At 45.3% G+C, this 72089-nt stretch overlaps 1 protein-coding gene across 1 annotated transcript; it reads right to left on the bottom strand.

The window, feature by feature from the left end:
- Positions 1–22622: 22622 nt before the first annotated feature.
- On the bottom strand, positions 22623–48075 carry LOC308467617 (inositol polyphosphate 5-phosphatase OCRL-like; the record flags this gene model as incomplete). Its single annotated transcript, XM_080989357.1, has 5 exons — positions 22623–22626; positions 23086–23259; positions 27987–28096; positions 41008–41061; positions 48052–48075. 5 exons carry the CDS (start codon positions 48073–48075, stop codon positions 22623–22625), a joined length of 366 nt encoding a protein of 121 aa, XP_080845483.1.
- Between the last annotated feature and the right edge of the window lie 24014 nt (positions 48076–72089).

Below are 72089 nucleotides of genomic sequence, written 5' to 3'. Positions count from 1 at the left end.
ATCCACAGGAGCCCTGCCCAGTTGCTATGTCAGCCTTGATAATCCCAGACAGAAGACAATCAAAATGACAAAGAACTTGCATATGATAGTGGATTCAGCACGGACTGGAACAAAGGACAATAATCAGATCTTCCCTCTGGGGGCAGGAAACTGCAAACTCCCCTTTGTCTCCTGGAAGACACTCCAGGACACTCAGGTTACCACCACAACCCCTCCTTTCTGTAATGTATGCATGATGTCAACCCCTTCTGTAATGTATGCATGATATTTCTGGGGGTGGGCTTGACCTGGAGGGTGGGAATTTCAAAAGTTTTTATAAGGTCTGACACACCATCTTTCTGGGTCTTTCCTCTCACCTGCAAGTGAGGGGAGCACCCTGTCGCGACAGTCTTTCTTCAATAAAGACCAAGCCTACAGGCTGCTGATTTGCTTCAATTTACTCTGGTTGGTGTCTTTACTTTTTGTCCAAGGAAGCCCTCAGATTTTTCCGTTAACAGTTGGCGACCATTCTCAGGGACACTTGGTTCTCCTGCAGAGGTGAGGAGGGAGATAGAGGGGATCAGGCGCCACTGGGCAACCTTAGCCCAGGGATCCTTCTTCCTCTCCCTGCCTCCTCTTTGCGGGCGGTAATCAATCGTCACCAAAAGCCCAACCAGGGGAAGCAAAGGCGAGGTCAAGCCGGCTAAGGGGAAAGGATCCTGAGATCCGCAGGGGACATCTTCGAAGGTGAGTATGGTTTGAAGTAAATACATTGGGAGGGGGGTGGAAAAGGAACATCTTCACGACAGCCAGACTTTCCTTCTTTCATTTCTGACGTTACCCCTCGGAGTCGCCCGGGTACGTTTAAATTCTGTCCTTTTCTACCCCGATTCTCCCCTTTCGGAAAGTGGCCAGGGAAATCGCGGAGCTTTACTGTCTGGCGTTACCCCTCGGAGTCGTCTAGGAACGTCAAAACCTTTCTCTGTCTCTCCCCTCAATTTCTTACGCGGAGCGTGTCCGGGGAAATTGTGGTACTCTTGCTGTTTTCCGGCGTTACCCCTCGGAGTCGTCCGGGTACGCCTTAATCTATCTGTCCTTTTCTCCCCCGTTTCCCGTCTTGGAATTGAGTCCGGGGAAGCGTGGCCCTTTATTGTTTTTTCTCTGACGTTCCTCTCTCGGAGTCGTCCAGAGGCGTCCATCCAAACATTTCTCTCTCTCTCTCTTTTCTCGTCTAATTATGCAAATGAAGCCACCCCTCCTGCCTGGTGACCTTTGTTAGGGATGACCCGGGTATGTGAGAACGCAAGGTCGTTTGTTTCCTTTCCAAACCTTCATTTTCTCGGACCCTGATCTGGCATTGCATTACGCAAGCGTCCAGTAGGGAGCCCAAACTTAGTCTCAAAGGCTAGGCAGGAGGCTGTCGTGGAGGGTAGAAGGGGCGGTTCACGAAGTGGGGCCCCACACTAGGATTAGTCTTGTAAACAGCGCTGAGGTAAAGGAATTCCGGGCAGAGGGACCCGTGGTTTGAGTTTCCGGGCAGAGGGACCCGTGGTTTGAGTTTCCGGGCAGAGAGACCCGTGGTTTTGTTTCAGGTTCAGGTTTGAGATTTCCAGAAATTAATTCGTGGTTTATAGATAAGTAGGAATTGTGTTAGTCAAGGGTACTTTGAGTACTGAAAGGATCTTTTATCTGTCCCCCCTTTCTTTCCCATTGCCCCTCCTCCCTTGTGTGTGTGTTTCCACTCTTTCTGTCTTTAGCGTACTTCGTTAACGAAAAGAAAAGAAAAAAAAAAAAGCCCAATAATAACATATGAGAGAATGGGAGCTCACTAAACACCCTAGCTGGACTCCTCCTGGCAACAAAGCTTCCATGAAGCCTTTTTGCCCCAGAGAGGATTCTAATATGCCCCTCCAGCATTTCCAATTGAAAAAAAAAAAAAATTAAAAAAAAAAATAAAGGGGCAAAAAAAAAAATGGTCAAATTTGTGTTGTTAAACTATAACCTAAAGCTAGAACATGAAACTGTAAACTTAATGGTGCTCAGAAGGCAGTAGATATAATAACAGCCCAGCCTGAGAGCCCACGCATTAGAGATCTTAGTTTCTCAAAAAAAAAATAAAATAATAATAATAATAATAATAAATGAATAAGAGATGTACTCAAAGATTTAGAAATATTTCAAGGGTTTGTATTTACATTGGCCTCGGCATCCACAGACTGTTCTTAAATGCACATAGTTTTAAATTGCAAGCTTGCTTCAAAATTTTAAATCTAAGGAAGCCATGTTGCAACTTATTAATCTTAAACAAAACAAAATGGAGAATGGAGTGTGCAAATGTTTGTTATTTGAGAGAGGCTCTAAAAGAGAGTTTTCCTCCCAAGTGGTAAAATCCTGTATACGTGCTACTTGTGTTCTGAAAGGGGGATTACCCCACTTCCTTCCTCCAATTTAAGTGAGGAGGGTGATTTTAAGTCTAATGGTAAATGATGTTTTGTTGTAACTTTTGAGTTTGTGAGTACACCTGTGTTCCAGTCTATTTTGGAAGGTGAAGTTAACCTAATGTTTCTGCTGCAAAAGCCTAGTTGAGCCAATTGCTCTCTCAAGCTAAAATGCAGTGTATGTATTTCATTAAGCATATGCCTATGAAAGTATGGTGTTCCTTCTAAGAAAAATATGTGAGTCCAGTTTTAACTTTGATTTGGTTGGACAGAAGAGTTATTGTAAGGCTCCTGATATCAGTCTCTATAAGACTTCCTGGCCTCTTTTGTTAGAAAATGCCCCCCCCCCCCTTGTTTCACTCTGCCTCTTTCAGTTGTTTTCTTCCTTCTTAATTCTGTGCCAGGTAAATTTACTCCCAAGTAAGCTTCCTTTAAAGGAAACTGCAAAGAGGGGAGGGGGGGAATCTTTCCTAAAGTCACCCCGCATCTCACTTTCCAATGTGCAGTTATTAAAATAATAATAATAATAATAATCTAAATTAGGCTTACTATTCCTCTGCAAGTTAAGGGGGGAAAAACAAATCTGTTCACTTCAGTCTTCCTTTAAATATTTCTATAGGAACTTGCATTCGTTAGTCTAAGGAAGCAAACTCACTCAAACTATCTCAAGATCTGCTAAAAGGGTTCTGTGTAAAGTTGGGTACTTTTATTTTCCTCTTCCTTAGTACATGATAGGAGCATAGATGTTTCCTTTCCCAGCTGTAAATCTGTACTTAAATGTGTATGTCTCTTTGGTAGTACAAATCTTGCTGTGAAATCTTGCTGTGAACCCTATATTTTCGAGGGTTGGACTAGATGACCCCAGGGTCCCTTTCAACTCTCCCAATTTGTGGCTGTGTGGAAGGCCATGTGTCTGCAAGCATTGGAAGGTAATTCTTAAATTCTGGTGAGATGATGAGTTGAAATTCTACCTAGCTTTGCTCTTTGGTTTTAAGAGGAGAGAGGTGAAAGCCATGATGTTTTTGAAGCACAACTGGTGATATCAAGCATTTGAGTGATTACACTATTTATCATTTTGTCTACTATTAAAAAAAATAATAATAATCAAACTTAAAAGTCTATTCAAAGTTTAAGCACATAAAATTCATATAGTCAAGTAGCATTAGCCTTGACCATCCATCCTGTAAATAAAGGGCAGAAAAAAAAATTTGTCTGCAAATGGTAAGGTTGAAATGACTGAGAATGTTGAAAAAAGCCATTTCCCCCATATATAAGGGCGTGGCATTGTTCCGCGAATGGCCAGAGGGATATTAGCCCTTTCCTGTACATAAAGGAAGCAGTCTCTTTTGCTTGGGCTGAAATTGCTAGTTTTGGTGAATACTTAAATTGCTGAGTTTCTCTTTTTTGTTTAAAATCAAACCCTATTTTCAAAATCTACTCCTTACCCTTCCCTTACTCAAATAGTAATTTAGCCAAAGGATGCAACATTTTCAATAGTATAAAAGGTTTGCTGAGACACAATCACTCTGCACATGCACAGAGGCTAGATCAGCTAAAGAGAGAAAAAGAGAGAGAGAGAGAGAGAGAGAGAGAGAGAGAGAGGAAGGGGGGAACTGTAAGGGGGGAGAGGTTTTCTTCGAGAACTGCAGAGAAAAACCTTTCCAAATTTCCTTATGTAAAAAACTTGGAACCATTGAGGGAAATCATCCTTAATGTGTCTTTGCTCCAGGGGCTACGTAAGACAAAAGGGTTAAAAAAACTAGCCCATCAAAAGTCAGGAGCTTTCCAGGTTCCAAATCTTAACATGCCAAATTCTTTTCACAGGTAAATATCAAAGCATTCCCCCCCTCAATGGGAATTTTAGGAACAGCATTTCCTGACAGGCTTCTCACATGAAATAATTTTCCCTTTTAACAGGATATGTGAACCCCGATAACAAAGTGTTTGTCCCTTTTTTCCCCCTCCCACAGCAACTTTCTTTCTGTTCTGTGAAACAAGTCTGAATCCCTGCTATATTAGTGACTTCCATCTCTTTGTGGCTTTGACACTTTTTAAAGTTACAAATAATCTGTTTTCATTTATTTAATCCGTTTCTCCATGATGTCTATGAAGTTAATCGAAGCACAACCAAACATTGTTTGTGGAATGGTACTTGTTTACCTTTGGCCTGAGCATCTCTTATTAATTCTGTCATTTTGGCTAGTGCAAGGTACTTGCACAACTTTAAATTGCCATTCATTTTTCCTTCGTATTAAGTCATTTTCCAGTATTTTGCTATTAACATTCTAGCCGATGTTGTCACATCAAGAAACACTCTTTTATTTTCATTGTTACTTCAGATTTCTTAAAATTGTGTGTCTTAGCATTTATTTATTTTCGTTCCTCATAAGTCAGTGTGTGTGTTTCATTATTATTTTAACCTTGTATTTTTTACAGTTCTCTTTCTCTCCAAAGTGAAGGAAACCAAACGAACTTGGCAGATAATAACAGTAATTATATGAAAATGTGATAATAATATTGGAATGAATGAAATGTTTAATCCGCTAAGATTTTTATTATTTGCAGCTTCCAACGGAAACCGAAGGACATCCTTTTTGCCTTTTGCCCCCTCCCTTTTCTAACACTGTCTTTAAGTCCTCAAAACCCTGCCCCCTTACAGGATATCACTTCTACAGATGTGCAATAATGAAAAGCAGCAACAACCCCTCAACTCATTCTTCGCCATCACAAGACCTGCAACAACAACAGACACCAAAGTTTCAAAGTGGCCACAGCTATCTCTTTCAAAGGATATAGACTGATGGGGAGTGGGGCTGACAAAGGGGGGAGGAGTTGAATTACAAGGACATTTTTTCACTTGAACCTCAAGCCTCTGTGCTCCAGGATTCAAAAGATACATGCGTAAAAGATCACAATTGTGTCAAAATATGCAACTGATATTTAATTAGTTTGTTTCGTATTATGTGTTATTATGTAAGAATGTTGAAATGTGTCTGACAGTGTGATTTCCACAAAGGGGGGCAATTTTTTTTGTAACTGTTTTTATGTTTAATGTCTTATTGCTTACACACCAATGGAGAATTCTCATGCATTTTATACTTTCTAATAGCTCACACTATTGTGTAGTCCAATGTTTAGATCAATTTATAACCACATTTCGTTGTCCCACCTGGCACTATGCCAACCTTCCCTACCCATTTTAAAAAATGTGCTAAAACTTGCTTTACCAAGGAGAAGCTTCTAAGAAACATGAAGGTGGATATGCTTTGGTTTAACAGGAATGATCCCTTATAGACTTAAATTGACTTATTTGGACAACTGCCCTTGTTAAGAATGGTTTTCTTTTAACAGATTGGTTTGAAGAGTTGAGAACCATGGGGCAACATAAATTCAAATTGGACTCAGTTTGAATTGGGCAAGTGTATCCAGGCTGCAATTAGCTTTTTGGTCCTTAAAATGCAAGTGAGCAACTTCCCATGACTGCAAGACCAGAGCCTATAATAATAATAAAAAAAATAATCCCATGGAATGGCCAAGGCGAAGACATTTCTCTCAGGACGTGTCCAAAACCTGTGCCAGCTGTGGTGGGTGCCAGGCAACATAGTAAATATGAAAGCCCTAAGTGGATTCACCAGGGATTGCCACTACTGCGACACCATGTCAGTGTGAGACCACAGAAGAGCTAGCTTGACACCTGAGAACACGAAAATGGCGGGGGGGAAGCAAACTGCACTTTTCAGTCATTAGTGGACCTTCCTGCTAAATGTAAAGCATAGACCACTATTGAGAAAATATTTCTTCCAAGGTGCTAGAATACCACAAGTAACTGAGCAACAAAATATTAATTTTACGTGATATCCTATGTCTAACTATGTGCACTGTTACACCATTATATTTCTATGCAAATATCCTTAAGAAGCATGATATCCAAGTCCCTTTCAGGTTCACATGGGCACACGCATCTGGGACGGAGAATAGCAGGTTAATATTTATCACCTTAAATTGTGCGGAGAAAAGGATTGCAAAGTAGCCACCTTTGCAATCTTATCTCCGAAGGGGGGAACTGTAGCAGGAACCCCCCACCCCAATCATTCTGTTTGCACAAACTTCACACACACTCACACTCACACACTACATACGCCCCATTTCTGTTATAAATTCATAGAAAATCAACCATACATCGGATTTGCACTGTTCCATTTTATTTTTACTCCATGTGACAAGGACTATCAAAGGGGGGTGGCTTGGTTCTGGTCAGCCATAATCCCTTCAGCATACCAGCACATCCACAGGAGCCCTGCCCAGTTGCTATGTCAGCCTTGATAATCCCAGACAGAAGACAATCAAAATGACAAAGAACTTGCATATGATAGTGGATTCAGCACGGACTGGAACAAAGGACAATAATCAGATCTTCCCTCTGGGGGCAGGAAACTGCAAACTCCCCTTTGTCTCCTGGAAGACACTCCAGGACACTCAGGTTACCACCACAACCCCTCCTTTCTGTAATGTATGCATGATGTCAACCCCTTCTGTAATGTATGCATGATATTTCTGGGGGTGGGCTTGACCTGGAGGGTGGGAATTTCAAAAGTTTTTATAAGGTCTGACACACCATCTTTCTGGGTCTTTCCTCTCACCTGCAAGTGAGGGGAGCACCCTGTCGCGACAGTCTTTCTTCAATAAAGACCAAGCCTACAGGCTGCTGATTTGCTTCAATTTACTCTGGTTGGTGTCTTTACTTTTTGTCCAAGGAAGCCCTCAGATTTTTCCGTTAACAATAACAAATAAAGGCTTGACATATCTCACTTTGCATGTCATGAGTCTATCTCATATATTAGTTTCACCTTTTAAGTTGAATTACTTGAATAAATGAACTTTTCCACGGTATTCTAATTTTCCGAGTTTCCCCTGTACACTAAGTAGAAGAGAAGCATTGCCACCCGACCCCACCCTCCCCCTCTTCCCCCCTCTGTTCTTCCTAACCCAACACTGCATGCAACACTAATGCCTCACAACAAATGAAACTGATCTGTAGAAAACACAACTTGAAAAAAGAGACAAGGCACTTTTTTTTGTAAACTAAGAAATCTTCAATCATTTCTTTATTTCTTTATTTATTATTTAAAACACCAACAAAGGAAAGGAGCAGGAAGGAGTTATCCAAGATGATCGTGGCCTTGGAGAGAAAGCAGATGGAGGGAGAGCTTTGAATCAACTCATTTGAGAATGCTGGTGGGACCTTCTTCACTTCATGTTTACTCCGTTACTGAAATTTGCAGGAAGCCGATGCTACAAGGACAAGTAGCCTGCAGGGCTGGGAAGCAGATTACACCAATTGTTGGAGGAGAACAACAGCATCTCTTACTATTACTCAGCATAGCAATATAGAGCTTCCAGGAAAAGTGGCACTCTACCTCTGAAGCCAACAGCTAGAGGAGAAGCAGCAGGAGTGGGCTACTGCTTGTGAGTTTGGACTAGATGGGCTTTTCCTCTGATCCAGCAAAGCCACTTCCGCCTACAAAGGAGGTGGAGTTGCGGGCGACTGAGGGAATCCCCGGGCGCGTCAGCCCCTGGACAGCCAATCGCTGACAGAGTGACTCCAGGAGACATAGGTGTAAAAACCCAAACTAAAACGAAGACTTTATTACTAAACAATAAACACAAACTCTGGTGGGTGTTATTCCTGCAGGCAGGCCACAAAACTCAGCTTTTTTTCTTTATAGCAACGGTCAGCTACAGCCAATTAATCCCAGAAACTTCTTAAAGGTATACACACGTTTCTGTGCCAAATGTCCCCTAACACACCTGCCCCGCATATTGAAGGGTAGTCCGATAAAGGATTCCGGGGGGGGGGGGTGGCTCTGTCCAAAGCCTATGGAGGTGAGGGCCTAAGGCGGTGACGGGGGGGGGGGGGGTTCCGAGTTGATGTGCATCAGCAGGACTTCCCCTACTGGTGGTCAACCCTTCCCAGACTTAAAGCGGAGGGGCTGAAGCCGGATAGTCGGTTAGGACCAATGCCTAAGCCAATACCGCTCATCACCTGTAACCAATAAAGTTGTGGCCATATTTAGCCCATTAACCTTAAATAATTATGTCATGTGTCTTTATTTCCACTGGGGGGGGCGGGAACTCACCATGCAATAGGGCTCTTTTTGTTTTTTTATGCACCCACAGACCCCAAACGGCTCTCCACAGGAACACAGTGGTGCATCTCATGTATGTGGGTGGGGGGGAATCCAACACTCCCCCCACCCCCACCCCCAGCAAAGGAAAGATAAGGGAAGCATTTCCAGCATTTAAAAGAGCCCTCAGCATAATGCTGTTAGGACAGCAGCCCTGCCTGGAGAGCGAAGGGGGCTGCTAGGAAGGTCGTCAAAGCATCAAGGCATAGATGAGCCGAAGAATGCAATGAAAACTCTCTTAGAGCCAGAGTGACTGACAGGAAGACTGACAGAACGCCTGTCTGTTGCAGTTGATGGCTGAAGAGTTGAGAAACGGAGAAGGGGTAGAGAGAGGGGGGTGTATAGTGGCTAGAATTCTGGACTAGGAGGACCTGGGAGATCCGAGTGCAAATCCCCACTCAGTCATGAAGTGCACTGTTTGATGTTGGGTCCAGTCACTCTCACCCTAGCCTGCCTAACAGGTTTGTTGTGAGGGGAAAAACAGGGGGAAAGGCAAGGCATCAATGCCACCTTGAACTGCTTGGATGAAAAGTGGGCTATGAATGTAATCAAAAGCATACCCAAATAATGATCATGGAAGGTACACTGGGGATCATCTAATCCAACCCCCTGCAATGCAGGAATATGCAGCTGTACCTTATGGGAATCAGACCTGCAACCTTGGTGCTATCTGCAGCTCCCTCTAACCAGCTGAGCTGCAATGAGATTTGAGGGAGAATGGGAAGGCGGGGAAAGGGAGGGGGGTGGGAAGAGAAGTTAAGCTGTTCAGGAAGGGGTTAAATTCCACGGGGATGCTGGCCGTGTGGGGGACCCCAAGCCAGAAGATTAAAAAAAAGAAGCAGAAGAAATCCTACTTACAGATTCACGATGATGGCCATCTCTTCAGGAGAAATCCGCTCCTGTTTAAACTCAACTGCTTTAAAATGCTCACACAACACTAACTCTGAACCTTGCCTCTAAACCTAGTGCTACTCCTCTCTGTCTAAAATAGACAGGAAAATATGTGCACAAAATATACAAATGAAAATGAAATGATAAAGTGAAAGCAAAGCAAAGCAAAGTCTACACCTATCTCCCCTGTTGGTCCCTCGCTCGCTTGCTTGCTTCTCCGTCCCAGTTCTGTCTCAGCCAACTCCTCCCAACTATCCCACGACGGGGATGTGTAGCTTCTGTCTTTTCTACAAGCAGCACGAGATGTCACAAAGATGGGCAGGACACTGTTTCCTTGACAACCCATCCAGCTTGACCCTGAACTAATCTCCCCCCTCTTTCGTTGCCATGTTTCCTCCCTAACCTTGGGACACCTGCTGTTTGCAGCTTTACGAATCACTTTTTATCACAAACAGGTTCGTCCATTTTCTGGCAACGTTTCTCAAGAGAGGCCACCCAAGCAATTCACCACCCACAATTTGCGGACACCGCTATGCCATCATATTGGCATCAGGTGTTTTCCAGGCCAGTGAATGTCAGAACCCCTTCTTCTAAAGCTGCTTCCCCAGTTTCATCCAAAATAGAAAGAAATGCCATTTGGTAGCCCATTGAGAAGCTTTGGGAAGTAATGAAATACATTTCTGAAAGTTTTTTATGGATGCACAAGGTCACCACATCTTTGCTTAAGGTGAATGGAAAGGAACATTTCCCCAGGCGGCACACCACTGTCCCCGAATCTCGTCCGCTGCTTGGTCATTTCAACAGATTGTGTGTCTTAGTAAGAGTTTGTACATTTCAGAAAGCTTTCCCTTGCCTACAAATGAAGTGCATGATTTTTCAAAAACTTTTACTTCGGGTGTGGTAAAAAATTGCAGAATCTGGCTATCATTTAAAGCAGTGTAAGATGCTGGTTTACGTTTCCCCTCACATTTGGTGACTAGGTAGGGATATGCAGTTTTGTGTTTTGTTTTTTGAAGAGTTCCTAAGGAGTCCTGCTGCTTCCGAGTTTTATTTTGGGGGTTGTTGTTTTTGTTTACAAAAAGGTAATCCAGTTGTAACCTTTTTCTAGGTACAGTTCTGTACATTCTGGTACTACCTGTTCACTCATGGTCCCTCCCTTTGTTTCTTTTAGCAATGTGTCCTTGTGTATCTGCATAAGCTTTTCAAAGCCTGCTACCTTTGCTTACAGAATTTCTCCTTGGTCTGACTCTGTGGAAGGCACCATGCTATTCCCCTTTAAATTAGCCATTTCGACAGAAAACATGAGAACTGGAATTTTGCTCTTGAATGGATTTTTGGATCGCCTGCACGCCAATCACATACTTCTCCCACTGGGCCAGCACCCTTCCTCAGTGACTGAGCTCTCATTGCACACAGCCATCCAGCAAGCAAAAAAATGTTCTTGTTAGAAGGGCAGAGTGGGGAGCAAGAGATTCAGGGGCCGGTTTTAGACCCACAGTGCTCGGGTTTATTCTGTTGCCTGCTTGACATTGTGCCTCCTTCCCCCCTACCTTTTATTCCTATGAATGTTTCACAATGTCGCTGCTTGGGATTCTGGATAATCTATGGTGTTTTTCTTTTCAGTTTTTTAAATTAATTTTCCAAAAAAATTTTAAGACAAACAAACAAACAAACAAACAAACAAACATCCTAATTGCAATTAAACCAATCTTGATAACATTGTTAAGTGACTTCCTCAAATCCCCCTCTTTGAATTGCATTGTATTTCATTTTAACAGTTTTCCAAAATCAATCTTCTAAAAAAAATAATAAAAAAAATAACTTGATCACTTCACATCTTTCATTCTTTCTAATCTGGCTTGAAACATCTTAATTCCTATCCTTACATATTTAAATCCTAAGCCTATCTCGTATTTGCAAGCTTCTCCAATTAGCTTATCTTGACATATTTAGCTAAATAATCTTTGAATTTTGTCCATTCTTCCTGGTACTCCTCCTCCTTCTGGTCGCGGACTCTTCTCGTCAGGTCGGCTAGCCCCGGGATGTGACTAGATGCTTGTAATGTATGCCAGGCAATCTGGCACAAGTGGGTAGGGTTGCCATCCGCCCGGAATTGCCGGGATTTGGCCGTTGGAAACAAGTGTCCATGCGGGAAACGCTTGAATGTCCAGGAAAATCCAAACGTATAGCAATTCTACACGTGGGGAGTAGGGACGCAAGCGCAAATCAGAATAAAGCAAAGGCTACCACATTCAAGAGAAAGAGAAAGAGAGGAGGGGGGAGCAAGAGAGCTTTAGGAGCACAGCAATGGCAAGCAGCCCATCACTAAAAGGAGTTGGCAAGGATGGAGAATTTGATCCCCTCATCCCCAGGGCAGCTGTTGATTAGGACCCAGTTCATCCTCCCCCCCCCCCGCCGCCAATACTCCCCGCCCGTCTTGAGAGAGAGAGTGAGTGTGTGTATTGGTGTGGGGAATGACACATACTGTATCAGAGTCTTAGTGCAAGAGTAGCTGGTGCATGCTAAAGAACACAGGAGCCTTGCTGGGTTAGATCAGCATTTTGTTCCCACAATGGCCAACCACATGCCCTTGGGAGTCCATAGGGACACGGGGACAAGAGCACTCTGTCCATCATGTTCCCCAGAAACTGGTAATCAAAAGCATGTGGTTTGTGATAGTAGTGGCAAGAAATAGCCCTGACCCGTAGCCACTGATAAACATATCCTCCATAGTTCTAAATGTCTACAGCTGTCCAAATTGACAGTCACCACTGTCTCCTTGTGGCTATGATAATACACCCAAGTAGATATGATTTCGAGAGGAGTGACATTTCCCCAAGCCACCGCAAAGCAGCCACTACTGCTTCCCAAATGCCAGTGCTCAGGTGGTAAGAGTAAGCTAGAGTGGCATAGCCTGTGCAGCAGTTGCTGAGCACAGAGATAAGGAGAAAACTGGCTCTTGGGGCCAGAGGGGGCTGGCGCCTGCATCATGAGACTGGACTTTCTGCCTCCCGTGCTGCCAATCGCAAGCGGACCCAGAGTCAAGCAGCGCAAAATCAGTGACAAGCAGTGATGGCAAATTCTGGTTTCGTCTCCATTCTCCTCTGCCGAGTTCTACAAGGGCCACGTTGAGACTAGGGAAGAGACCAAAGCAGAGAGCTAGAGCCACCACCTGGACTGGATTTGAGTCAGAAGGCAGGCAGGTGCGGGTTGCCTGAGAGGAAAGTCAGGTTGGTGGGGTAGTGCCTGGTTTGCCCTAAGGGACCAGCTGCCACTGCATGGAGCAGCTGCTGATCGTTGACAAGGGCAACTCCATTTATGTGCCTTCGAGGCACATGCACACTGGAAGGGGCACTTGAAGGGGCAAAAATGTCCCCCCCAAGAGCACTAAAGCGGCAAAGCGGCATGGAAACAGCATCTCGACTCCCTCCCAGGAGCTTTGGCACCGACCTTTCAGGCCTGTGGAGAGTTGGAGCAAGGAGTTTTGCAGGGAGGCTGGCAAGTGCTGCTGGTTTTCAAAAGGCCTTTCAAAAGGGTTTCCGGAAGTTTAGAGGGTTTTTGCAGGCTTTTCCAATGCTGTCCCCAATATACGCAATTTCATTTAAACGCACGGTACCTCGGAACGCAACCCCCGTGTAAATGGGGCGTTGCCTGTACCTGATTTGAGCCCGCTACAAGAACATCTAGAGGATAGCAAACCAACTGTTACCTTTTCTAGGAAGCTGCCTTCTCCCCGAGATCAGAGGAGGAAGGCAAGAGCAAAAGACGACCAAGGGTGTTAATGGAACAGGCCCTGAGAAGAGAAAGAAACAGCCCGCTGGCTGAACAGTATCTGGGCAGATGGCAGGGAAATGCACACGGTTCAGTGGCCCTGCGAAAGGGCAGGTGGGAGGACCAGAACCTGGGATGACTCAGTCAAGGCAAACAAAGGGCATGAACAGCACACAGGAAGCGGGTGCACAGCTACAGAAGCTGAATGCAGCGGAGGACCCCCAGCCCCCACATTGCTGAGTGGAAGAGCAGCTGTTTTTCAAGCAGGCAAGCAGAGTGGGAAGGGTAGACATCCAGCACATGAACCTGCCAGGTAAATCAACCCCTTTCCCTACCAGGTCAATAAGTCTGGTTGTAGCACCCTGCTTGTGGTTAACACTTAGCTGGAATGAAATATTTAACACAGCAATAGAGAAATTAAAATAATAATTTATTTGTCAGACAAATAAATGAGAGACACAGTTGTATAGGGATACCAAAGCTCTGCCTACTCCAGCCCTGATGGCCAGCACTTATATTTCCTCAGCCCAGCCCCCTTGCTCCTCCTTTGGCTGCCTCTGTCCAATCAGCCTGGTTGAAATTCCTATTGGTTGTTTGCTAGAACCAATCATAAAAGATACACCCATTTCCTATTACCTTTTATGGGAGACAAAGAGCTATATTTCCTTCTATCCATAAATGGCAGACAAGTAGCCATATATCTTACATTTACCTCGACCAGGCACCTTAATTACCAGATAACCTTTGGCCCCTGTTGCCCTATTCACTGCAAACCAGATGGCTAAAGCAGATGGTGCATGGTTTTTAATTTTTATCTTAAAGAGATCTTGAGTTCACCTTCTCACACACCATCTATGAAATAAGAATCTAACATAGGAATCTAACATTTCTTACTTTCTAAATCCTTTGCATAATTACATTTAAGCCAATATATTTCATACATAACATAGATAGATTTTTAGAAGGAAAGGCCTTTTCAAAGTGAACTTAGTAAAAGCTAAGTTCTCTAAGTTCTCTGAAGCTTCAAAGCAGCTTCGGAGAGAAGCCTCTTTCCCTAGCCAGCTGCTGTTTCTAAAAGCAACTTCTTCAATTTACCCTTTAACCTTATGAAAATATGGCTCGAGTCTTCTGTTAAACAATAAAATTTCACTATTTACCAGCTCTTAATTGTGTTTTTGCAGCTTGATTGTATTCTGTAATTTGTATGGTCAGTGTGACCTTTTGCTCCCAGCCTGTAATTTCCTTTTACAACCCTGAAATACTGCTATAGATCAGTGGAGCCCTTAAACAGGAAGATAAACAGCTTCCAGAGTATTCAGCTGGTTTCTCCCTGGCATGAGAGATATAAATATTTACAAAGCTCATTTTAAAATGCAGATCTTGATTAGATGCCTCATAATACAGATCTTGATCAGATGCCTCATGGTGACGGGAACTTTGCCAATCGGCTGCCTCATCCAGCACAAGGCTTCCAAGGAGGTCCCGAAGTAGCTTGGTAAGTAGCTCCCACTGATGGTGAGGAAATAGTCCTTGCCACGGTCAAGGTGAAGGACAAAGATAGCCTCAATCTTCTCTTCCTTGCTGACGTACACATCCAGGGAAATGTCCACCGTCTCACCTAAAACGGGAGGAGGTCAGGTAGATACACTCTTTGGCACAGCCAAGTTGGCTTGTCTGTAAATTAAAAGTTAAGACGGTGAATAATTGAACAGAAGGACACAATAGGAGGCTGCTGGATCAGGCCAATGGCCCATCTAGTACAGCCTCCTGTTCTCACAGGTGTATGGGGGAAACCTTAACTTCAAGAATTAGGAAAAGAAGCGACTCAGTTCCCACCCCCACCCCACTTTCCTCTCTAGTCCTCCAAAGCAGCAGCTGCACAGAAGATGGTGACAGGATACTGGGGGGTGAGAGAAAGTGACCCTAACAAAAGAATATAAAAAGGGAAAGCATTTATTTGTCTCCTAAAGGATTTTTGCGCCCCAATGTAACTTTCTTTTTTAGTTTACATTTCATTGAGTTTTAAAAAGTTTGGCTAGTTCTGTATGTTCCCCAAGATATTTTTGTGCCTCCACAACATAAAAATACGCATTTTCTTTTTAAAGAAGTAATTTTTGGACCCACTGCTCTCACTGGTTCCCTGCGATGCCAAAAGGTTTTTTGGGACCCTCCAGCATTGTTTTGCTTCAATTCATTTGTGTGTGTGTGTGTGTGTGTTTAAAGCTGGTCACACACACTTTTACACTTTGGGCTCAGCTGCTTTGACGTGTGGCCCTTGGAGACTTGAGCATGGGGCAATGCAGCCCACAAATGTTTTTTTTTTAAATAAGATATTTATTGAGATTTTCAAAATATTACAAAATAAAAATAAAAAAAGAAGAAAATACAAAATAAAAATGGTTAAAAACAACTCAATCTTTCCATTACTTATTTTTCATTAGCTTGTTTCCCGGACCTCCTCACGCCTCCCTTTTTTGTATTCCAGTTCGGTTTGTTGGTTCAGCAAATCCTTACCCTCTTTGTTTATCCTAGTCTTTAATCTTAAAATATTGTAACGTTAAATTTTTACCTATTAATAATCCATTTTTCATACTCCCTTATAGTATTACAGCTGAAAACCACTTAATTTCTATCCAACATCATTCTAACATTCATTAATTTTACAATATTTCTGTAGATAGTCTTTGAATTTCTTCCAATCTTCTTCCACCGACTCTTCTCCCTGGTCTCGGATTCTGCCAGTCATTTCCGCCAGTTCCATATAGTCCATCACCTTCATCTGCCATTCTTCCAGAGTGGGTAGATCTTGTGTCTTCCAATACTTTGCAATGAGTATTCTTGCTGCTGTTGTGGCATACATAAAAAAAGTTCTATCCTTCTTTGGCACCAATTGGCCGACTATGCCCAGGAGAAAGGCCTCTGGTTTCTTCAAGAAGGTATATTTAAATACCTTTTTCAATTCACTATAGATCATCTCCCAGAAAGCCTTAATCCTTGGGCACGTCCACCAAAGGTGAAAGAATGTACCTTCAGTTTCTTTACATTTCCAACATTTATTATCGGGCAAATGACAGATTTTTGCAAGCTTGACTGGGGTCATGTACCACCTGTATATCATTTTCATAATATTCTCTCTTAAGGCATTGCATGCCGTAAACTTCATACCTGTGGTCCATAACTGTTCCCAGTCAGCCATCATTATGTTATGTCCAACATCTTGTGCCCATTTAATCATAGCAGATTTCACCGTTTCATCCTGAGTATTCCATTTCAACAGCAAGTTATACATCTTTGACAAAATCTTAGTTTTGGGTTCTAACAGTTCTGTTTCTAATTTTGATTTTTCCACCTGGAAACCAATTTTCTTGTCCGAATTATATGCCTCCATTATCTGATAATAATGAAGCCAATCTCGCACTTTGTTTTTTAGTTTCTCAAAACTCTGCAATTTCAATCTCTCCCCCTCTTGTTCCAGAATTTCCCAATATTTCGGCCAATTGGCCTCCATATTGAGCTTTTTCTGTGCTTTTGCTTCCATCGGTGACAACCACCTTGGGGTTTTGTTTTCCAATAAATCATTATATCTTATCCAGACATTAAACAATGCTTTCCTGACAATATGATTCTTAAATGCTTTATGTGCTTTGACCTTATCATACCACAGATATGCATGCCATCCAAATACGTTGTTAAAACCTTCTAAATCCAAAATGTCTGTATTTTCAAGAAGCAGCCATTCTTTCAACCAGCAGAAAGTTGCTGATTCATAATAAAGTTTAAAGTCTGGTAGGGCAAATCCACCCCTTTCCTTTGCATCAGTTAATATCTTAAATTTTATTCTGGGCTTCTTGCCCTGCCAGACAAATCTAGAAATGTCTCTCTGCCACTTCTTGAAGCAATCCATTTTGTCCACAATTTGCAATGTTTGAAACAAAAACATTCTAGGCAATACATTCATTTTTATCGCAGCAATACGACCCAGCAGTGAAAGCTTCAAATTTGACCAAATTTCTAAATCTTTTTTCACGTCAGCCCAGCATTTTTCATAGTTGTCTTTAAATAGATTCCCATTTTTAGCTGTCATGTTAATCCCCAGGTATTTCACTTTCTTAACCACTGTTAAACCTGTCTCATTCTGAAACCTCTCTCTCTCAATCGGTGTTAAATTTTTCTCTAAAACCTTGGTTTTTAACTTATCCAGTTTAAATCCTGCAACCTGACCAAATTCTTGAATCAGTTCTAAAACCCTTTTGGTACTAGATTCTGGCTCCTGTAACGTCAATACTAAGTCATCTGCAAATGCTCTCAATTTGTACTGTTTGGCTCCGACTTGTATACCTTTAACTAACTGGTCCCTTCTAATCATATTCAGCAAAACCTCCAGGACCGATATAAAAAGCAATGGGGAAATTGGGCAACCTTGTTGTGTCCCTTTTTCTATCTTAAATTCTTCCATCACCACATTATTTACAATTAGTTTAGCCTTTTGTTCTGAATAAATTGCACTTATACCGTTTTCAAAGCCTTGGCCTACCCCCATCCCCTGTAGGTTCTTCTTCATAAAACTCCAAGAGATATTATCAAAAGCTTTCTCCGTGTCCACAAATATCAAAACTGCTTTAGTATTTATGTTCACTTCTAGTTTTTCCAAAATATCAATTATATTCCTCAAATTGTCAGACAAGTGTCTTCCCGGGAGAAAGCCCGCTTGGTCTTTATGAATCTCTTCCATCAACACTTTTTTCAATCTCTTGGCCAAAATGTCTGCAAAAATTTTGTAATCCACATTAAGTAATGATATGGGGCGGTAGTTCTTAAGCTGAGTCTTTTCAGTCTCTGTTTTCGGTATAAGTGTAATATACGCTTCTTTCCACGACTCTGGTGCCCTTTTCCCTTCCAATATTTCATTGCAGACTTCCTTTAAAGGTTGTACTAACCACTCTTTCAAGGATCTATAGTATCTAGAAGTCAGCCCATCCGGTCCTGGAGATTTGCCCAATTGCATATTTTGAATGGCACCTTCTACTTCCTGTTCAGATATTTTATAATTCAACATTAATTTACTTTCTTGAGAGATTTTTTGTAATCCATTTATCTTCAGAAATTGATCTATGTCCATTTCTTTCTGTGGCCCTTGTGTGTATAATTGTTTAAAGTACCTCTGGAAACAGTTTCTAATCTCATTTGGGTTGTGTATGTTCTTTCCTTCCACTTCTAAATTTGTAATAATATTTAATTTTTGTCTTTTTTTCATTTGGCAAGCCAGCAATTTCCCACATTTATTAGCTGATTCAAATGTTTTTTGTCTCATTTGTTTAATTTTCCATTCTATTTCCTGATTCATCATTTCCATATATTGTACTTGATATAACTTTATTTCTCTCAAAATCTCCTGCGACTTTGGTTTTGCTCTCAATTTCTTCTCACTTTCTTTTATTTTCTCCAAAATTTTATCTTTCTTCTCATTTTGGCTTCTCTTCTTTATTGCATTCTGTTGTATCAGGAACCCTCTCATGACCGCTTTGCTTGCATCCCAGATTACTCTTTTTTCAACATTAGTATTCATATTTATTTCAAAATAGTCTCTCAAGGTTTTTTGGGCCTTTTTATACACTTCTTCATCTCTGAATAAGGTGTCATTCATCCTCCATCTGAAGGAGCCAGTTGATATTAGTTTCATCTCCATCCTTACAGCATTGTGGTCGGAGCAGGTTTTTGGACAAATTTCCACTTTCTTTATCTTTGGTGCCATTCCTCTAGTTACCCATATTTGGTCAATTCTAGTCCATGTCATCTTGGCTTCAGAAAAGAAGGTTCCCTCTCTTCCCAACGGATTCTTTGTTCTCCAAGTATCGACTAAGTCCAAGTTGTCTGTCATCTCGAAAAATGTTTTCGGTAGTCTACCATCCTTGGTGACTACCTGTCTTTGTGCCTTATCCATATTTGTAGATACTACTCCATTCATATCCCCCATCAAGATCAGATTGTAATCCAAATAGTCCATTAAGGTCTCATGCAACTTTTTAAAGAATTCAGATTTCCCCTCATTCGGTGCATAAATTCCTACTATCAAAAATTTCTCTCCTTGAATTTGAATTTCAATTGCCACAAATCTTCCTTGATCGTCTTTAAAAATGAATTTCGGTGATAGTCTCTCCTTTGCATAAATCACTACTCCTCTTTTTTTAACTTTGTCAGATGAAATAAACTCCTGTCCCAATCTCTTGTTGATCAATACTTTCCTATGTAGCCTTATCACGTGTGTTTCCTGTAGGCAAATCAAGTCCAATTGTTCCTTTTTTAGTAAATGAAAAACACTTTTCCTTTTCCGAGGAGAGTTGAGGCCATTACAATTCCAACTTAATAGTTGCAGAGCCATGATGGGGTTACTTCTCTTTACCTCCAACTGCGCCAAGTGTTTGTTCTTGTTCTGTCGGTGGTGTCACTTTCTCTGAACCATGCAATCCAAAAGATAAGTTTGCTATATCTAGTATTCCTCTTTCCAGTGCTTTTGGCTCTTCTCCAGATTCCACTTCTTTCTGTAGGTCTTCTCCGTGGTCTTTCAAGAATCTATCTTTGTCATTGACTGATCTTATTTTTATCTTTCTTCCTTTATATTTAAAGGACAGGCCTTGAGGGAATTCCCACCTAAAGATGATTCTCTTACTTCTCAGCAGGGCAACCAGATCTCCGTAATTAAGCCTGAAGTCCAAAAGATGTTTTGGAATGTCCTTAAATATCTCCACACTTGACTCATATATTTCCAGAGTCTTTTGGTAATGCAGATTCAAGATTTTGTCTCTCTCCTCTTTTGTTCGAAGGGTAATCAAACAGTCTCTCACCTTGTTCTTCCTTCCTCCTCTTCCAAGTCTAAATGCGCTCACTATCTTAAATTCTTCCTTCCCCAAATCCTGTTGCCAGAAGTCTGCAAATTCCTGCGTAAGAAAGTCAGTCAAGTTATCTTTCTCAAGTTCTGGTACAGCCCTGATTCTCAAATTTCTTTGTTTCTCCTTCAATTCAATCATAGACAACGTCAAACCGTGGTCCTCGAGTTGCCTATATATCGGTGGTATCTTCTCTTGAGTAGCAGTTGCTATGTCTTTTGCTTCTTCGGCTGTCTTTTGGGTCAAAGCAGATTCCTGTAACAATTTCTCAATAGTCTCTGTATTGGTATTCACCTTCTGTCCCAAATTATTAATACTTGTAGTATTTTGGTCAATTTTAACTGATGCTTCGGCTACTTGTTTATTTGTTTCAGCTACTTGTTTAGTTAAATTTTCCAAAGATTCATTAATTTTTCCTAGTACCAGGGCCAAAATGTCTTCAGACAACATTACTTTTGGTTTAACTTCTGGGGGTGCAGCCCCTGATAATCCAGATGGTCCAGAAGGACCAGATGTTGAAGCTCTTCGCTGCGACGCAGTATCTGTCCGATAGGGTCTGCCAGACCTAGTAGTTTCTTCCTGAATCAACTCTAACTTTCCTCTTCCATCTGCCATAACACTCTCATAGAAGTCCAAGGTCAATCCCACGGCTAGAATTTGTTTTGAAATGGAAAATTCCCCTAGCCCAGTTGTTATTGTAGCAATGTCAAACCTCCTCTAGGGGGACACAGTAACAGTCAAAGCTTGCAACTTTTTTTAAAAAAGTAGTCCTTATAAATCCCCCAATTCACAAGAAAACAACAGTTTCAATTGCACTTAATCAGTTACTTTAAAGCCAGGAGAAGTCCAGAAACACTGTATCTCTCTTGCAGAGTTAGCTGTCAAAAGTACTCTGTTTACCGATAGTGCTTTTCACAGAGCGGCATTCCTTGTCTCAGGGCAGTCCGTTCCCAGGTTCTAAGCGGTGGATTTTAGCTTCCTTTCCCTCTTTTTTTTTTTGCAGATAAATACAGTTCAAACCTTTCCCCCCTCCTCTCCTGCAATCCGGAGGGGAGATCGCTTTTCTGATGTTAGGATTTAAGTCTTTTTTCAAACGTCTTTCAAAGTTTCCGCTTACAGTCTCTTTGCTTTGATCTGTTTACAAGAAAGGAAGGCGGACTTCCTGTTTATACCTTCCCGCTTCGGTGCCGAATTAAGTTATTTTTCCCTTTAAATCCAATTTTATCCTACTCACGGGTAGTTGCTTTCGAAGTCAAATTGTCCCAGGAAAAAGTCAGCGCTCTCCGATAACGGCTGTGCGGCTTCACTCCGCGGAAGAAGCAGTCGACTCTCAGCACCGCGCCGCTCACCCCGTCTCGCTCCGGAGCCCATAAAAGGGTCCCTTCGGAGTTCGGGGGGGGCGCAAAAGGTGCCCGCCAAGTCCCCACGTTCACAGGCTTCACCCGCCTGTGATTTTTGAAGGGTCCCCACTTTGCCGCAGCGGTCAGACCCGATCCCACGGAGCTGGTCCCTCAGAAACTCAGAGGGAATCCGCCATTACCGATGGCACCAACCCGGAAGTCTCTGCAGCCCACAAATGTTAAGCCTCCCCTGTTCTACCAAACTCCCAAGGTTTGAGGGAGGAGGGTTGGGAAGAGGAGGGGAAAAGGGGGGATGAAAAGGAAACCAAGGCCTTCCCTAGATGACCCTTGGGGTCCCTTTCCAACTCTACAGTTCTCTGATTCCAGAGAGAGACGCGCTGGGCTCCAAGTATCCCTCGCAGGGCTCAGCGCGAAGCCATGGCTTACAATACTGTCTGTCACTGAGCTTGGGGATAAAGGAGAAGTGGAGGGTGACCTGCCCGTTGTTTGTGATCTGGAACTTCTCCTTCTGCAGCTGCCAGAACGTCACATTCTCAAACGGAAACTGCAGAGCAAAAAGGGGGGGGGGAGGAAAGAGAGTGCTTGCCTTCAGCAGAGGCAAGGAAACGTGCTCCAGGGGGAAGTTTGTCCTTGGCCCCGGGCTCTCATTTAGGGGACTGCACATGCAACAGGTCCACGTGGGGCTCTCCAGATCTTGCTGCACTTGCCACTGGCCATGTTGGCTGGGGATGATGGGAGTTGTAGTCCAGCATCTGGAGGGCAACACGCTGGCTACCCCTGGAGTCTTTGCCTGCGAGGAAGAGGAAGAGGCTGCCGCTCAGTGGAAGGGCATCTGCCTTGCATGCAAAGGTCCCAGGTTCTATCCCCAGCATCTCCAGGTAGGGCTGGGAGAGATCCCCCGGAAATCCTGGGGAACCGCTCAAGACTGAGCTAGATGGGCCAAGGGCTTCTTTCCCCCCTGGTCTTTTTGCAGCAAACCCTCTTTAAGGGGTTGGAGAGGATCCTATTCGTCTTTACCTCCCTCCAGGGAGGGAAGGAATTCGTTCTCCATCCTGTCCATCAACTGAACAATATCTTCAAACACTTTCTGGTACCGTCGGTCAGCCACAACCTTCACCTATGGGGGGGGGGGCAGAGCACATTTGTTGGGGCTATGGACTGAAGGGGGGGGCATGAGTTAAGAGCAGAAAGGCCTGATGCACCCCCCTGTTCCCAGCCCTGAAAGAGGCAAGTACTGTAACTCTGAGAGCTTCCCCAGGATGGCAGCGGCTGTGACTTCCAGACCCAATGGGCTGAAGCCAAATGCTCCAAGCCAAGTACCACAGAAGCTCCATTGCATGAATGGAGCCAACAGTTAAGGTATACAGTTCAGCCCATGTGGTCTGCCATGCCTGCAGGAGCAGCGTGTACTCAGAACAGTGGAGAATGGAAGCCTAGGGATTTAACAGAGCCAAAACCTGCCCACTCCTTGCACCGGAAGTCATTGGCCAAGGAGGAGCTCTGTGGAAAGGGGCCTGGTTGTTGGTCAGGGCCTGCCCAGATTCGAGGAGGTGCCACATAGCAGGCAACTAAAAACCCCGAATAGACGATAGCCCTGGCCAGGGCAGGTGTTACCCCTGTGAGGAAGAGGGAGCTGACGGGCTTGTGGTCGCTCCTTTTCAATTCCATGTGGCTTCGGTAGCTGAGCTGATTCACGCTGCCTCCTCTCCAGAGGATTGGCTCACACCATGCTGGCACACGGCACTTCCCACTGCAAGGAGACAGGAGAGACACCAGGACTGTTGGACTGGCTGAGGCAACACACAAGGCTCACACAGTCAAACTTTGGCTCCACACATGGCGTGTGATCTTGACCACGGTCAAGAGCTGGAGATGATGGGGCTTGGGAGTCCAACTTCTGAAGGGGCGGACCTTGCAGGTGTGCAGGCATTTTGCCTCATGGAGAGAGTTGTCAGGAAATCAAAAGCTGCCTTCTACCAGGTCAGAATGAATTTCTGACCTCCCCCAGTTTGGATTCCTACATTGCAGGGGGTTGGACTAGATGACCCTCGTGATCCCTTCCAACCCCACAATTAATTAAGTCTATTCTGGCTGGCAGCAGCTCTCTGTGGCCCAATCCTTTTTCAGGTGGCGGTGCCTTTCAACTTGAGACTCTGCATACAAAGCATATGGCACACCACCAAATGATGATCCTTCCCCAAAACAAGGGGCCCCGTTATTCTTGTTCAGACACTATTTTTTCAGTGATCCAAAAGACCCTTTCTGGCACCTGAAATGCTGCCCAAAGGAGCCTGCCCTTTTCCGGCTTCTTCACTACATGTTCCGCCTGTCCTTTTGATTTCCCCATTACCACAGCAAGAGCAATGAAACTAGCAGGCCTAGGTGGCTTCTGACAGTTGTCCAGAACCACAAGAATATGCCAAATCCTGGATGGTGAGGCTCAATGGCTACTAGCCATAATGGCCACAGAACATACTCCACCAAGAGAAGCAGTATGGCTTGGAGGAGGGGAGCGTGCTGTTGCACTCAGGTCCTGTTTGTGGGCTCCCCAAGAGGCATCTCATTGGCCAATGTGAGAACAGGATGCTGGGCCAGATGGACCAATGGCCTGATCCAGCAGGGCTGCTCTCATGTTCTTATGCCCTGGCAGACTCATCTTGAGAGAGCACCAAGTCTACTTCCCAGACTTCCTTGACACAAACAGGATTCTCTGCTTATACACGCCATGAAACAGAGGATGCTGGTTATCAGGACAAATGTGGGGGAAAGGCTGCTTGTGGAAAAGGAGCCAAAACATTTCCAGAGACTTTGAGCAGGGATGGCTTGAGGAAGACAACATATCACAGCCTTGCATTTCACAACTCGCCTAGCAGCCTTTGGCAACCAGGAATTCCATGCAAGCAAAGTGAGCAGGTGAAGGAGTGTAGCACCCTGCTTGTGGTTAACGCTTAGCTGGAATGAAATACTCAACGCAGCAATAGAGAAATTAAAATAATAATTTATTTGTCAGACAAATAAATGAGAGACAGTGGTATATGAATACCAAAGCTCTGCCCACTCCAGCCCTGATGGCCAGCACTTAAATTTCCTCAGCCCAGCCCCCTTGCTCCTCCTTTGGCTGCCTCTGTCCAATCAGCCTGGTTGAAATTCCTATTGGCTGTTTGCTAGAACCAATCATAAAAGATAGACCCATTTCCTATTACCTTTTATGGGAGACAAAGAGCTATATTTCCTTCTATCCATAAATGGCAGACAAGTAGCCATATATCTTACATTTGCCTCGACCAGGCACCTTAATTACCAGATCATCTTTGCCCTATTGCCCTATTGCCCTTTCACTCCAAAACAGATGGCTAAAACAGATGGCTCATGGTTTTAATTTTTGTCTTAAACAGAGATCTTGGGTTCACCTTCTCACACACCATCAATGAAATAAGAATCTAACATAAGAATCTAACATTTCTTACTTTCTAAATCCTTTGCATAATTACATTTAAGCCAATATATTTCATACATAACATATATAGATTTTTAGAAGAAAAGGCCTTTTCAAAGTAAAAAGGAACTTAGTAAAAACAGTTTCCAAAAGCAACCCCTTAAATTTACACCCCCCTTTCAAGCCAGCTGCTGTTTCTATTAGCTCTTGCCCTTTAACCTTAGGAAGATGTGGCTCGAGTCTGATGGGAGGCCCATGGTATTTTCTGTTAAACAATAAATTTCACTATTTACCAACTCTTAATTAGTGTTTTTGCAGCTTGATTGTATTCTGTAATTTGTATGGTCAATATGACCTTTTGCTCCCAGCCTGTAATTTCCTTTTACAACTATAAGAAACGTGTCTCCTGTTATAAATCGGGGGGGGGGGGCTGTTCAAGGAGATAAACATCTGCCAAAGTACTTAGCCAGCTGCTTTATGCCTGGCATGACAAGCCTTGATCAGATGCCTCAGGAGAGCTGGATCTCTCTCTTCCTCCGTGGCTTGGTGTCCATTCTGGCTGCAGAGGAAAGGAAGTCCATCCAGCCCTCAACTCTAGCCCTCTTCCAACAGCTTGCTTAGCAGAAAACCATTTTTAAAATATATGTTTTACTAGCCTGCTCAGGAGGATGGAAAGGCAGGACACTACTAGCATCTCAGCAGACTAGGAAAAACAAACAAGCCTTGCAGAAGAATGATTGAGAGGACTTACTTACAAAGGCTCAACTATCTTTTTTTTAAAAAAAATAATATTAATTGATTTTCCAACCGTTTACACACAATAAAACAGAAAAAAACAAAAAAGGAAAAGAAAAAGCAAAGAAGAAAAAGAGAAAAAAGATAAGATTAACAAAACAAGACACAAACCATTTAAAGCACAAAACAATTTCAATGTCTTAACTTTCATTCCCGTATTTCCACGACCTCCTCACACCTCCCTTTTTGTATTCCACTTCTATTAATTGTTTCAGCAATTCCTTTCCATCTTCCTCTGTTTTCTATCCTATAATTATCTTAACATATTCTAATCTTATTTTTCCCTTTAATACTCTATTAGCCTATTTATACTTAATTCCTTATAACATTTCTACTAAAACCATATAACTTCATTCCAACATTTTTCTAACATTCATTATTTTTGCAATATTTCTATACATAGTCTTAAACTTTTTCCAGTCTTCTTCCACCGACTCTTCTCCCTGGTCTCGGATTTCTGCCAGTCGTTTCCGCCAATTCCATATAGTCCATCAACTTCATCTGCCATTCTTCCCGGATAGCTAAATCTTGTGTCTTCCAGTACTTCACAATGAGTATTCTTGCTGCTATTGTTGCATACATGTGACAAATTCTATCCTTCTTTAACACCAATTGACCGACCATGCCCAGAAGAAAGGCCTCTGGTTTCTTCAAAAGGGTATATTTAAATACCTTTTTCATTTCGTTATGAATCATCTCCCAGAGTGTCTTAATCCTTGGGCATGTCCACCAAAGATGAACTCTAATCCTCAAATTCGTCTGTTTTTCCTTAAGTTCAGTCATAGCGAGCGTCAACTTATGTTCATCAAATTGCCTCTGTAGGGCTGGGGCTCTCTTTCTCTCCAGTTGTGTTTCTGTACCTTCAACAGCAACAGCTTTTTCCTTGACTTCCTCCACAGCTTGCCATATCAAAATAGGTTCTTGTATCAATTTCTGGGTGGTTTCTGTATTGGTATTGTCCATACTCCCTGCATTCAAGTCAACCTCAACAACTGAAACGTCCACTTTCGCATTTATCATGTCCATTTTCCTGTGAAGCTGATCCAATGAATCATTTATCTTATATAATGCAGCCACCAAAGCCTCTTCTGTCGACATTCCTCTTAGTTTCAAATGTACTAGTACAGAGACAGCAACAAAAAGAACAGGAGGGCCTAATATTAGACCTCTCCTGGGTTGTTACCAAGTCCTCCCAGACCTTAATGTTTTATCAACAGTTGACTGGTCTGTTTTTCCTCTTCCATTTACCATAACATTTGAAAGATTCAAGGTCAGTCCCAGAGTCTCACGGTTTTTAACTTGCAGCTGGAAATTCCCCTAGTCCAACTCTTGTAAATCAACCAGTTTCAAAGGCTTCCACTAGGGGGAAACAGTTTCTCTTTGTAACAGTCAATAGTATCTGTCAGGGCTGCCTCAAGTCTCAGCTCACAAAAGACCAACGCCTTTCTTTTCTTATATACAAAAGTGTTTATTGCAGTTAATTGTTTGCTTCAGATCCGAGGCGCGCAGCCCTACGTCTGTTAGGCTTAGACCGCTGAAGTCCCTTCTGAATCCGTCCCTCCCCTGCACCAGTTTAAGAGGCTTGCGCTGCTCCACCTCTTTCTCTCTTTCCTTTTCCGCAGGGTCTTTCTGCCCGCTGGGGTTTCGCCCCTCCTGGATTCCTCCGACGCGGAATCAGACTGCTCTTGCCCCCTCCTGCGGGCTTTGGGACCTGGCCCCTCCTCCGGGCTCCCTGTACTTCCGCGCGCCTCTACATTTGAACTTGGCGCGCGCGCCCAACCTCTAACTTTCCTTTTGACAGCTACGCTACTCCCTTCACTACTCCCCTCCCCTTCCGGGAGGGTGGCTTGCTCCGACCTCCCTCCTTTCTCTACTGCCGGAGCCGCCTCCCCTGATACACTTGAACCTCCACCCCCTTCGCTGCACTCTGGCGGGGAGGCTGGTCCTGACGCCCAGCTGCCACTTTGGGATCCCCCGCTGGCCCCCTGCTCCTGACACGTCCCCCCTTGGGCTCCCCTGGCCTTGACCACCGGCGCCCCCTTCTGGGAATCCTCTGATTCGCTGGAAAGACTCATGGAATCTCTAGAGTCATCGTCATCCTCTTCGTCGCTGTCCTGGGATTCATCCCCATCGCTCTCCATCTCCTGCCTACCCTGTGCCTCTGTCCCTGAACCCCTGACAGTATCCTTTTTTAAACAATCCAAAGTTAGTTTCAAATTAGTTTCAACTACCAAGCAGGCGCTTACCTGGAGTCCCAGCGATCTGTTTTAGAGTCGAATTTGTACGTCGGGATGAACTTGATCTCTCCCTCTGTGAAATCAGCAAAAGCTGTCTTTTGGGTACGCTGAATGTTCAGCTAAAGCCAAAAAGAAATCGCTGTCAGTGTTTGTAAAAAGCAAAAAAAAAGGAAAGGGTTCTGACCTCCCTTTGTCTCTTCAGCCTGGTCCTCGGACCCTTGTCTGCATAAAAGAGTCCACGAGAATATCCTTGCAGAGTTTTATTCTTAAAAGTCTTTGTGCAAAACACAACTGAAGAACTATACACACCAACACCAGCACGCACCAACCAACCCACCAACCAACCCACCAACCAACCAACCAACCCAAACACCAGCCTCAGCACAAACTAACATTTCTCACTTTATATATACAACCTGCTGCAGGCCGCTGAGTCATGCTGACCCAGCTTTATTCGCATTAAAGAAACAGCGGCCATTTTAGCCGTGACACCCCTTCTGTTTCTTAAATGCGAAAAACCCCAACAGAAACAATACATACATACATTATATACATAAACCCAGTTTTGTCATCAATTCATTATGACATGTTGCTGGCAAAGGCTTGGTAAACAAATCAGCAATATTATCTTGTGACTGACAATACTCCAGTTTGATTACCCCATTCTGTACACAATCTCTAACATTCGCATGACGGATAGCAATATGTTTTGGTGCGGATTTCATTATTTCCGAGCCCGCTAATGCAATGCACGATTGGCTATCTTCATACACTTGGATAGGCAAATCTACTTTACAATCTAGATCTTTTAGTATCTGTATAAACCACATGATTTCATTGCATGCTAGCGACAGGCTCCCATATTCTGCCTCACAGGATGAGGTCGCAACAAATCCTTGTTTCTTTGACCTCCATCCAATTATGGAATTGGCAAAAAACATAACCATTCCACTTGTAGCTTCCCCAGTCCGCATCAACAAATACTTCTAGTTTTTCGTCTTGTGTACTAGATATCTTCAAACATACATTTAATGTCCCCTTTAGATATCTGATAAGCCTTTTCAAAGCACACCAATCAGCAGTACTGGGTTTAGATACACGTTGACTCAGAACATTTGTAGCGCATGCAATGTCTGGCCTTGACCACTGGCTTAAATACAACAGTGATCCTATTTTTGAGTGATACAACTCAGGCTGATCAAATTCATCATCACACACTGTCTTTGGGAAATCTGGTGTCATGGGAGTCTGAACTGGCTTACAGTTTTCCATGCCAAACTGCTCTATCAAATGAAGAATTTTCTCTTTCTGGCTCAATAGGAAGCTTCCATCAGCTTCCTGCCTTACTTCTACTTACAGGCCCTAAGGCTTTAAGCTTAAACCTTTTTCCCAGTTGACTTGTGAGCTTCTGGATCTCATCTGTGGAACTCCCTGCTACAAGCAAATCATCAACAAAGACTAAGAGCATTAGATATTTGTTGCCTGTCCCCTTGGTGTACAGGCATGGATCAGCCACACTCCTTTTAAAACCAGTTTTTACAAGGGCTTCATTTAAAAACTGGTTCCAACACCTTCCACTTTGTTTGAGACCATAAACAGCTTTTTTCAAACGCCAGACTGCACCATTCCCCTCTTCAAACCCAGGGGGTTGTCTCATTAACACTTCATGGTCTAAATTTGCGTGCAGATATGCAGCATCAACATCAAAATGGTGCACTGCTAGTTGTCTTACAGCAGCAATGGAAAGCATTAAACGAAAAGTTTCACTCTTTACAGTGGGAGAAAACACTTCATCATAACTCTCCCCTTTAATTTGAGTGAACCCTCTGGCTACTAATCTGGCTCGAAAACGTGGTTCCCCAGATGCAAGGGTTTTTCTTTTGTAAACCCACTTGCATGACACCACTCTGCCACCAGGTGGCGGCATTATAACCTCAAACACTTTGTTACGTTTAAAAGAGTCCATTTCTTCTTTCATGGCTTGTTGCCACAAAGCATGTTCTCCAGGGGGTAAGTCTAAGACTTCATTATAACTTTGTGGTTCCACACAACTCACATTGCATACTCTCACTCCTCCTAGGGTCAAACTCTGAGGAGGTACACCCTTGTTTAAACGCTGGGAGCGCCTAGGCACAAGTACTTCTTCTCCCCCCCCTTATCTCTGGCTCTTCTTCCTCTTCCTCTAGAGAAGTATTATCTATTGCCACATCCTTTGGGGAAATCTGTGCCTCCTCCTCATCCTGCTCCTGTGTTGCCAATGGCGTAGAAGAAGCCTCTTCTCTTACCTGCAGGGGCAGTAGGCAATCTGGGTTGGCATGGATCGCAGTCCATCTGTCCTGGTCAGCAAAGTCTGCGCTTCGTGACAGAACCAAGCATCCTGGGCGTAAATTGAAACGCCACCCTTTGCCATAGGACTGATATCCCACAAACCGCAGTTTCTGCGCTCTAGCGCCCCCTTTCTGGTGCTGAGCTTTGGGGGTATTTACATGTGCCCAAGCACCCCAGTTATGGAGCATTGTCCACTCTGGTTCTTTCCCAAACAACACACGATAAGGAATATCTTTTATAGAGCTAGACCAGGTTCTATTAATCAAAAAGTTCGCTGTCAGAAAAGCCTCCCCCCACAGCATATGGTTGTGACCCAATCCTGCATCCACTAGCAGGCAGTCCTTTCCTGACTGTATTACAGCCCCACGTCTTTCACACAGACCATTTTCAGCAGGGCTATAAGGGTTAGTCAAACGATGAGTGATCCCCTTACATCGCAACCATGCCCCAAACTGTTTGTTCAGAAATTCTCCGCCCCTATCTGTTTGCAGCTGCACAACAGGCCGAGCGAAGAGCTTTTCAGCTTGGGCAACCCATTCTCTGAATGTGGAGAAACACTCAGATTTCTGCTTTAACAAAAACAGCCAACTAAAACGTGATTTATCATCTATTACCAGAAAAGCATATCTGGCGCCCCCTTCAGTCTTCTGTGGAAAAGGGCCTATCACGTCAAAATGGACAAGTTCTAAAACCTCTTTAGATACTCTGTCACTTTTAGAAGCCACAGGCTTCCTCTTAGATTTGGCCATTTTACATACATTGCAATCTAGGAAACAGTTACAGCTATTTACTTTTAGGTTCTTGCACACCTTTTGCATCTCTGAAAGCACATGGAAATTGGCGTGACCCAGTTTTCTGTGCAGTTCATGTACACACCCCTTATGAACTGGCAAATTTTCCTGAACCACCTGGGCTGCTTTAACAGGCTTGTCCTGCATTACATATAACCCATTTTCCAACTTTGCATGGCCACTGTCAGGGGTTCAGGAGCAGAGGCAAGGGCAAGGGAGGAAACAGAGAGCGAGGGAGAGGAGGCAGAAGAAAAGATGAGTGATGACGACGACCCGAGATCTCCGAGTCTTTCCAGTGAATCAGAAGATTCACAGAAAGGAGCACCAGTGGCCAGGGCAAGGGGGGAGCCTAGGGGGACACCCCAGGAAGATAGAGCCAGAGGGGACTCAGAGGGGAGCAGTTGGAAATCAGGACCAGCGTCACCGCCAGAGAGCAGGGAAGAGGAAGGGCGCCAGGGATCAAGCGCTGGCAGCTCACAACAGGGGGGAGGGCACGAGTCAGGAGTGGCCACACCTCCATCGGGGAGCGAAGAAACGGTCAGACGGAAGGTGGAAGGTTGGGCGCGCGTGCCAAGTTCAAATGCACAGGAAGGTGGCGCAGTAGGCAGCCCGGAAAGGGAGCCAGGTCCTAAAGCCCGCCGAAAGGAGGGAGAAGAGTCAGGGGGGTCAGCGTCAGCGTCAGAGGAATCCCGGAAGGAAGAGACCCCGGGGGGCAGAGGGACCCAGAGAAGAACAGTCAGGCGGAAAAGGTGGAGCAAGGCTAGGATATTAAGTTGGTGTACAAGGGGCGGAGACTCAGATGGAGCTTCGCCGATCTAACCATGAGACGTAGAGTTGCACGCAGCAGCTTGAGAATGGAAACTGTAACTCAATAAAGACTTTTATTTAATGATCGCTGGCTAGCGTGATCCTCTGTGAGCTAGGATCTGGAAGCAGCTCTGACAGCCACATACCCGAGTTCCATTCTTTATCAGACAACCATCCTGTGTGAAGTTAACACTATACCCTGCATTAATCAAACAGCTTACAGACAGCAAACTATAGTCCAAACTGCTGACAAACAGAGTCTCTGGTAGAGTAGTGTTCAAGCGCTGCAGGAAACATGTTCCCTGGCCATCAATCTTGCTTCTACGACCATCAGCAAGATAGATTGAGTCTTTTCCATCGGCTGGCTTCTCCAGGGTCTTAAAGTCCTCCCGACTGTTGCAGATAATCCTGCTACTCCCAGAGTCCAGCAACCATGTTCCTCGAGGTATCTTTCTCTCCTCTCGAGAAAATGCAGACACAAACTGAGCAGAACGCGTGTTCTTCTTCCCTGAAGAGAACCCCTTCTGCTTATGTTTCTGCGTCGATTGCTGTCTCTGCTCCACGTCGTCTCCTGGAAGTCTTGCCCTGCATTGACGTTGGAGATGCCCGGCTTGGTTGCATCTATAGCACCTCCTCACCGCCATGGCCAAGTCCAAACCTTGGCGTTGCTCCATTGGCAGATTCTGCTGCTGGCCCCCTCGGCTGTAACTCCTCCGTTCTTGGGGTTCAGCCTGTCTATCTGACCTTCTTTCTGCTTCTTCGGTCAATCTTCCAACCAGATACTCAAGGGTCAGATCTCGGGGAGGCATACTCTCCGTGCTGTTAATCACAGGCAACCAGCTTTCAGGCAAACTTGAAAGGATAATGTAGGTTTGGTCAGTCTCATCATAATGCTCACCTCTCTGCTGTAGTTGAAGAAACAGAGATTTCAGCGTTTGAAGATGAGTTGCCAAACTCTCACCTTCTTTCATAACAGTCCTGAACAGCCTTCTGGTCAGAGAAATTATAGTTCCAGCAGTTTCTCTGACATGCATTGCCCTTAATAAATTCCATCACTCAAACGCTATGCTGGCATTTGCTACATGCAATAACAGAGAGTTGCTCAAACACAGCATAATTGGGGCACGAGCCCTTTCATCTAGCCGTTTTTTCTCAGCAGAGTCAGTCCTCAAAACCTCAGTTTCAACACATTCCCATAGTCCATCTCTCCTTAACAACTGCTGCATTTTAATTGACCAACTCAGCCAGTTGCTCTCTGAGAGAAGTTCAAAAGGGATGCCTCCCCCAATATTTACAACTTGGGAAGACTGGAAATCTGCCATCTCTGCTGGTGCTTGCTGAGCCCCTTCTGTGGGGTCTCCAGCAAGCTCTCCTGACTCTCTCTTTAGAGTCCGACTGGATGGTCCTGGCTGGCACTCACCGGCTTCTAGCTGCTGCCTCTGTTGACCCTCAGGTCCTGCCTGGCCCTGCAACTGGTGTAGCCGCTCTGTGAGTCGCCTACTGTGGTTCTCCAGTAGTTCAAACTGTTCCAATAGCTGACGCTGAGTGCTTTCCAGATCCTCAGATCCTAGCCGCTCCAGCGTCGCTGCAGACAGTTACAGCTTGCCACCAACTGCTCCAACGCACAGCCACGGGCTTTGTACACCACCAGGACTCACCAGCTCCCTGCTGAGATGCTGTCAGTCGTTTTGCACTCTGCACATGCTCAGAAACACTGGGCCCATAATCTGTCAGTGTTTGTAAAAAGCAAAAAAAAGAAGGAAAGGGTTCTGACCTCCCTTTGTCTCTTCAGCCTGGTCCTCGGACCCTTGTCTGCATAAGAGAGTTCACGAGAATATCCTTGCAGAGTTTTATTCTTAAAAGTCTTTGTGCAAAACACGACTGAAGAACTATACACACCAGCACCAACCAACCCAAACACCAGCCTAAGTCTCAGACTAACATTTCTCACTATATATATACAACCTGCTGCAAGCCGCTGAGTCATGCTGACCCAGCTTTATTCGCATTAAAGAAACAGCGGCCATTTTAGCCGTGACAGAGAAGCAAAAGACCCCCTGTTGCCTGACAATGGAGTCTATTAACAGCCACTGTTGTGCTGGAAGACCAAGGTGAAGTACTAGTAGGTTAAAGGTAAAGGTAAAGGGACCCCTGGCCATTAGGTCCAGTCGTGACCGACTCTGGGGTTGCGGCGCTCATCTCGCGTTATTGGCTGAGGGAGCTGGCGTACAGCTTCCGGGTCATGTGGCCAGCATGACTAAGTCGTTTCTGGTGAACAAGAACAGCACACAGAAACAGTGTTTACCTTCCCGCCGGAGCGGTACCTATTTATCTACTTGCACTTTGACGTGCTTTCGAACTGCTAGGTTGGCAGGAGCAGGGACAGAGCAAGGGGAGCTCACCCCGTCGCGGGGATTCAAACCGCCGACCTTCTGATCGTCAAGCCCTAGGCTCTGTGGTTTAACCCACAGCACCACCCGCGTCCCTACTAGTAGGTTAGCCAAGTGCAAAAAAAGGGGTATACCTGCTGAAATCCTATCTTATACACAATTATTAAAGGTACAGGATGCTTGTGCTTTTTTGCCCCATGTCATCTTAAATTACTTTGCTGCATCACACAACAGGAAAATCCTCTAACTCAGGAGCAGCAGACACGTGGCCCTCACAATGCTGCAGAACTACAATTCCCATCATCCCTGATTACTGGCCATGATGGCTGGAGCCAACAGGAACTGCAGCTCAGTAACATCTGGCAGACCACAGGTTAGCTATACCTCCAATAGACAATGTTATATGTACCAATAATCCATACAAACTGTTAACAGCCACCAGAATACACCCCCGACACTATGAGCAACTGCAAAACCATCCTTTTGCAGGTGTGGCAAGGTGTACAAGAATTAACAGGGTATAAATCCAAGGACTCCCTGGCAGACGAGGGAGGGGCATCCCTCGCAGAGGATTTGAATGCCTTTTTTGCCCGTTTTGAAGTAACATCTGCAGCAACACCTGCTGAGGCGTTACCAACACCACCACCACTCCCTGTGAAGGCTTTGCCATCATCACCACCATTACCATCATCAGTACAAAGGAATGTAGTAGTCTCTGTGGAAAAAGAAGAGATGAGGAAGGTGTTGAAGGGAATCAACCCAAGGAAGGCCACAGGGCCAGATGGGGTAGCTGGAAGGGTATTGAGAGACTGTGCAGATCAACTAGCAGGAGTTTTCACTGGGATTTTAAATCGGTCCCTAGCCCAGGCTATTGTTCCATCCTGCCTAAAGTCCTCTATTATCGTTCCAATAGCAAAAAAATCTAACCCGGAAGATCTGAATGATTTTCGTCCAGTAGCACTCACACCTATAATCATGAAGTGCTTTGAAAAGCTGGTCATTGCCTGCCTACCAGAGGGACTGGACACATTCCAATTTGCTTATAAAACGAAAAGATCGACAGAGGACGCTGTTGCGATTGCCCTCCATGCCGTCCTTGCACATTTGGAGCAGCGGGGGGGTTATGCCAGACTGCTATTTTTAGATTTCAGCTCGGCATTTAATACCATTCTACCACAACGTCTGATGTGTAAACTGGAAGATCTGGGGCTTCCGTTATCACTTTGTGGGTGGATATTGGACTTTTTGTCAGACCGCCCCCAGAGGGTTCGGTTGGGCCCTTATACCTCTAATATGCTTAAGACTAACACAGAAACACCACAGGGATGCGTACTCAGTCCGCTCCTTTATATTCTCTACACGTACGATTGTGTCGCTACTCACCCTAATAACAGGGTTGTTAAATTTGCAGATGACACAACCGTGATTGGGCTCATCCCTGAAAGGGAGGGTGAAACGGATTATAGAGATGAGGTGGAGCGGCTGACAGAGTGGTGCAGAGCTAACAACTTGCTCATAAATACAAGGAAGACAAAGGAGCTTGTGGTGTACTTCAGGAGACAGAAGAGCAACGTCCAGCCACTTTTGATTGATGGGGTCTGTGTGGAGAGGGTAACAACGTTCAGATTTTGGGGCATTGAATTACAAGAGGATCTGTCCTGGAGTGTCAACACAAGGGGGCTTGTGAAGATGGCGCAGCAGAGACTGTACTTTTTGAGAATACTAAGGAAAAACCATCTTCCGCAGAAACTGCTGCTTGCCTTCTATCACTGTGCCATTGAGAGCGTGCTTACTTATGGCTTATGTGTGTGGTACGGAAGCTGTACTACCCAGGACAGGATGGGGTTGTGCAGGGTTGTTAAGGCAGCAGAGAGCATTGTTGGCTGCCCACTCTCCACCTTAGAGCAGATTTATGCCACAAGGTGCCATAGGAAGGCACTGGACATAGTAAAAGAGTACTATGTATAGTATTGCAATGACAATAAAGATATTATTATTATTATTATTATTATTATTATTATTATTATTATTATTATTTTGCATCCTACGTTGGCTCCCAGGACGTTTCTGAGCACAATTCTCGGTGTTGGCGCCAACCTTTAAAGCCCTAATTGGCCTCAGCCCTGAAAGAGTGTCTCCATCCCCATTGTTCAGCCCAGGCATCAGGGTCCAGCACCGAGGGCTGTCTGGCGGTTTCCTCACTGTGAGAAGCGAAGTTACAGGGAACCAGGCAGAGGGCCTTCTGAGTAGTGGCACCTGCCCTGTGGGACACCCTTCCATCAGATGTCAAGGAGATAAGTAACTATACAGCCTTTAGGGAAGTTTTTAATGTTTTATTATGGTTTTGCATATGTTGGAAGTCTGAGGCTGCCCCCCTTGCCTTCCTTGCAGCATCCTTTTCAAAGGGCTAAGGCATGACTACGCTCACAGAGTTTAAATCCACCATAAGGTGCAGCAATCAGGCCTCTGTTTCAACACAAAATACCAATGATCCTTATGCCAAGTGGGAGAAAGGTCGTCAACATGATGAACACACAAACCTTGGAGAGAAAAATGTAAAACAAAAAGCATCAGCAATTTTATTGGACTTAATGGAAGTCTCTGCTGATAAGAACATGTGAGCAACACAGATTTTCCAGACAGATGCAAAACCTAGAGCAGGAAACCTTAGACCTTTAGATATTGCTGGACAGCAGCTATGCTGGGGCTGATGGGAGTCCAACAACATCTGGAGCGTGTGCTGAGCTAGGAAAGCCCTCTAACTGGGAAATTGCAGAGCAGTCCTACTTATTCCAAAGCAACCCTCCAACTTAATTGGGACTTGCTTCTAATTCAGGTTGCAAACCTGCAACCTTAAAAAGCATTTGTAGAAGTCGCAGTCATCCTATGTTCTGTCAATATCTTCAGCCCACAGGCAGAGGTACCTGGCCTCCCCCGAGGCAATTGAGCGAGATACTGTGTGTTTACCGTCCGTCTGCGACCCCGGCAGGCTAGGTAAACAAACCGGCGATCCTCCTCATTAGTGAGAAGAACACACCCTCTGCTTTTCTGCTTCTCTCTCCCTCCCTGCATTCTCCCAGGGAGGAGAAATGAGACAGACAGGAGTCCTTTCTACATGTTTTATTCCTGTCACTCAACAGTACATAGAAATGTGACTGTTCCCTTCAGACTCCATCAGAAGAGTCACACACTCCTCCCCTGTACTTCCAGTACAGGTCATATGACACACTGAGCTAACATCCGGTGCTCAGTACAGAGAATAGGCTCCACCTTTTCCCCAACAGTACATCTGCACTGTTTTGCATTCCAGCCATCTGGAGCTGGCTTTTGCCTTGCTGCTTTTTCCCAACATCCTCCCCCAAAAGCATCAATTGGCAAAACATTATCCAGAGAAGAGAACAAACAGTTGTTATACATATAACAGTCCCCTGTTGTTTCAGTTCCACCTTTGGAACTCCCCACCACTGGTTTCACCAGTGTACCTCTCTGGTTGTCTGGCTTCCAAGGAATGAGTGCTTCTGCATTACCTTGGCTAGCTACTCTCTGTTGTGTCTTTGTCTCTGACTTAGACACTGCTCCAACCTGCTTTGAGTTGTTAACAATAGCAACACATGCAACAGCTAAGTTAGCAAACTCTTTTGAGTACCTCTTTGGTGGTACACCCTTTGTAACTCTCTCAGACCTGCGTATGAGGTGCTGATCATCTCTGCTCACTGGTTCAACCTTTGGACTCTGTTGAGAACCAGTAGCAATCAGTGGTTCTTCCTTCACCTGTGAAGGTCTATCCATTGTGTGAGATTTCCTCTCAATGACTGTTACAACTGAACTCTCTGAGCTCTCACTGTCATCATCATCAGTACCACTGTAATCTGTGACATCAGAAAAATCATCATCATCATCATCATCATCTGAATCGTTTCCTGTGGGAAATGTTTGTACTACAACCCGCTCTTGCTCTGGAGCACTCTCTAGGAACTTTGTGAGAATCACCTGACCAGATTCAGACAAAATTACTCTGTAGAGACCCTTTTCATAACCCACAAAAATGCCTCTGGCATTCTTTACTCCACCTGGAGCTTCTGTTCTCACATGAGACCCGAAAACCTTAAAGTAGGCAACAGAAGGTTTTCTATTGAACAGCTTCTCAAAAGGAGAACATCCCAACTCTGTTGAGACTTTTCTCAACCACACATGAAGATAGGACGCTAGCGATTCGGCCCAATATTCATGTGGCAAATGTGAACTCAGCAATTGCGCATTCATCCCCTTTTGCAATTCTTTGTACACTCTCACACAGACCCCCCTGTTCCACGCTTCTTGCGAAACTGCAACTTTGTGGTCTATCCCTTTTCCATCCAGGAACTTCTGAAACTTCTGTAACAGAAAAACTTGTTTGTGATCTGTGAAAAGACAATCAATGTTAGCATCATGCATATTTTTAACCTTGTCACAAAACTCCTGAAACTTTTCTAAAGTTTCTTGCGGTTTCTCCATCATATAAACCCAAGAATAATTTGTGAAACAATCCACACACACAAGGTAAAATCGTGCACCGCCTCTAGATGGTTCTAGAGGACCAATCACATCAGCATACACCCGCTGAAATGCTCTGTCAACCTTCTTCGTCACCTTCCTGGTGCTCACACTGGTCACACCTGCGAGAGAGATTTCGTTAGAAACAGAAGAATTACATTTCATGTAATCACTTTGATCAAAAGTCAACAAATACAGTCCATCTTTCTCTTTGGCAGTAAGAAACAGTTCTCCATCTTTGTAGATCTTGCAGCTTTTAGCATCATAGGACAATTTCAGTCCTTTCTTTGCAATCTGCGACACGCTCAGCAGATTAAATCTCAGTTCTGGAACCAGGTAAACATTACTTATAGTCAAGTTCAGACTCTCAAGATACACAGTCCCAATTCCGGTTGCTTCCAACTCCTTACCGTTGGGCTGTTTCACAGTGAAGCTTTGCTTCCTCAACGTCGAAAATAGTCCTCTGTGCGGGCACATATGAACCGTTGAGCCCATGTCGATTATGAACGAGTTCCCAACATCTGGCGTGGTTCCTTTCGCCATCATAGCCTTTGCAGGTTTCACCTGGCACTTGGAACGGCTTTTGCCTGACGCCTCAGGCTTCGTAGAGCTGTTCTTTGCTCCTCTTGACTGGCGCGGCTTCTTACAGTTTCGCTGTAGATGCCCAGTCTGTCCACAATTGTAGCATCGGACAGCACTCAATGCTACTCCATGCTTCCCAGTAGCATCATCAGTGGGGGAATTAGAACTCCGTTCCTTCCTCCCCCTGTCAGCAACACCCATTGCACCTTGTTCAGGAACACCAACAGTTCCAATAGCCACAGTTCCTGCACTCTCCCCTCTGGGGTCAAAGCTCTCCTCAGCTTTCGTTGAGCTCTTAGGAACTTGGCCAACATCATCTTGGCTCACCCCTTCTGGGGTAGTTATCCATCCAGACCATGATGAATAACTGTCTCTGGTCAGGGGAGATGAACAGGGCAGGGCTCCCCCTTTCTTGGCATCCATCTTGAAGCCAAGCCTCCAGCTCACACTGTCAAACAAACTGTAAAATCCAACAGTTGTTTTTTCCTTTCTCACGCAGGCAAAACTGCAAGTTGTTTACGCTCTTTGCACCTGGCAGCTAAACTCAGGCTGCTATTGAAAGTCCCTTCCAAGGGCACGTAAACTTGTAGCCAAAACATTCTCTTGTTTTGTTTCGCTTTCCCAGGCTCACACTCATAGTCCAGCCCCTTTGCCAGTAACTTTCCAACTTTCCGTTACCTAGCAACAATGCATTTCAATAGGACATCTTATCTTAACCACAAGAATTTGTGGAATGCAGGCTTCAGCCTTCAAGCTGCAGGCCTCTTCCTCCCGGAGCTGTATTTTTCCAAAACGCAGCTCCCCGTGAACCAGTGAATTAATTAGACTGCGTTCACACTTTTAGCCCGAAATGCAGCAGCATACCTTGAACTCTGTTGCTCTGGAAAACACCTCTTCTTTCCACCAGCTGTCTGTTGAGCCTCTGGCCTCTTTCAGACGCTTGCCTTCTCCCTTGGAGCAGAGGAGGACAATCCACCAGCCTCTCATGCAGATGTCCGATGAATCGCAACCATCCGAAGGCTGCCATATGTCAATATCTTCAGCCCACAGGCAGAGGTACCTGGCCTCCCCCGAGGCAATTGAGCGAGATACTGTGTGTTTACCGTCCGTCTGCGACCCCGGCAGGCTAGGTAAACAAACCGGCGATCCTCCTCATTAGTGAGAAGAACACACCCTCTGCTTTTCTGCTTCTCTCTCCCTCCCTGCATTCTCCCAGGGAGGAGAAATGAGACAGACAGGAGTCCTTTCTACATGTTTTATTCCTGTCACTCAACAGTACATAGAAATGTGACTGTTCCCTTCAGACTCCATCAGAAGAGTCACACACTCCTCCCCTGTACTTCCAGTACAGGTCATATGACACACTGAGCTAACATCCGGTGCTCAGTACAGAGAATAGGCTCCACCTTTTCCCCAACAGTACATCTGCACTGTTTTGCATTCCAGCCATCTGGAGCTGGCTTTTGCCTTGCTGCTTTTTCCCAACATGTTCTTTGCTCCTAACTGTCTGAAAGTGGTTTCTCTAGCCTAGGCTGGGGTATCCCAGACAAAGGAAATAAACAGGGCAATATCCTAAACCACCACAAAGATGTCTCTCACCTGGCCGTAGGTCAGAAGTCTCTGAAGCTCATTTTTAGTGATCAGATGACAATGCTGGAAAAAAGCAAAGAAACCACAGCTACAGGCTAGCTCACGGGGGCGGGGGGCAGCCTGCTGCCACTTCCTGCAATATGTAGTAAGACTGATAACTAGGATTGGGCAGTATGATCATATTAGGCTAGTGCTCTGTGAACTAGACTGGCTCTTGAACTGCTTCCAGGCCCAATTCAGAGTATCCCATTTGGCCTTTAAAGTGTTTCAAGGTTTGGGAAAAGGGTACCAGAAGAAGGCCCACTTATTTTTGCACTGCCTCTCCACTGACTCGAATCTTTAGCAGGGGCAGCCCTTTCCCAGGGAACTCCTGCTCTTTCAAGTATGGCAGGGCCTTTTCAGTCATGGCACCCGACCTTTCAGAATAATCTCCCAAAGAGGTTCACCTGGCCCCTGCTTTGATGTCCTTTCAGCAAAGACTTTTAGAATTTCCCCTGGTTCTTGAATTCATGGGCAGGGCGCTTGTGGCCCTCCAAACCCTGCTGTACTACACAGGAACATAGGAAGCTACCTTATATTGAGGCAGACCATTGACCCATCAAGCTCAGGACGGACTACATGGACTGGCAGCAGCTTTCAGGCAGAGATCATGCCCAGCCCTATCTGCACACACTGGTGACTGAGCCGGGAACCTTCTCCATGCAAAATGGCCGCTCTGCTTTTGCATTACTGCCCTTAACAAACTGCAACTCCCACCCCGATCACTGGAGAAGTTGCCCACATTTGCTATAATCTAATCTAGTACATCTCTGCCACTCGGTTTATGTTGCTCTCTACTGGCTGCTCTAGTAGAAACCTTAGTGGTGCAGCTGCAGCAGCAGGGATCGCCGACACTGCACCCTCCTGGTGTTGCTGAAGTGGAACTCTCATGAGCCCCAGTCAGCAAGGCCAGTTCTTAGCAATTATGGGAATTTTGGTCTATCAACATTTGGAGAGCACTATGCTGCCTGCCATAAAGAAGGCTGATCACCAAAGAATGGATGCTTTTGAATTCTGGTGCTGGAGGAGACTCTTGAGAGTCCCATAGACTGCAAGAAGATCAAACCTCTCCATTCTGAAGGAAATCAGCCCTGAGTGCTCACTGGAAGGACAGATCGTGAAGCTGAGGCTCCAAGACTTTGGCCACCTCATGAGAAGAGAAAACTCCCTGGAAAAGACTCTGGTGTTGGGAAAGATGGAGGGCACAAGGAGAAGGGGACGACAGAGGACGAGATGGTGGGACCGTGTTCTCGAAGCTACCAGCATGAGTTTGACCAAACTGCGGGAGGCAGTGGAAGACAGGAGGGCCTGGCGTGCTCTGGTCCAGGGGGTCACGAAGAGGCGGACACGACTAAACGACTAAACAACAACAAATGCTGCCTACCCTGAGCTACACACAGGCAGGAAAGTTACAGAAACATGACTCAATTTCCTTCTCCAGATAGCGGAGACCAGCAAGTTACATCAGCCAAGGCTCTCTCCCTCCAAGCCCTCGAAACGCACTCGTGTTTCATGATTGTCAGCTGCAGCAGACCCTGGTCAGGGGGCAGGAAGCTCATCTGGGCACAGATATCCTTGTAATCCTGGTTTCGGCACTCAAAGTCTTCCATGTGGGCAGCAAGGTGGGAACTGACAACGCAGAAGCTGGTATTGTTGCAGACAAACCTCGCGGCCACACACCCCTTGTTACCCTGCAGGGGCGGAGCAAAGATGGCTGTTAGAGAGCAAGCAGGAAAGAGGGGGGAACTGGTTGGCAGAGATTAGAAAAACAGATAGACAGACAGAAAGAAAGATTGACGTAGGGAATTCCGCTGTCAGGGTCTACTCCCCATCTTCCCCATGATGCCTGTGCCCACTGTCTCCCTCATCACTTCCTTGATGCGGCTGAGCTGGTCCTTCCTGACAAAGATGAGCAACATCATTCCGACTAGACACACCAGCTGCACCTAGAAGATGCAAGGTACTGGGATGTCTACCAGCTCTGTTCAGTGCTTGCTGTCCTGGGCCGGCTGGATGCAGATAGGAGTGGCAGGTGGCACCAACTGGGGATCCCCCAAGGGAAGAAGGCTCAGAGCCAGGGAACTGGTGGGGGGACGTCGACGCTGAGTCGTCCGAGGGAGAAGAGGGAGCAGACTGTGAGCTAGAGGAGGTGTTGGAAACTGAAGAGGCAGGAGGGCAGGAAGATTCTGTGGCAAACAGCAGCCCAGAATCCGAGGCAGAAGTGGAGGCTGGAGGCGGGGGTCAAGAGGCAGAGATCAGGCAGGCTGCTGAAGAAGCCAGGGGGTCTCCTCATCCTGCTGCGATCAGCTCCCCTCCCTGCTGGTCTCCCAGAACACAGAGAAATTAAGAGGAGGGAGCAAAGACAGGCAAGGTGTCAGAGTCTCAGGTTGCTTGGGAAGGACCAGGGGGAGGAGGGGACTTCAGAGAGTGGTGGGAGGGTAGCAACCTTCAGCATTCACAACTACCTCACTGGGGCAAGACCTGTTGGGAAAGGTTTCTGTGATCACGAGGCCTGCACGGTTTGGGTTTCTTTGAATAAAGAATGTTGGCTTCTTTTGAATAAAACACCACTGACACCAGGTGTTTTTTCTTGCTGACCTCCTCCTCCTCCTCCTCCTCCTCCTCCTCCTCACTCCAGCTCCTGACAGCTGTCTGGCTGCTGAAGAAATGGGTGGGGTTGGACTTACTTTCTTGTACTTGGACTTGGAACGCAAAGCCTTTTCCACAGCTGTCAGCCACTCTTGCTCCTTTGTCGAGTCCAAGTAGAAGAAAGCCTCTGTGCTCAGGTCCAGCTCCTGGAACCTAATGCCAAAGTGCCAAAGAGAAGGATGTGGAACTGCAGGAATAGGACTCCAATCGGAACAGACGTGCTGGTTAAATATGCAAAGACAACAGGAGCGTGTGGCAGGTAGGATTACAAGGGCAGGCAAGATCAGGACCAAGAACAAACAAGTAATACCAGCCACTTCTTCCTCAGCTTAGCTATTCTGGGCCCCAAAGGAGCTTTGCTAATGAAAGAAAAAAAGCTTTTTCCTTGTATTTTTTAAGATGTGTCAACCAGCCTGATATTTAAGCACTATCCCAGTAGCCACAGGCAACCAGAAATTCTTTGAAGGCAAGTGAGTTAGTTGATCTCTCCATTCTTCCTTCACCTGGCAACCTGGTTTCCAGGCGGGCTTTCCGGGAGCTGAAAACCACCTCTCAGATCTGCTGTGCCAAGCTGGTTTGCTAGAAGATTACCCCGTAACACCCTTGTCCTCTTTGCAAACCTCCTAAATGGCTAGCCTTCTGTGTTTCCATGCTGGCCATGAAGGAATGGGCATTCCCGACTCTGAAAACAGCACAGAAATACAGCCTGTCTAGTAAAGGGGTAAAAAGAGCAAGCTAAACAGCCTCTGTAAAACAGTAGCATCTGAAGCTGCTAACCACATACTGATAAACATATCATAAAAGCAGACATGAAAAACAAATGGCCACTGGGTACTACTAACAGTGGGACACGGGTGGCGCTGTGGATTAAACCACAGAGCCTAGGACTTGCAGATCAGAAGGTCGGCGGTTTGAATCCCCACGATGGGGTGAGCTCCCGTTGCTCGGTCCCTGCTCCTGCCAACCTAGCAGTTTGAAAGCACATCCAAGTGCAAGTAGATCAATAGGTACCGCTCTGGTGGGAAGGTAAACGGTGTTTCCGTGTGCTGCTCTGGTTCGCCAGAAGCGGCTTAGTCATGCTGGCCACATGACCCGGAAGCTGTACGCCAGCTCCCTCGGCCAATAAAGCGAGATGAGCGCCGCAACCCCAGAGTCGGCCACGACTGGACCTAATGGTCAGGGGTCCCTTTACCTTTACCTTACTACTAACAGTACGAGGAAATAACCAAAGCAAAAACTTTGTTTGAAGTAGTAAGCTTAGCATTATAAGGATGACCCACACCAAGTGTTGGGGGGGGGGGGTCACACCTCCCTGTCCTCCAGCACAGCTTTTAGGAGGAGTTCCAAAGGTTTTGCTTCAGTTTTGGATTAACTGCATCTTGTCACAATGTCTGAAGCTGCACAAACCGCTTCATTTGAACCATGGCTCATTGAAACAAGCCAACTTCCAATCGTGGGTTTACAAAGCTGGTAAAATTAACCACCATAGGATCTGGACACACCAAACTGTGGTTAATTTAAAATCCAAGTGGAAGCTTCCCAATAGGCTTGGGGTGGGGGAGAGGTGTGCAAACCTGGAGGAGAGGCTGCCGTCCTGCTCATAGTATGAAGCCACGGCTCAGTATGTGGCACCAAGGAAAATTGCCCACCACAACTAATACTTTCCATTACCCACCCATGTGGCCTGAGTGAACAGGACAGACTTTGCCTGGCACCCAACAATAAAGCTGTCATGTAGATGTCGCTTTCTCCAGCCCCAACTCTGATACAGGTTCCACTGGTCTTTGCACTTTTGCATGATCTGACCTGAAATTCTGGGTGTTGACATATTCCTTCTCTCTCTTGGCGAGGACATGCTGGATGAGTCCCTCTCTCTGTCCGGACTGCGTATGTGTGGAAGGCACAAAGAGCTGGCGCATAGTGTGGGTCATTGGGGTTGCTTCTTGCTCATGCTCTCCTTGTCACGGATACGCCTCAGGGAGATGAGAACAGAACTCAAGTGGTCCTTAAAAGCAAGGAGGCGGGAGGGCACAGTACACCTCTAATAATAATAATAATAATAATAATAATAATAATAATAAATTTTATTTATATCCCGCCCTCCCCAGCCGAAGCCGGGCTCAGGGCGGCTAACAACAATCAAATAATCAAACAATCAAATAATCCAACATTCTAAAAACATTTCATTATAAAAATTAATTAAAATCAAATTAATGGCAACCGTTAAGCAAAATTCTGTGCAGGTTGCCAGAGGAGGGAGTCAGGCTGCGCCCTGACCAAAGGCCTGGTGGAACAGCTCTGTCTTGCAGGCCTTGCGGAAAGATGTCAGGTCCCGCAGGGCCCTAGTCTCTTGTGACAGAGCGTTCCACCAGATTGGAGCTGCAGCCGAGAAAGCCCTGGCTCTAGTTGAGGCCAGCCTAACCTCTCTGAGGCCTGGGACCTTCAGGATGTTTTTATTTGCAGACCGTAGGTTCCTCTGTGGGGCATACCAGGAGAGGCGGTCTCGTAGGTACGAGGGTATAGGGCTTTAAAGGTTAAAACCAGCACCTTAAACCTGATCCTGTACTCCACCAGGAGCCAGTGCAGCTGGTATAGTACCGGATGAATGTGATCTCGCAGCGAAGACCCCATAAGGAGTCTCGCCGCGGCATTCTGCACCCGCTGGAGTTTCTGGGTCAGTCTCAAGGGCAGCCCCACGTAGAGCGAGTTACAGTAATCCAGTCTGGAGGTGACCGTCGCGTGGATCACAGTGGCTAGGTCAGGGCGAGAGAGGTAAGGAGCCAACTGCTTAGCTTGGCAGAGATGAAAAAATGCCGCCTTTGTTATAGCTGTAATCTGCGCCTCCATAGAGAGGGAGGTATCGAAGATTACACCCAAACTCTTAACGGACGGTGCTGGCACTAATTGCACCCCCGCAAGAGATGGGTGTTGCCCCCCCAATCCCATATCGTCCCGTCCCAGCCAGAGGACCTCTGTCTTCGAAGGATTTAACTTCAACCGGCTTCCACGTAACCATCCAGCCACAGCTTCCAAACATCTGGTCAGTGTGTCTGGGGCCGAGTCAGGATGGCCATCCATCAACAGATAGAGTTGGGTGTCATCGGCATACTGATGGCAACCCAGCCCAAAACTCCGGACAAGCTGGGCGAGGGGGCACATAAAGATGTTAAAAAGCATCGGGGAGAGTATCGCACCCTGAGGCACTCCACACACCAAGGAGTGGCGCGATGACAATTCCCCCCCAAGCGCCACCCTCTGTCCCCGACCAGAGAGAAACGAGCGCAGCCATTGAAGGACTGTGCCCTGGATCCCCACATCGGCAAGGCGGTGGTCCAGGAGTTTGTGATCGACCATGTCGAAGGCTGCTGACAGGTCTAGAAGAATCAGCAGCCCCGGACTTCCGGTCAGCGCCATTAGCAAACGGAGGAATTCCCTTCAGTCGGAGGGGATCGGCTCCGCGAAAATCGGGTCCTGTGCGCTGCGGCGAAGCGGGGACCCCTAGAAATCGCAGGCGCTGAAGCCTGCGAATGTGGAGACTCGGCGGTCACCATTGAGCGCCCCCAACTCGCGAGGAAGCCTTTTTTTGAGGCTTCGGAATGGAGCGGGGGAGAAGCGTGGTGCTGTGAGTGGATCGCTGCTTTCGCGGAGCGAAGCCGTGTTGCCGTTGCTGGAGAGCGCTGACTTATTCCTGGAACATTCGGACTAAAAATCTATCGTGAGTAGGAGAAATTGGATTTAAAGTTTTGGAATTGGACTAAAATTTGAAAGGCTTTATTAACAAAACAACAACTAAAATTGGCTACCGCGGTGGGAAGTGTAAACAGGAAGTCCGCTTCCCTGCCTTGTAAATAGTGTAAAGCATAGAGACTTTGAGCTAAACGTGGGAAATTGACTTGAAAAGAGTTGTTTCCTGACCTGAGAACTTTTGGTGAATCTACCCTTCTGGGGAAAAAAAGAAAAGGAAAAGGATTTGTTTCTTCCGGACTGTATAAAGGCTTAAAAAGCGATTTGCCAGTGAGACGCCTCAGCTGTCAAAATCTGTTAAAGCCAACTGCTGACAGTAAGGTGGATACACTGTGGCCAGCCTCGCCGGAAAAAATAACTGGAAAGTTACATTTTGGAACTGTATCCTGTTTTTTTTTTGCTTATACTTAGTTTCTCTTTCCTTTCCTGTTATTCAATAAGGAAAGTGACTAGTTTGGATGGTGGTAACAGTGTCCACCTAGTGGGACTCCCTGAAATTACAGCAAAGGAATTTTCCACTGGTAAACAGGAACAGCATATTTGGAAAAGGCTTTGACCTTCACATTGTTATGGCAGATGGCCGAGAGAAATTAGACCCGTCAGTTTTGAGATCTGGAAAACCTTGGGGGCATCGAAGGCAATCATCTGCCGGCTTGCCCACGACAGTAACACAAGTTAAGTCTAGTGGAATGTCTGAGGAAATTCTTGCCAGTGCCCTGGCCAAGATTAATGAAACTTTACAACAACTCAGCACAAAGGTTGAGGAGATGAATAAAAAGGTTGAAGAAACGAACCAGAAAGTGGACACTGCAAATAAAAAAATTGACTTAAATACAGAAACATTAGACAATTTGGGGGAAAAGGTAAACAGTAATACAGAATCTATCCAGAGACTATTGCAAGACTCAAAGTCTATACAGGAAAAAACTGCTGCTGTGGAATTTAAATTGGGGCAACTGGAAACTGAGAAGGTACCAGACCTACAGAAAGAGATTGCAGAACACAAGCTGACGCTGTCTATGATTGACCTTAGAGACAAACAATCCAATCTAAGAAATAGAGCTGTTCCTGAGCTGGAGAAGGGCACCTTGATAGATTTTCTGACACAAGAATTTGTGGAATTTTGGAAATCGGATTTGAAACAAGAGGATTTCAAGATTGTGAGGGCCTTCAGATTGGGGAAAGGAGGAAAAAAGATTAAAATAAGGGACTGTTTGATTACCCTCCGATCCAAAGAAGAGAGGGACAAAATTTTGGGCCTGCATTATGAGAAACCTTTGACAATTCTGCAATCAAAAGTGGAAATTTTTAAAGACATACCGAAACACCTTTTGGATTTAAGACAAGACTTTGGAGACTTGGTGGCCCTGCTGAGAAAAAACAAGATCCTTTTCAGGTGGGAATTTCCTCAAGGCCTATCCTTTAGTTTTAAAGGAAGAAAGACTAAGATAAGATCAGTGGAGGAAAAGAACAAGTTCTTGAGCGCATACGAAGAAGATCTACAGAAAGGACTGGGAAAAGACCCTGTTGTACCGGATAAGAGTTTGCAAAAAAAAGTGAAACCAACGCCACCGACAGATATAGACAAACGTCTGGGGGCTGTTGGGGGAGAAGAAGAGTAAGTACAAAATGACACTGCAAGTACTAAGTTGGAACATTAATGGCTTAAATTCTTCGGGAAAAAGGGGGAGAGTATTTCATACATTAAAAAAAGAACATTTGGACTTGATTTGCTTACAAGAGACGCATGTGACAAGGCTACACCGGAAAATTTTGATTAATAAAAGATTGGGAGAAGAATTTATTTCATCGGACAATGTGAAAAAAAGAGGAGTAGTACTCTACGCAAAGGAAAGCCTGTCACCAAAATTTTTATTCAAAGATGATCAAGGAAGATATATAGCAATTGAAATTCAGCTTCATGGTCAGAAGTTTTTGATATTAGGTGTCTACGCGCCAAATGAGGGAAAATCAGAATTCTTTAAAAAACTGCATGAAACCCTATTGGACTATTTGGATTACAATATAATTTTGATGGGAGACATGAATGGAGTAGTGTCTACAAATATGGATAAAGCCCAAAGACAAACGGTGACGAAAGATGGTAGACTACCAAAGACATTTTTTGAAATGACTGACAATATGGACCTTGTGGACATTTGGAGAATAAAGAACCCCTTGGAAAGAGAAGGAACCTTCTTCTCTGAAGCAAAAATGACATGGACAAGAATAGACCAAATTTGGATAACCAGGGGACTGGCCCCTAAGATAAAAAAAGCGGTAATTTGTCCGAAAATTTGCTCTGATCATAATCCAGTAAAGATGGAAATGATACTAACGCCAATTGGAGCTTTCAGATGGAGGATGAATGACTCCTTGCTTAGGAATGAGGAAATTATTAAAAAGGCCCAGAAAAATCTGAGAGACTACTTTGAGATAAATATGAACACTATGATTGAGAAAAGAGTGATTTGGGATGCTAGCAAAGCGGTGATGAGAGGATTTTTGATACAACAAAATGCAATTAGGAAAAGACACCAAAATGAGAAGAGAGAAAAAATTTTGGAGAAAATTAAAGACGGAGAAAAAAGACTGAGGGCGAAACCGAACTCACAGGAGATTTTAAAAGAGATAAAGTTATACCAAGTACAATATATGAAACTGATGAATCAGGAAATAGAATGGAAGATCAAACAGATGAAACACAAGACATTTGAATCGGCAAATAAGTGTGGGAAATTATTGGCTTGGCAAATGAAAAAAAGACAAAAGCTTAATACTATTATGAATTTGGTAGTAGAAGGGAAGAATATACAGAATCCTGGAGAGATTCGAAAGTGTTTCCAGAACTACTTTAAACAGTTAGATATGCAGGAGACCCAGAAAGAATTAGACATTGATCGGTTTTTGAAAATTAATGGTTTACAAAAAGTATCTCAAGAGAGCAAATCAATATTAAACTCTATAATATCTGATCAAGAGGTGGAAGGAGCTATTCAGGATATGAAATTGGGCAAATCTCCAGGGCCAGATGGTCTAACTGCAAAGTACTATAAATCTTTGAAAGAATGGTTAATGCAACCTTTGAAAGAAGTTTGCAATGAAATACTACGGGGAGGAAAAGCACCCGAGTCGTGGAAAGAAGCATACATTACACTCATACCGAAAACAGAAGTGGAAAAGACACAGTTGAAGAACTACCGTCCCATATCCCTACTTAATGTGGATTACAAATTTTTTGCGGAAATTATGGCTAAAAGATTAAAAAATGTATTGGTGAAAGAAATTCATAAAGACCAAGCGGGCTTTCTCCCGGGGAGACATCTGTCAGATAATACGAGGAATATTATTAATATTTTAGAAAAATTGCAAGTTAATATTAATACCAAAGCGGTTTTAATATTTGTGGATGCGGAGAAAGCCTTTGACAATATTTCTTGGAATTTTATGAAGAAAAATCTGCAGGGGATGGGGGTAGGTCAAAGTTTTGAAAACGGTATAGGTGCAATTTATTCAGAACAAAAAGCTAAGCTGATTGTAAATAACGTAGTTACAGAAGAATTTAAGATAGAGAAAGGAACAAGACAGGGTTGCCCAATCTCCCCACTGCTTTTTATATCGGTCCTGGAGGTTTTGCTCAACATGATTAGGAAAGACCAATTGGTTAAAGGTATACAACTTGGAGCTAAACAGTACAAATTGAAAGCTTTTGCTGATGATTTAGTTTTGACACTACAGGAGCCAGAATCCAGTACAAAAAGAGTATTGCAATTAATTCAAGAATTTGGTCAAGTAGCAGGTTTTAAATTGAACAAGATGAAAACTAAAGTATTAGAGAAAAATCTTACAGAGATTGAGAAAGAGAGGTTTCAGAAGGAGACAGGATTAACATTAGTTAATAAAGTGATATATTTAGGGGTTCATATGACTGCTAAAAATGTGAATTTGTTTAAAGATAACCATGAAAAATGTTGGTTAGAAGTAAAGAAAGATTTGGAAATATGGTCAAAATTGAAGCTATCATTGTTGGGCCGAATAGCTGCGATAAAGATGAATGTATTGCCTAGAATGTTGTTTTTGTTTCAAACATTGCAAATTGTGGACAAAATGGACTGTTTCAAGAGGTGGCAAAGAGATATTTCTAAATTTGTCTGGCAGGGCAAGAAGCCTAGAATAAAATTTAAAATATTAACAGATGCAAAGGAAAGAGGTGGATTTGCCCTGCCAGACCTTAAACTTTATTATGAATCAGCCGCATTTTGCTGGCTGAAAGATTGGCTACTTCTTGAAAACACGGACATTTTGGACTTAGAAGGTTTTGATAATGTGTTTGGATGGCATGCATATTTATGGTATGACAAGGTTAAAGCGCATAAGGCCTTCAAGAACCATATTGTCAGGAAAGCACTGTTTAATGTTTGGGTGAGATATAAGGATTTGTTGGAAAGTAAAACACCAAGGTGGCTGTCACCAATGGAGGCTAAGGCTTTGAAAAAAACTAATATGGAGACAAACTGGCCAAAATACTGTGAAATTTTAGAACAAGTTGGAGAGAAACTAAAGCTGCAGAGTTTCGACAAACTAAAAACTAAAGTTCGAGACTGGCTTCATTATTATCAAATAAGGGAGGCTTTTAACTTAGATAAAAAGATTGGTTTCCAGGAGGAAAAATCTAAATTGGAAACTGAATTGTTAGAGCCTAAAACTAAGAATTTGTCAAGAATGTATAATTTGTTGCTGAAATGGAATACACAGGATGAAACGGTTAAATCTGTTATGATTAAATGGGCACAAGATTTTGGACATAATATTATGTTTGCTGACTGGGAACGGTTATGGACTACAGGTATGAAATTTATGGCTTGTAATGCCTTAAGAGAAAATATAATGAAAATGATTTATAGGTGGTACTTAACCCCAGTCAAGCTAGCAAAAATCTATCATTTGCCCGATAATAAATGTTGGAAATGTAAAGAAAATGAAGGTAGTTTCTTTCACCTTTGGTGGACGTGCCCAAAGATCAAGGCCTTCTGGGAAATGATATATAATGAATTAAAAAAGGTATTGAAATATACTTTTCTAAAGAAACCAGAGGCCTTCCTCTTGGGCATGGTCGGCCAATTGGTGCGAAGGGAAGATAGAACTTTTTTCATGTATGCGACAGCAGCAGCAAGAATACTCATTGGGAAATACTGGAAGACACAAGAATTGCCTACCCGAGAAGAATGGCAGATGAAAGTGATGGACTATATGGAATTGGCTGAGATGACCGGCAGAATTCGAGACCAGGGAGAAGGGTCGATGGAAGAAGATTGGAAAAAATTTAAAATATATCTTCAAAAATATTGCAACATAAAAGAATGTTAGAAAGAGGTTGGAAAAAGAATATTAGGTCGTTTTGGCAGATATGATATAATGGATTAAGTAAAAATGAAGTATAGAAATTGATGGGATAGAGGGGGATTAATTATATTATTGAATGTTAAAATAAGTAAATGAAAAGAAGGTTAGAAGGATCTGCTGGAAATACGATTTAAACTAGAATACAAAGCTGGGAGGTGAGAGGAGGTCATGGAAATAAGTAAAAGGAAAAAAGGTTAGGTAAAGGTTTAATTTGTTTTTTGCTTTATCTTAATGTAATGTATTTTCATATTTTTTGTTAAGTTTTTCTTATTGTCTGTTTTTTGTTATATGTTTATTTTATTTTGTATGGCTTTTCTTTTCTTTTCTGTAATTTTAAATTTGGAATAAATATCATTAAAAAAAAAAAAAAAAGAAGAAGAATCAGCAGCCCCGACCCGCCTCGATCCAGCTGCCTGCAGAGATCATCTGTTAGGGCGACCAGAGCCGTCTCGGTCCCATGAGCAGCGCGGAAGCCGGACTGGAATGGATCCAGAGCTGATGTTTCATCCAGAAACCTACCAAGCTGTTCAGCAACCGCTCTCTCAATCACCTTACCCAGGAATGGAAGATTCAAAACCGGGTGGTAATTGGACAGATCTAAGGGATCTAATGATGTTTTCTTTAAGAGCGGGCACGCCACTGCCTCCTTCAGTTCCCCTGGGAATGTCCCGGTGCCAAGGGACAAATTGATGATATCCCCCAGGGGGGCCCGCACCTCGTCTGGACACGCTCTAATCAGCCAAGACGGGCACGGGTCAAGAGGACAGGTGGTGGGCTTGCTTACAGCCTGCTTGGTGGCAGCGGTGGGGGTGGAGGCTCCCGGTGGGCACTCATTTGCTGATTCTGCAGGTTTCTTTCCTTCTCCATGAAGTTATCCTCGAATCCCAGAATTCTGGAGAGAGGAAAAGACTTCTGAGGTTAGAGAGGCTTCAGAACCGTTTGGGGAAGTTTCGGGAAAGGAACTTAGAAAATACTTAACTGCAGGAAAATGTTCCTGCCTCCCCACAGCACCACATTTGCCGGACAATTGCCTCTCAGCTTATGCACGTTTAGGAAGGATTGTGGAGGCAACAGGTCCTCCCCTCAAGGCCTTTTCCTCTAAAGGAGGTAGACTGGTCTTCTCCAATCCTCTGGCCACTGCTGAGTTTTCCAAACTTGCTGGCATATTGCGTGTAGCACCTTAACAGCACCATCTTTAACAAAATTTAATAGTTCAGCTGGAATGTCATCACTTCCACTGGCCTTGTTATTAGCAGTGCTTTCTAAGGCCCATTTGACTTTGCTCTCCAGGATGTCAGGCTCAAGGTCAGCAACCACACCACCTGGGGTGTATGAGACATCCATATCTTTCTGGTATAATCTCCTCTTGTCCTTTATTATGGTACTCTTTGTACCATACTTTGTACCATACATATTTTGTGCCACTACTCTTTTGTCTCTTCCTTCTGAAGGATCCCAGTGAACAAGCAAAAAGCCCATGAAACACACACACACACACACACACACACAAGAGGACAAGACAAGACAGGGCTGTGCACCACAAACCATCCCAATATAAGCCTCCATTCCCCATCAATCAATATTGGGCTAAAAGCTAAATGCACCTAAAAACTGGTTTTGAAATAGCCTTGGTCTTGCCTAGTCCCTCAGCCTTGTGAGTTTGGGAGCTAGTCTGCAAGGGTGAAAATCTAATGGAGGATTCCATTGTTGAATTAACCAAGCAAGGGTCATAGTTGCCACCTATGTACCTTGTGGTTGCTCTGTGCCAGAGGGCAAATGAGGGTGGGCCTCCTCCCTCGCCTGGCTGGGAATGAAAAAGGAAAAGGTCAGAGTTGTGTGAGAGAGCTGGGCTGGAAGTTGGCCGAAGTCACAGAGAGAGAGCCATGCCTGATTTCTTCTTGATTCAAAGGCTGTAACTGGAAGAAGCAAGACCTTCTAGGGCGTTAATGCTGTGAGCCTCTCCATCTTCGGCTCAGGTTGTATATGTGTGTGAATAAACCATATATCATAAAGACACCACAGTCTCCGCTGAGCCTCATTCCAAGGAAACTTGCACTAACAGCCTCACTAATGCAGCCCTTTCAGTCCTTTATTCTAGTTCCCCTTTCCATGCCATACCATACAAGGCTTTGCCAGTATTTTCAGGGTCATCTTCCACCACAATTTAGGGTTGCCATATGTCTGGGGAAACCTGGACATGTCCTCTTTTGGGGGACCAACATGCCTATCTGGGCGATTTTTTACATTTTAAAGGAAATGTCCAGGTTGAGGGTGAGTTGTTGGGGTCTCGGGCTCAGGTGGCTCGGGATTGGGCTGCTCTGCCCGTCATGGCCCCTGCCAGCCCGAGCTGGGGAAAGGGGCATGGCAGTGGCAACCCCGCCCACCTCTTTTTCCAGCTCGGGCTGGCAGTGCCTCAGGCTGTCCTCTTTTTTTGCTCTTGTACCTTTGTTTTCAAACAGCTTAGTTCTTGAACGTTTTGGCTCCCGGAACTGATTCCATTCAACTTCCAAGGTACGACTGTAATCAAAATCAAAACAACCACCACCCAGTAACCCACAATTGGATGGCCCCATTGGGTTCTGGAATTATGGAGGGATGAAAAACTGATCGCATTCCACTTGCTCTACACTATGCGTGTACCCCTGACCGTGTCCTCCCTTACTCATTTCCCCCCTAAACTAGAAAGCCCCAAATGTTTTAGCTTCTCATCTGGGAGTTGCTTCAGCCCCTTGATAATTTTGGTTGCCCTCTGCTGAACATTCCTGCCCCCCTCCCAAGCTCTGTCTTCAACTGCAAACGTGGCAGACAATGCCTTCCCTGCAGTTGCACTGCCAAAAAAGTTCAGTTTTACTTTTATTTTATTTTTATTTTAAAATAATTTTTATTAAAGTTTTGAACAACAAGGAAAGAAAAGAAAAACATACACAATACATATCTCAAAAAGAAGATAACAAAAACACAAAAAAACAAGATTCAACAATAAAAAACAAAAAACATAACAATTAAAAACAATATCTCTTTTCCATTTCCGTTTTTTAGTTTACTTATTTTCTGGACTTCCTCATTCCTCCCTCTTTTGTATTCAAATCCAAATTGTTTGTCCAGCAATTTCTTTTCCACTTTTTTAATCCCAATCTTTAACTTTAATATAATATTGAAATATATAACTTCAACTTCTTTAAACCTGATCTTTAGTCTTAGTATAATATAACATTAAAATTTTCCCTCTTAATTGTCAAATTTCCATTTCTTTAAACATCTTTAATCCTAATCTTTAATCTTAGTCTATCATTAACTTTAACCTGTACAGCTGGAAACCGCTTATTTTCAGTCCAACATCACTCTAACATTCTTTAATTTTGCAATGTTTCTGAAGATAGTCTTTGAATTTCTTCCAATCTTCCTCCACCGACTCTTCTCCCTGGTCACGGATTCTACCAGTCATTTCCCCCAGTTCCATATAGTCCATCAGTTTCATCTGCCATTCCTCCAGCGTGGGAAGTTCTTGTGTCTTCCAATACTTTGCGATGAGTATTCTTGCTGCTGTTGTTGCATACATAAAGAAAGTTCTATCCTTTTTTGACACCATTTGGCCGACTATGCCCAGGAGAAAGGCCTCTGGTTTCTTAGGGAAGGTATACTTAAATACCTTTTTTAATTCATTATATATCATTTCCCAGAAAGCCTTAATCTTTGGGCACGTCCACCAAAGGTGAAAAAATGTACCTTCAGTTTCTTTACATTTCCAACATTTGTTATCGGGCAAGTGATAAATTTTTGCAAGCTTGACTGGGGTTATGTACCACCTGTATATCATTTTCATAATATTCTCTCTTAAGGCATTACATGCCGTAAATTTCATACCTGTGGTCCACAACTGTTCCCAGTCAGCAAACATAATGTTATGTCCAATGTCCTGTGCCCATTTAATCATAGCCGATTTTACCGTTTCATCCTGGGTATTCCATTTCAGCAGCAAGTTATACATTCTTGACAAATTCTTAGTTTTGGGTTCTAACAGTTCTGTTTCTAATTTTGATCTTTCCACCTGGAAGCCAATTTTCTTGTCCAATTTAAATGCCTCCATTATCTGATAATAATGAAGCCAGTCTCGCACTTTGTTTTTTAATTTTTCAAAGCTCTGCAATTTCAGTCTATCTCCGTCTTGTTCCAAAATTTCCCAATATTTCGGCCATTTGACCTCCATATTGGCCTTTCTCAAGGCTTTCGCTTCCATTGGTGACAGCCACCTTGGGGTTTTGTTTTCTAGCAAATCCTTATATCTTATCCAAACATTAAATAGCGCTTTCCTGACAATGTGGTTTCTAAATGCTTTATGTGCTTTGATCTTATCATACCACAAATATGCATGCCATCTGTCAGGGAACTGCCATCGGAAGGAAGGGAAGTGAAAGGGCTCACACAGGTTGGGAGAGACTCAGCAGCTGAAGAGGGAACCAGTAGGGGGAGAGGAGCTGGGCTGAGGGAAAGGGAGCTGGAGGGATGGCTCAGAGACACTTCCAGCGAAAACAGTGGGGAGGTTTCAGGACCTCCTGTAGGGACACCCACTCCTCGCCGGAAACTGTCACGCAGAGAGTCCAGAAGACGTGTTTCCGTTAAGGAGCTTTTATGTTGGAAGCGATTCCGAAAGCAACCACTGTCGGAATCTGCCAGCGACTGACGGAGCCATGTTTAAGGGGCTCCGTTACAGACAGAGGTTTGCAAACTTGACCAAACTCTGAGGGACTAGGATTTTACACACAAGCAGCTCATCGTCCCATCACAGCATTCCGACAGTCTTCGTGAGCAGCTTGTGCAGGAGAAGGCATCATGAGCAACCCAGCCGGAACCGGAGAAGCAGGAGCTGGAGCGGGTCCAAGCCTGGAAGAAAGGTACCGGGTGTTGGAGGTCCAGCTAGCGCTGCAGACGGCGAGGCTTGAGGAGAGGAGGGCTCAGGATGCAGACAAAAAGGGGAAAGACACCCAGCTCGTCAGAAAGGTACCAGGATTGGTGCAGAAGTTTGGGGGGGAGCCCAAAGACTATCATGGCTTTCGGACAGAGATGCAATATGCCCTCAATCTGCAGTTTGATGAATTCCCTGACGAGGAATCAAGAGTGGCTTTCGTGATTGGGCATCTTGAAAAGGGGGCGAGAGACTGGGTTAGACCCCTGATGGCAGCGAATAGTGACGTCCTAAAGGACACGATGAAGTTCTTTCGCGCCATGGATCTGATGTTTTCCAGCGATATTGAACAGGGAGTGGTCCGCAGACAGTTAATGGCTTGCAAACAGGGGAGCCGATCTGTCCGTGAGTACTGGACTGAATTCACCATGTTGATCCATAAATTGGGGTGGGATCTATCGGCGGAACCCATTCAAATGCTTTTTGAAGAAGGGCTTTCTTCGGCTGTGAAAGACGAACTTTCCCGGGCGCCCAGGGCGGAGTCTATGGACCAGCTGACCAAATCAGCGCTGACCATAGGAGCGCGCCAGGAGGCGAGAGCATTGGAGAGGCGGGAAGGGAAGGGGGAACGTTGGAAGGAGTTCCGCATTCCAGACATTCCAGAGCCAACTTTCCCGCCGGCAGAGCCGATGGAAATCGGAACAGCGCGCGCGCGCGCAGTTTCAAAGCCCAGTGAGGGGGGAAAGAAGGAGGGAAAAGGCGCCCGGAAATGCTATCTCTGCCAACAGCCAGGTCACTTTGCCAGAGTCTGCCCCCAGAGGAAGGAATGGCAAGGGATGGTAGGAGCTGTGGAGGGAAGAGAGGAAGAAATACCGAAGCAAGTAAAAGCCAACGCCTGGCTGCCACCGTCGGGGCACAGCAGCCAGGCCAAAGAGCAGTGAAAGTGCCCACGCCAGAACCTCCTAAACCCGCCCTAGTGATAGAAGTGGCGCTAGAGCTGCCAAACGGACACCCTCTAAAGATAAAGGCGCTGTTGGACTCAGGCAGCTCCTGCAATTTCATGAGCAAAGAGTTTGCAGCTGAACACCAGATACAGACGATCCCTTTAAGCAACCCCCTGCAGGTGACCACGATCGATGGCAGGGAGCTGTTGGGAGGAGAAGTCAGCTTGCAGACCGTCCCAATGATAATGAAGGTGGCAAGGCACACCGAACTGATAGCGTTTAATGTGGCCACCTTGGGAGGAGCTCCCATTATATTGGGGATGAGCTGGCTAGCGTTACATGATCCGCTGGTGGGCTGGCATCAGAGAGTGGTTTCTTTTGGTTCAGCACATTGCTTAGAACACTGCAAAGAGGGAAAGGGTTTGGCAGGGGCGCAAGCCACCCTAGCAGGGACTGAAGTAACGGAGAACGTGAAGGTACCACGACAATACGCAGATCTCCGCGACGTCTTCAGCGAAAGGGAAGCTGACCAATTACCCCCGCATAGACCCTTTGACTGTCAAATCAATTTACTCCCTGGGGCACAGCTCCCTGTAGGCAAGCTGTACGCCATGTCAGACAGAGAGATGCAGGAGCTAAGAGAGTTCATTGACAAGAACCTGAAGAGAGGGTTCATCAGAGAGTCCAGGGCGGTGGGGGGCAGCCCAGTGTTTTTTGTGGATAAAAAAAACACGAACAAGCCGAGGCTTGTGTGTGACTTCAGGGCCTTAAATGCAGTGTCAGAACCAGTGGCTTTCCCTATGCCCAGGATTGACGACATTTTGACAAGGGTCAGGAAGGGAAAGATTTTTACTAAACTGGACCTAAGGGGGGCGTACAACCTGATACGAATAAGGAAGGGGGATGAATGGAAAACCACCATGTTCACCCCTTTGGGGGCATTTGAATATTTAGTTATGCCCTTCGGCCTACAAGGAGGCTCCGCGTGCTTTCAATCGTTTATGAACCACGTCCTGGGGTCTTTGCTTTACAAGAATTGTGTGGCCTTCTTAGACGACGTGTTGGTGTATTCTGAGAATGAGGAGCAGCATGTGAGAGACGTCAGAGAAGTGTTGAGCAGGCTGCAAGCCAACCAGCTGTGGGTGAAACTGGAGAAGTGTCAGTTTCATACCAAGGAGGTGGAATTCCTGGGGTATCGCCTGTCAGACAAGGGATTGGCCATGGATCCCGGCAAGGTCCAGGCGGTGCTGGAATGGAAAACACCCAAAACAAGGAAGGATGTGCAGAGGTTCCTAGGATTTGGGAACTTCTATCGTAAGTTCATCCGAAACTTTGCCCACCTGACGGCGCCCATTACGGACTGTCTCAGCAGTAAGAAGAAGTTCGTTTGGACTGAGGAGGCGGAGCGAGCATTTGAGGAACTAAAAAGGGCCTTCGCCTCGGAACAACAACTCCTGCATGTGGATTTACAAAAACCGATGAGAGTGGAAACTGACGCATCAGACAGAGCGATTGGGGCGGTGCTTCTGCAGCCAGGGAAGGAGGAGTCAGAGTGGAGACCGTGTGCCTTTTTTTCGCGAAAGCTGAACAAATCCGAGAGGAACTACACGGTGTATGACCGAGAACTACTAGCCATTCATGAGGCGTTCCGGAGATGGAGGCACCTGCTAATTGGCGCACAACATAAGGTGCAAGTGTGCACTGACCACAAGAACCTAGAGTATTGGAGGACGGCACGAGTGCTCAACCAACGGCAAGTGAGATGGGCCCAGGAGTTCTCCAAATTTAACTTTGAGATTTGTTACGTGCCAGGCCCAGAGAACATTAGGGCGGACGCTCTCTCACGCAAACCTGAATATTTGGAGGAGGAGGGAGCACCCGAAGAGAGACATGTCATTCCAGAGGACCGCTGGGTGTGTGGGGGGGCATTGGTGGGACAAAGAGAACTGGTAGAGGAAACAGAGAATGATGAATACGCCCAGAATAAGCTCAGAGGTCTTAGGGGTGAGGGAGAGGAACCAGGGGGTTTCGAGGAAAGAAATGGAGCTTTGTATTACAAAGGGGCACTGTATATCCCTGAAGGAGACTTAAGGGGGAGGGTACTCAAGCAGTTGCACGACAGCCCCACGGCGGGGCATTTTGGACAACACAAAACCATGTGGTTGGTCACCAGGGAATTTTGGTGGCCTAAGGTGAGGGAAGATGTACGGGAGTATGTAAGAGGGTGTGAGCAATGCCAGCGAGCCAAAGGGGAGAGGCGGGCACCGGCGGGGCTATTAGAACCCTTACCAACCCCAGAACGACCTTGGGAGGCAGTGTCGATAGATTTTATGACTGATCTGCCGAAGTCCAAGGGGAAAACAGCCATCATGGTGGTGGTAGACCTACTAACAAAGATGTGCCACTTTGTAGCCTGCTCGCATGCAGTCACGGCGGAAGAGACAGCGAAGTTATTTGTAGAACACATTTTTAGGTTGCACGGGGTGCCATTGAGGGTGGTCTCAGACCGAGGAAAACAATTTACTTCCAGGTTCTGGAGGAAGCTCATGAGCTTACTGCAGGTGGAGGTCAACTTTTCGACTGCCCGGCACCCTGAAACCAACGGGCAGGCGGAAAGAGCAAACGGGGTCCTCCAGCAATACCTGAGGTGTTATGTCAATGACAGAGAGAATGACTGGGTAGAAAAGTTGGCGCTGGCGGAATTTGCCTACAACAATGCCGAGAATGTGTCCACAGGGATGAGCCCCTTCTTGGCTAATTATGGGTGTCATCCCAGGGCTTTCCCAGGGGGAGAAGGGGAGAGATGGGGTGTCCCGGCAGCCGAGCATTTTGTAGAAGAAATGGAAGCAATCCATCGTCAGCTCCAACTCAACTTAGAAAGGGCGAAGGAAGAATACAAGAGGCAGGCAGACAAGAACCGAAGGGAAGGTGAAACCATAAGGGTGGGAGATAGGGTGTGGCTGTCAACCCAAGGGTTGCCGTTCAAAGGAGGTTGTAAGAAATTAAGACCCAGGAGATTGGGTCCCTTTGAGGTCATTCAACAGGTCAACCCAGTGGCTTTCAGGCTCCGGTTACCCAACCACATGAAACTGCACCCAGTATTTCACAGGTCGTTACTGTCACCGTATGAGGGGGGACGAGAAGGGATGGCCACTCGGGGACCGGTCATAGAAGAAAGGGAATGCAGCAGCCATGTGGCAGAAATCCTCGACGCCAGATGGAAGGGGGATCAGGTGGAGTATTTGGTAGCGTGGGAAGGAGAACCGGAGTCAGAAAACACTTGGGTAATGGCAGAAGATATCAATGACGAGGTATTGATAGAAACGTTCCATCAAAGGTTCCCAAGGAAACCTCAGCCTGTGGAGAGGTTCCGGAGGGAATACTTTGGGACCACCGATGAGGAGGAGGAGTTGGAAGGATTCTCGGAATCGGAAGGGGAAGGGGAGATGGACTCTGAGGAGGAGGAGTACTTCGAGACCAGGAACCGCAACAGGTGGAGAGAAGTGTTCGGGACATCGGAAGATGAAGGAAGTTCATTCCGGGGTTTTGCCTCCTCACCGCCCGTAGAGGAGGGGGCGAGAGGGGATGAAGGGGGCCCTGGAGGGGAGGTGGATGTCAGGGAACTGCCATCGGAAGGAAGGGAAGTGAAAGGGCTCACACAGGTTGGGAGAGACTCAGCAGCTGAAGAGGGAACCAGTAGGGGGAGAGGAGCTGGGCTGAGGGAAAGGGAGCTGGAGGGATGGCTCAGAGACACTTCCAGCGAAAACAGTGGGGAGGTTTCAGGACCTCCTGTAGGGACACCCACTCCTCGCCGGAAACTGTCACGCAGAGAGTCCAGAAGACGTGTTTCCGTTAAGGAGCTTTTATGTTGGAAGCGATTCCGAAAGCAACCACTGTCGGAATCTGCCAGCGACTGACGGAGCCATGTTTAAGGGGGTTCCGTTACAGACAGAGGTTTGCAAACTTGACCAAACTCTGAGGGACTAGGATTTTACACACAAGCAGCTCATCGTCCCATCACACCATCCAAATACATTGTTAAAACCTTCCAAATCCAAAATGTCAGTGTTTTCAAGAAGTAGCCATTCTTTCAACCAGCAAAAGGCTGCTGATTCATAGTAAAGTTTGAGGTCTGGCAGGGCAAATCCACCTCTTTCCTTTGCATCCGTTAGTATTTTAAATTTTATTCTGGGCTTCTTGCCCTGCCAGACAAATTTAGAAATATATTTCTGCCACCTCTTGAAACAATCCATTTTGTCCACAATCTGCAAAGTTTGAAACAAAAACAACATTCTAGGCAATACATTCATTTTTATCGCAGCAATACGGCCCAGCAGTGAAAGCTTCAAATTTGACCAAATTTCTAAATCTTTTTTCACTTCAGACCAACATTTTTCATAGTTATCTTTAAATAAGTTCCCATTTTTTGCTGTCATGTTAATCCCCAGGTATTTAACTTTCTTAACCACTGTTAAACCTGTCTCATTCTGAAACCTCTCTCTTTCAAACGATGTTAAATTTTTCTCTAAAACCTTGGTTTTTGACTTGTTCAATTTAAATCCTGCCACTTGACCAAATTCCTGAATCAGTTCTAAAACTCTTTTAGTACTAGATTCTGGCTCCTGTAACGTCAATACTAAGTCATCTGCAAATGCTCTCAATTTGTACTGTTTAGCTCCGACCTGTATACCTTTAACCGACTGGTCTCTTCTAATCATATTCAGCAAAACCTCCAGGACCGAAATAAAAAGAAGTGGGGAAATAGGGCGACCTTGTCGTGTCCCTTTTTCAATTTTTAGTTCTTCCGTCACAACATTATTTACAATTAGTTTGGCTTTTTGTTCTGAATAAATTGCACCTATACCATTCTCAAAACCTTGGCCTACCCCCATACCCTGGAGATTCTTCTTCATGAAATTCCAAGAAATATTGTCAAAGGCTTTCTCCGCATCTACAAATATCAAAACTGCTTTGGTGTTTATATTCACTTCTAATTTTTCCAAAATATCAATTATATTTCTCAAATTGTCAGACAAATGTCTTCCTGGGAGAAAGCCCGCTTAGTCTTTATGTATCTCTTCCATCAGCACTTTCTTAAATCTCTTCGCCAAAATATCTGCAAAAATTTTGTAATCCACATTCAATAACGATATAGGGCGGTAGTTCTTAAGCTGTGTCTTTTCAGTCTCTGTTTTTGGTACAAGTGTAATATATGCTTCTTTCCACGACTCTGGTGCTCTTTTCCCCTCCATTATTTCGTTGCAGACCTCTTTCAAAGGTTGAATTAACCCTTCTTTTAAGGATCTGTAGTATCTAGAGGTCAAGCCGTCTGGTCCTGGAGATTTACCCAGTTGCATATTTTGAATGGCACCTTCTATTTCCTGTTCAGTTATTCTATGATTCAAAATTAATTTGTTTTCTTGAGATATTTTTTGTAATCCATTTGTTTTCAAAAATTGGTCCAAGTCTGTTTCTTTCAATGGCCCTTGAGTATATAATCGTTTAAAGTACCTCTGGAAACAACTTCTGATCTCTGCAGGGTTCTGTATGTTTCTTCCTTCCACTTCTAAGTTCGTAATTGTATTTAATTTTTGTCTCTTTTTCATTTGCCACGCCAACAATTTACCACATTTATTGGCCGACTCAAAGGTCTTTTGTCTCATTTGTTTGATTTTCCATTCTATTTCCTGATTCATCATTTTCATATATTGTACTTGGTATAGCTTTAACTCTCGCAGAATCTCTTGAGATTTGGGGTTTACTCTCAGTCTATTTTCACATTCCTTTATTTTGTCCATTATCTTATCCTTCTTCTCATTTTGAGTTCTTTTCTTTATTGCATTCTGTTGTATTAAGAACCCTCTCATAACCGCTTTACTAGCGTCCCAGATTACTCTTTTCTCCACGTTAGTACTAAGATTTATCTCAAAATAATCTCTCAAAGTTTTTTGGGCCTTCTTAAGTATTTCATCATCTCTAAATAAAGTGTCATTCATCTTCCATCTGAAGGAGCCAGTTGGTGTTAGTCTCATTTCCATCTTAACAGCGTTATGGTCGGAGCAAGTTTTTGGGCAGATTTCCACCTTTCTTGTCTTTGGTGCCATTCCTCTAGTAATCCAGATTTGGTCAATTCTTGTCCATGTCATTTTGGCTTCAGAGAAGAAGGTTCCCTCTTTAACCATGGGATTTCTTATTCTCCAAATGTCAACTAAGTCCAAGTTGTCTGTCATATCAAAAAAAGTTTTTGGTAGTCTACCATCCTTGGTGACTACCTGTCTTTGTGCCTTGTCCATGTATGTGGATACCACTCCATTCATATCTCCCATCAAAATCATGTTATAATCCATATGGTCCATCAGGATCTCGTGCAGAAAAGTTCAGTTTTACTTTGAAGGACAGGAAATTCTCCTGCAGGCCATCTGTGCTAAAGAGAGGGTGCAGATATAACTCTCCTTGTTTTGGACCACCCCATTTGCATAAAAATAAGACAAGATTAAAAGTGTTGAGTTTTCCCCACCCCATGGAAAAGGAGCAAATGAAAAATCCTCTCCTGAGCTGTGGCTGCTACTTGCTGAGCATGAGAGATGAAAAGGGCCTGTATGGATTTGGCAAAGTCAGCATTCAGAGTTCGAGAATCACACTTGGCTCATGACCAAGGGTGTCCAAAAATAGCAAAAGCCAAACTTTTGGCTCAGAGTTGAAATGCTGACGTTCCTCTTCTCTATGGCCTGCTGGTCAGCGGATGCCTTCACCAAGGCCTGGTTGTCTAACTTTAGACCTTTCGCCTACACCTGCTGTTCTGGGCTATGAAACAACAGCAGCAATTCAGCCCTTGGCTCACTGCAAATCATGTGTGCAAACTCAGAATCTGGCTTTGGGCTGCTTTGCCTCTGACTTACTTTGCAACATCCTCTCCCTCCAGAGGAATCTTGCTTTGAACAAAAGTAACCCACACTGGAGGATCAACTTCACTTTATAAGCCCTGCCCCCCCCCACTCCACCCCACATATGGGGGAAATAATACTGTTATAACTGACCTCTCCTGAGGATCCCTTGCTGTTATTCTGTGAGGTCCAAAGCTTTTCGTGACTCCACCAAGCCCCAAACAATGTGGTCCTTAAAAAAATATATGCCTGCACCCACTTTTACACTTCAGTGGCACTTACTTTGACATGTTGATCATGAATCAGTGTGGCCCTCAGCCTGAAATGGGATTAGCTATCGCTGGTCTGCCCCTTAACTCAGAAGTTGCTGGATCCACATTTCAAAGCCTGCCTTAAGACAGTAAAGCATATTTTTCTACAGCTGAGGTGGGGAATCTGTGTCCCTCCAGATTTTGCTGGTCTCCAATGCCCATCACCATCATGACCAATGGTCTGGGGTTATAGGATCTGGAGTCCAGAAACACCTGGAGGGCCTGAGCTTGAAATTAGGAGCGTCAGTTTTTCACTCTGGGCCTGTGACATTCTGAACAAAGGGACAGTCTCTGCAAGAGCGCTCCAATGCTGAAATGAAAAATATGGCATGTCAAACAATAGCTTGGGATCACACATCCGCTCCGGAAGTCCTAAGGCCAGATGTGTGGGAGCTGCTTGGGCTTACTCACTGATCAGAGAAATGAGTTCTGGGCACATCATTTTTTTAAAAAAAGCATTCCCTTCTTTTCCTTCTTTAATTTATGCAAGTGGGTTCTGAAACAGAACGTTGCAACTTGGCGAGTACTTATGCCCAAGGCCAGCCTAAGACATTTTGCTGCCTGAGGGAAAGGACAAAATGCACTGAGGTCAGCTGGGTTGTTAGAAAGGTAGCGGGCAAGGCACGTGACAGCTCTCTTCTCCCACAGAAGCAGCCTAGTCAGGAGTAAGAGCTGAGGGGAATACTTTGCTGATAAATCTCATGGTAGTAATGTGCCTAGATAATTAACATTTTCAGTACAAGTATGAAATTGGTATTGTTTATGCAGTTGAATAAAAATATGTATTTCCTAATAACATCAACTCTGATTTGGACCTATTTATAGTATATCCTGAGATTTTGCCAAGACATCTATATTTTGCATTATTCTCCAGACATGCCTGGAGTTGTTCAGTGACCACCCGCTCAATCACCTTGCTGAGGAATGGAAAGTTTGAGACTGGACAATAATTGGACATAATGGCCAGGTCCAAATATGTATTTTTAATAAGCAGTTGAACAATCGCTTCTTCAGGTGGTAGGTTTCACTTGTTCAAGTCTGTCCACATCCTCAGAGGCAACAGGTTGTAATGGATCCCATCCAACTTGACTAGACCCAGTGGCATAGTGGGCTGTGGGGGCACAGGGGCAGTCGCCCCAGGCACAAAATTGTTAGTGCTGCCTCAATACAGCTGCACGCTTCCATCACTGGGGTCCGATGACAACGGCTTGTCCATGCGATCAGGTAAGTGACCTCTCCAGACAATGGGATGGCTCTTCTTTTCTTATCTCTGTGGCTGTGATCCCCTGGGTGATGTGGATGCCATTAGGCAGTCGAATGCGCATGCATACTCCGTCTGTTTCCCTCCCTCCTACCCCCTCCTCCACGTGGCCCCGGGAACTGGCAAGCCATATTATGTCTCTGACTAGGCAGAGCTCTGGCACCCTCCTACCTTGGTGGAGTCTACCTCTTTCCAAACCTGAGCAATTTTATCTGGAAAAAAACTCATGACAGGAGTCATTACAGGAGATCTTGGACTCTGTATCAGACCCTGATGGCAAAGGTGGTTCTGTTAGACTATGAACCACCTGAAAGAGTCTCCTGGTACTATTTTCACCAACAGATCCAGCAACAATGGTCCTCCTCACCGTCGCTATCGCCACTTGGTAGGCTCGACGTTGAGCTCTAACCCTTGTTTGGTCTCATTTGACGTGGGTTTTTCACCACCAGCACTTTAGCTGTCTCAGGAATTGTTTCCTCACCCTCAGCCCCAGGGGTAGAACCACAGGGTCATCCAAGTGCCATGCCATTGGAGAGGGTGCTTTTTAAGGTTTGTGGAGCAGCACCCTCTTATTCCCCACCACCAAATGTGCTTTCCATGTGTTTGGCCGCCGTCTATCGGGTCTCCCCAGATGAATTTGCTATTAGAAGGAGGCATGTGAAGCCATAATCCTGGAAAGAGATTCTGGAGAGAAGCACTCGACCCAATTTTAGCCTTTGATTCTGTGAGAGGCGCCCAGTGCTTGGTCTTACTAGCTGCAGCTCAACTTTAACTATGTTTACAGCAGAGGAGCAAGTCCTGGAGGGCTGGCTTCCTATTCTGCCTCTATGGGTGAGTTGGCATTTATGAGGAAAATTCCAGGGTGTGAGGCTACTCAACAGCCCAGCTCGTCGGGCAGAGCCTGCGGGTATTTGCGGTCAGAAATGAAGGAGATTCCAGCCACAAATTGGAGCAAAACAGCGGTCAGTAGACCAAGCTCCTTTTTTTCTTGCGCAACAGGTTCCCACAGGAGTAAGAACCCCAAACATGGGGTGACATTGACTTTTAAAACTTCCCACATTGCGTACAGACTCAATCGCCTTCTCAATCCAGCCCGCGGATGGTCCAGGAATCAACGTGTTTTAACATGAGTAGAATGTATCCTCTTACTCAAAATGCATCTCTGGGTTATTTGTGGGGCATAGGAATCCGTTCATTATTTTTTTCAAAATATAGTCCGGCCCACCACATGCTCTTGTGGGATGTGAAACACAAGAGCAGTCAAGTACAACATTCCTAGAGTGCACATGTTTACACATGGGGAGGAATGTTTGTCCAGCCAGCAGGTAAACTTCCTGTTTTCTTCTGGGCTGGGACAAACTTCCTCTACATGTGACTAAAGGTGGGTGTGGCCTCACCCGTGCAGGTAACGACAAAAGCACAGGGCAGGGCAGCCATATTTCTCTCTTTCACCACATGCATCAAAGAAGCAACATCTGCTTAGCCAAAGATGCCCCAGCCGAGTCTTCAGAGATGTCCTGCTCTCAGCAGAGCAGCTTCTTCCAGAGCAGTGGCGGAGCAGGGTGGGGGCGGTCCGCACTGGGTGTCATCCTGCGGGGGGGGGGGGACATTCACTGTAGGCTTGGGAAGCTGGGAGTCGTGGGTGGGCGCTCCCGGCTGGAGGAGGCAGGCAGGGGAGAGGATGGGAAGGAGGCAGGTGAGCAAAGAACGGAGGGGGGCAGGAAGGGGACAGGAAGGAAGCGGGATTGGTGGGTCCGCCTTTCATTCTGCCTGGAAGACCAGTGCTTACAGCTGGACTATATCAAGTGGATTGAAAGGGTCACTTTGGGGGCAGCGCTGCAAATGCAGAAGGGATCTTGGCCGGTTTCTAAAAAGGGAAAGTGAGTTTCCCTCTGACAAACGCTTTCTGCCTCCCCTCTGCAAAGCTCCACACGTTTCCGCCCAACCCTGTCCTCAGCCAACCCCCACTTAGAAGCCACTCTTGGGTTATTGACTTCTGTGTGCTTGTGTATCTGTGTCTCCCGTGTGGGGTTCCTCTCTGCATGAAGTCTTCAAGCTGTGCCTGCGTGCGCCTGACAAATCGGCCCCATTGCTTTTCCCTCGTCAAAATTTATCTTTCCCCCCCACCTCCAGTCTCCGTTGTTGTGGGTCCTGGCTGAGAGGAAAAACAGAAGACGGGGGGGGGGGCATCGGTCAGGGATAGTCTACTTGAGATTCCTGCATTGCCCCAGGGGGTTGGCTTGATGACCCTCAGGGGTCCCTTCCAGCTCCACTCTTCTCTGGCGCAGGCTTGTGCAGAGTTTTAGGTACAAGTTGGGTGCAAGGGGTGCAGCCCATCTTATGCACCGCCGGCTCGGGAAGAAGTCCCACTGATCATGATGAGACTCGCAGGCGAGTAGATTGCTGCTGTGCAGGCCTGCTGTTGAAATCAATGTTTTCCTTTTCAGAGCATGGTGAAATCCCCATAACTAAAACCTCCCCTTCCGTAGTTTCTGTCAGGAGTTCAGCCTACACTCGAGCAGCACCCTGGCAGAGACACGTGCCTGACTGGCATGTTCCCTCCCTCCTGGTCAATCGTTTGGGAGCTTCATAAGCTTTCTTCAGCCCGAACATCACAGCGACCGATGCCAAGCGACACCGGCACACTTAGGGATCCGCAGAGTTTGTGCATCATGCGTGACAGACCTCAGCAACTCAGCATTTTGGCTAATCGACTTTATTTAGATATCAACACACACACGGAGCACTGCAACATGGCTCCCTCTCTCTCTAGCATCAGACAGCAAAGAGAAAAAGAACAAAGGACAATAGTCCCACTTCACGGAACACAGGAACACAAACATCCTGTCACCGTCACTTCCCACTCTGTGGAGTCAAAACATAGACAACAATCCCATGACTGCAATCATGGAGCTGGAATTCTAACAGTTTCAAGCGCTACCACAGGTTCCGCAGAATATCTGTACTGCATTGTTTAGTGTGGCAGCACCTGCCCTTTGGAACTCCCCGCCTCTTGCAACAAAGCACGTGCCTTTGCTAGACGCTTTTCAGGCACCTGCTAAAAGCATTCTTGTTGAGGCAAGCATACCTACCTAGAAGCTTAGGAAGTTGAAGTAATTTTCATCTCTTTTAATATTTTAGCTTTTGTATGTTTTAAAGTAGGATTGTTGATTTTTCTTGATTTGACTGCTGTGGTGGTTTTTTTGTTTTTTGTTTTGGTAAACCACTTTGCAGGCATTTTAAAATAAATTTTATTAAATAAAGAAGCAATAGTAAAGGTAAAGGGACCCCTGACCATTTGGTCCAGTCGTGACCGACTCTGGGGTTGCGGCACTCATCTCGCTTTACTGGCTGAGGGAGCCAGTGTACAGCTTCCAGGTTATGTTGCTAGCATGACTAAGCCGCTTCTGGCGAACCAGAAGAGCAGCGCACGAAAACGCCGTTTACCTTCCCTCCGGAGCGGTACCTATTTATCTACTTGCACTTTGACGTGCTTTCGAACAAAGAAGCAATACATAGAACTAATAATAGAAATATATAGGAAAATATATATTCCACCCCCCCCATTTTCTTTATTTTTCCTTCTCCTCCTCCTCCTCCTGCTCCTCCTCCTCCTCGTGTTCCTCACCTGAAGGAAAAGCCAAAGAACCACCATTAACATTGGTGCCTGGTATGTGCTGTTAGGATATTTCCGTTCCACCTTAAAAGGGAGCAGGCTTTGTGAGTCACAGAGTCTGCGTATTTCCTGTTCACAGGATGTTTATGTTTGCTATTGCTTTCGTTTTCTCTCTGTGTCGTAGACACTAAAGCAGGCAGTCATGTTTTTCTGTGTTCTGATCAACGCTGAATAAACTTGTAAATAATGCTCTCCTGAGTGCAACTTTTGGCTGTGCATTATCTGCTGATAGAGTGTGCATGAGCTCTGGAATGTGGCAAGAAATCTTCTAGAAACTCATGTCGCTAATTGCTGATACTGCGTGCCTACGGGAGATCGATGGATCGTCCGGCAGACGGCTTGGGGCCATGATGGACTTTATCTCCCTGGCAGTATCCCAACAACAGGTTATGGGCCCAGATTCACAGCACTTACAGGAGAGTAAGACTGCGACAGACTGCGTTGAGGTATGTGGGAAAAGTGAAAGTGAGGCTCTTCTGTTTGCCGCAGCAAGGGCTTCAGATGTCCGGCTGGCCTAATTGGTCTGGAAGTCGAGCCAAGCAGGCCTCAAGATTTATGAGCTGCCGAGATAAGGAGTCTCTGAAGTGAAATCAGACTCACGGCTCAAATAAAAAGCTGGAATGGAGTTTTTCCAAGCTTCTGAGGCTGCTGAGTGCCCAAAGCTAAATCGGCACAATTATGGGACCTGGGCTGTGTGGTGTGAGAGCTTGCTTCGACAGTTTGGAGTGTGGCATACTGTGTCTGAAGCCCCTCCAGTTCCTCTGACAGATAGATGGAAAGCCCATTGACTTAATAGTCTTGTCCGTCTCTCTGGAGGAAATTAAAACGCTTGCTGGCAACACCACTGCACGTAAGATGTGGAATGCTTTGAAAGTAGCCCATCTGCCAGTCATCCCAGCCCAGAGTTTGACTGCATCGGAGGTCCTGGCTGTTTCCCAGAATGCGAGTGAATGCAGGGATGCCGAGGGCGCCGGTTGCAAGCTGCAGGGGGAGCTGACTGTCACGTCATTCCAGGCAGCATTCCAGCCTCCAGGGGGAGCCAAGGAGTCGGCAGCTGAGAGCTCTGTTTCTCATGGGAGCCAAGGTCATCGCCTTTGCAGAGGCCGGAAGGGCAAAGGTAAACAGAGGCAGACGCCTGCAGATGGCCGGAAGCAGAGGGAGGGTGAAGAGCCCACGCCAGAGGAAAACAAGGTTTTGTTTGCTGGCACAGCTTCAACAAAGGCCAAACGCAAGTCTGATGGCCAGGAGCAGGGGGGTAAGCTGCAAAAGCCCACGCC

The sequence above is a fragment of the Podarcis pityusensis genome, assembly GCF_964106645.2.
Source record: "Podarcis pityusensis genome assembly, chromosome: W".
Classification (NCBI taxonomy): Eukaryota; Metazoa; Chordata; class Lepidosauria; order Squamata; family Lacertidae; genus Podarcis; species Podarcis pityusensis.
Note: the sequence above shows the minus strand (reverse complement) of the source record. Positions and strands in the feature narration are given on the sequence as shown.